This window comes from Aquarana catesbeiana, linkage group LG06 (assembly GCF_042186555.1).
Source record: "Aquarana catesbeiana isolate 2022-GZ linkage group LG06, ASM4218655v1, whole genome shotgun sequence".
Taxonomy (NCBI): Eukaryota; Metazoa; Chordata; class Amphibia; order Anura; family Ranidae; genus Aquarana; species Aquarana catesbeiana.
The window spans coordinates 391311299-391383387 of NC_133329.1; the positions used below are offsets into that span (position 1 = coordinate 391311299).

At 44.8% G+C, this 72089-nt stretch overlaps 1 long non-coding RNA gene across 2 annotated transcripts; it reads left to right on the plus strand.

Annotated features, from left to right (window-relative positions):
- The first annotated feature begins 20885 nt into the window (after window positions 1-20885).
- Window positions 20886-44946, plus strand: LOC141147185 (uncharacterized). Of its 2 annotated transcripts, XR_012245030.1 has the most exons (3): window positions 20886-20978; window positions 33328-33423; window positions 44556-44946. It is a non-coding gene; the product is annotated as an uncharacterized lncRNA (long non-coding RNA). The 2 variants fall into 2 exon arrangements; XR_012245029.1 differs by lacking the exon at window positions 20886-20978 and having other exon boundaries at window positions 31812-33423.
- Window positions 44947-72089: the final 27143 nt, after the last annotated feature.

Below are 72089 nucleotides of genomic sequence, written 5' to 3' on the forward strand. Positions count from 1 at the left end.
GAGACTGCAGACATAGTACAGGTGATGATCAGAGACTGCAGACATAGTACAGGAGATGGTCAGAGACTACATACATAGTACAGGAGATGGTTAGAGACTGCAGACATAGTACAGGAGACGGTCAAAGACCACAGATATAGTACAGGAGATGGTCAGAGACTGCAGACATGATATAGGAGACGGTTAGAGACTGCAGACATAGTACAGGAGATGGTCAGAGACTGCAGACAGACATAGTACAGGAGATGGTCAGAGACTGCAGACATAGTACAAGAGATGGTCAGAGACTGCAGACATAATACAGGAGATGGTCAGAGACTACAGACATAGTACAGGTGATGATCAGAGACTGCAGACATAGTACAGGAGATGGTCAGAGACTGCAGACATGGTACAGGAGCTGGTTAGAGACTACAAACATAGTACAAGTGATGGTCAGAGACTGCAGACATAATACAGGAGATGGTCAAAGACTGCAGACATAGTACAGGAGATGATCAAAGACTGCAGACATAGTATGGGAGATGGTCAGAGACTGCAGACATACTACAGGAGATGGTCCGAGACTGCAGACATACTACAGGAGATGGTCCGAGACTGCAGACTAAGGATGAGCTCACTTGCAGAGCCCACCAGGAAGTCGGCAATGCTCAGCGCTAATCGCAGGCAGTGACACATTTCCCAATCTCTGCAGCCGCACATTGGGAAATGTCTCACTGCCTGTGATTAGCGCTGTGCAGTGCCGACTTCCTGGCAGGCTCGGCACGTGCAGCTTGCGAACACGCTGGAGCTCATCCTTACTGCAGACATAGTACAGGAGATGGTCCATTAGACCCCTTTCACACTGGAGGCGTTTTTCAGGCGCTTCAGTGTTAAAAATAGCACCTGGAAAAAGCCCTATCTACAATCCCAGTGTGAGAGCCCGAATGCTTTCACACTGGAGCAGAGCACTGGCACGACGTCCAAAAAATTCCTGCAAGTAGCTTCTTTGAGTCGCTTTAAGAGCGGTGTATACACCGCTCCTAAAGCTCCTAAAGCGCCCTTGCCCATTGAAATCAATGGGCAGTGCCCACAAAGCGCCTCCGCAGTTGCGCCTTTGAACCCTTTAGTGGGGGTTAAATGTACCTCTAAAGCGACGGTAAAGTGCCACTAAAAGTAGCGGCGCATTACCGCCAACGCCCCCGCACTGTCAGTGTGAAAGAGCTCTTAGTACATCTCATTATACATCATATCTGTAGATGGACTACTGAGGTGCAGGAAGGGACAGGGGCTGTGTATCCTATGTAATCTATCATGCCATAAAACATCTCCTAGCAGGGGCAGCCCAGAGCACATGTAAAGGTGTGCTGGGGATACCATTCCCACACACAGCACACTGAACACTGTGATCACCTCGGTTCTCTCTCCTTGCAGCCCCAGATAGAGATGGGAAGGGGAGGCATTCCAACTGGAGTTGGTGGAGACAGTGCGGGATCCCAGTGTGAGGAATTCATTCCCACACATCAGCACTCAGCAGCCACTGACTAGAACCCTCATGTCAGGAAGAAGAGCGCCCCTCTCCCCGAGCACTGCCAGGCTGGACGGGCTGCCCTACACTCACCCTAGTGTTCTGGATGGACACTCACAAGGAGAGAAGGAGGGAGGAGAGAACTCTGGCACTATGGCGCCCCCTCCTCTGCAGGCGCCCGGGTGCAAAGCACCCTGCGCACCCCGGGTAGGATCGGCCCTGGTAGGGATGGTGTTCTTAGGGTCATAATCAGCATTTTTCTTCCTCCAAACACGGTGAGTCAAGTTAATACCAAAGAGCTCAATTTTGGTCTTGTCTGACCACAGCACTTTCTCCCAATCCTAATCTGAATCATTTAGATGTTCATTGGAAAAACTTCAGATGGGCCTTTACATGTGCCTTCTTGAGGAGGGGACCTTGTGGGTGCTGCAGGATTTCAATCCACGGCTACATATTGTGTTAACATCGGTTTGTTTGGTGACTGTGGTACCAATTGCCTTGAAATCATGCACAAACTTCTCCCGTGTAGTTCTTGGCGGATCCCTCACTTTTCTCATGATCATCCTCACCCCATGAGGCAAAACCTTGTATGGAGCTTCAGACTGAGCAATTGATGGTTATTTTGTATTTCTTCCATTTGCGAATAATCGCTTCAAGAGTTGTCACCAAACTTCTTGCTGATGGTCTTGTAGCCCATTTCAGCCTTGTGCAGGTCTACAATCTTATTCCTGACGTCCTTGCACAGCTCTTTGGTCTTGGCCGTGATCAGGCCCGGATTTACACCCTTTACCACCGCAAGGCCGGGTCCTTCAATGCGGCCCCCCCCCCACAAACACACACACACACCACACCATCATTCTCGTCCTTTATCGATGACTGCTACAATAGATCGATTAAAAACATATCTCCACTATATACTCCCCCCTCAATCATCTCTATATACTCCCCTCTATCGTCTCTATATACTCCCCTCTATCATCTCTATAAACACCCATCTATCATCTCTATATACAGGTATACAGGCAGGCCAGGACGGTATACAGGCAGGCTAGGACGGTATACAGGCAGGCTAGGACGGTATACAGGCAGGCCAGGACGGTATACAGGCAGGCCAGGGCGGTATACAGGCAGGACAGGACGGTATACAGGCAGGCTAGGACGATATACAGGTAGGCTAGAACGGTATACAGGCAGGCTAGGACGGTATACAGGCAGGCCAGGGCGGTATACAGGCAGGCTAGGACGGTATACAGGCAGGCTAGGACGGTATACAGGCAGGCTAGGACGGTATACAGGCAGGCTAGGATGGTATACAGGCAGCCCAGGACAATATACAGGCAGGCTAGGACGGTATACAGGCAGGCCAGGACAATATACAGGCAGGCTAGGACGGTATACAGGCAGGCCAGGACAGTATACAGGCAGGCCAGGATGGTATACAGGCAGGCTAGGACGGTATACAGGCAGGCTAGGACGATATACAGGCAGGCTAGGACAATATACAGGCAGGCCAGGACAGTATACAGGCAGGCTAGGACGGTATACAGGCAGGCTAGGATGATATACAGGCAGGCTAGGACGGTATACAGGCAGGCTAGGACGGAATACAGGCAAGCAAGGACGGTATACAGGCAGGCTAGGACGATATACAGGCAGGCTAGGACGGTATACAGGCAGGCTAGGACGGTATACAGGCAGGCCAGGATGGTATACAGGCAGGCTAGGATGGTATACAGGCAGGCTAGGATGGTATACAGGCAGGCCAGGACAATATACAGGCAGGCTAGTACGGTATACAGGCAGGCTAGGACGGTATACAGGCAGGCCAGGATAATATACAGGCAGGCCAGGATAATATACAGGCAGGCCAGGACGGTATACAGGCAGGCTACGACGGTATACAGGCAGGCTAGGACGGTATGTAGGCAGGCTAGGAAGCTATACAGGCAGGCTAGGACGGTATACAGGCAGGCTAGGACGGTATACAGGCAGGCCAGGACGGTATACAGGCAGGCCAGGACGGAATACAGGCAGGCTAGGACGATATACAGGTAGGCTAGAACGGTATACAGGCAGGCTAGGACGGTATACAGGCAGGCCAGGGCGGTATACAGGCAGGCTAGGACGGTATACAGGCAGGCCAGGATGGTATACAGGCAGGCTAGGACGGTATACAGGCAGGCTAGGATGGTATACAGGCAGCAGAGGACAATATACAGGCAGGCTAGGACGGTATACAGGCAGGCCAGGACGGTATACAGGCAGGCCAGGACGGTATACAGGCAGGCTAGGACAGTATACAGGCAGGCTAGGACGATATACAGGCAGGCTAGGACGATATACAGGCAGGCTAGGACGGTATACAGGCAGGCCAGGACAATATACAGGCAGGCTAGGACGGTATACAGGCAGGCCAGGACAGTATACAGGCAGGCCAGGACAATATACAGGCAGGCCAGGACAGTATACAGGCAGGCCAGGACAGTATACAGGCAGGCTAGGACGGTATACAGGCAGGCTAGGACGGTATATAGGCAGGCTAGGAAGCTATACAGGCAGGCTAGGACGGTATACAGGCAGGCCAAGACAATATACAGGCAGGCTAGGACAGTATACAGGCAGACTAGGACGGTATACAGGCAGGCTAGGATGGTATACAGGCAGGCCAGGACAATATACAGGCAGGCTAGGACGGTATACAGGGAGGCTAGGACGGTATACAGGCAGGCTAGGACGATATACAGGCAGGCTAGGACGATATACAGGCAGGCTAGGACGGTATACAGGCAGGCCAGGACAATACACAGGCAGGCCAGGACAACACACAGGCAGGCTAGGACGGTATACAGGCAGGCCAGGACAATATAAAGGCAGGCTATGACGGTATACAGGCAGGCTAGGACGGTATACAGGCAGGCCAGGACAATACACAGGCAGGCCAGGACGGTATACAGGCAGGCCAGGACAATATACAGGCAGGCTATGACGGTATACAGGCAGGCTAGGACGATATACAGGCAGGCTAGGACGGTATACAGGCAGGCCAAGACAATATACAGGCAGGCTAGGACAGTATACAGGCAGACTAGGACGGTATACAGGCAGGCTAGGATGGTATACAGGCAGGCCAGGACAATATACAGGCAGGCTAGGACGGTATACAGGGAGGCTAGGACGGTATACAGGCAGGCTAGGACGATATATAGGCAGGCAAGGATGGTATACAGGCAGGCCAGGACAATACACAGGCAGGCCAGGACAATACACAGGCAGGCTAGGACGGTATACAGGCAGGCCAGGACAATATAAAGGCAGGCTATGACGGTATACAGGCAGGCTAGGACGGTATACAGGCAGGCCAGGACAATACACAGGCAGGCCAGGACGGTATACAGGCAGGCCAGGACAATAGACAGGCAGGCTATGACGGTATACAGGCAGGCTAGGACGATATACAGGCAGGCTAGGAGGGTATACAGGCAGGCCAGGACGGTATACAGGCAGGCTAGGACAGTATACAGGCAGGCTAGGACAGTATACAGGCAGGGTAGGACGATATACAGGCAGGCTAGGACGATATACAGGCAGGCTAGGACAATATACAGGCAGGCTAGGACGGTATACAGGCAGGCTAGAACGGTATACAGGCAGGCTAGAACGATATACAGGCAGGCTAGGACGGTATACAGGCAGGTTAGGACGATATACAGGCAGGCTAGGACGGTATACAGGCAGGCTAGAACAGTATACAGGCAGACTAGAACGATATACAGGCAGGCTAGGAGGGTATACAGGCAGGCTAGGACGGTATACAGGCAGGCTAGGACAGTATACAGGCAGGCTAGAAAAGTATACAGGCAGGCTAGGACGATATACAGGCAGGCTAGAACAGTATACAGGCAGGCTAGGACGATATACAGGCAGGCTAGGACAATATACAGGCATGCTAGGACGGTATACAGGCAGGCTAGGACGGTATACAGGCAGGCTAGAACGATATACAGGCAGGCTAGAACGGTATACAGGCAGGTTAGGACGATATACAGGCAGGCCAGGACGGTATACAGGCAAATCAGGACAGTATACAGGCAGGCTAGAACAGTATACAGGCAGGCCAGGACGATATACAGGCAGGCCAGGATGGTATACAGGCAGGCTAGAAAGGTATACAGGCAGGCTAGGACGGTATACAGGCAGGCTAGGACGGTATACAGGCAGGCTAGGACGGTATACAGGCAGGCTAAGACGGTATACAGGCAGGCTAGGACGGTATACAGGCAGGCTAGGACGGTATACAGGCAGGCTAGGACGGTATACAGGCAGGCTAGGACGATATACAGGCAGGCCAGGACGGTATACAGGCAAGCCAGGATGGTATACAGGCAGGCTAGAACGGTATACAGGCAAGCTAGGACGGTATACAGGCAGGCTAGGACGGTATACAGGCAGGCTAGGACGGTATACAGGCAAGCTAGGACGGTATACAGGCAGGCTAGGACGGTATACAGGCAGGCTAGGATGGTATACAGGCAGGCTAGGACGGTATACAGGCAGGCTAGGACGATATACAGGAAGGCTAGGACGGTATACAGGCAGGTTAGGACGATATACAGGCAGGCTAGGACGGTATACAGGCAGGATAGTACAGTATACAGGCAGACTAGAACGATATACAGGCAGGCTAGGACGGTATACAGGCAGGCTAGGACGATATACAGGCAGGCTAGGAGGGTATATAGACAGGTTAGAACAGTATACAGGCAGGCTAGAATGGTATACAGGCAGGCTAGGACGGTATACAGGCAGGCTAGAACGGTATACAGGCAGGCTAGGACGATATACAGGCAGGCTAGGACGGTATACAGGCAGGCTAGAACAGTATACAGGCAAGCTAGGACGATATACAGGCAGGCTAGGACGGTATACAGGCAAGCTAGGACGATATACAGGCAGGCTAGGACGGTATACAGGCAGGCTAGGACGGTATACAGGCAGGCTAGGACGATATACAGGCAGGCTAGAATGGTATACAGGCAGGCTAGGACGATATACAGGCAGGCTAGAACAGTATACAGGCAGGCTAGGACAATATACAGGCAGGCTAGGACAGTATACAGGCAGGCTAGGACAGTATACAGGCAGTCTAGGACGGTATACAGAATCCCAAAACTATACCTCTCACACGTGTACAGATAGAGATAGCCGCGCTATCTCTATCTGTACACGTGTGAGAGGTATAGTTTTGGGATTCTGATCAGTTTATGTATTTATTTAAGTGGCAGCTTTTTTTCACTGTACACTGTGTATGTACACATATTTTGTATTCATTTACACATCTTTTATATAGCTTTGCACTTTTCTTTGGCGCAGTGGAGTAAGAGAGATTCAGGGGCGGCTTATTTGTAAATCTCTTGCTACAAACCATAGGACGATATACAGGCAGGCTAGGACGATATACAGGCAGGCCAGGACGATATACAGGCAGGCTAGGACGATATACAGGCAGGCTAGGACGGTATATAGGCAGGCTGTGACGATATACAGGCAGGCTAGAACGGTATACAGGCAGGCCAGGACGATATACAGGCAGGCTAGAACGGTATACAGGCAGGCTAGGACGGTATACAGGCAGGCTAGGACGGTATACAGGCAGGCTAGAACGGTATACTGGAAGGCTAGGATGGTATACAGGCAGGCAAGAACGGTATACAGGCAGGCAAGAACGGTATACAGGCAGGCTAGGATGGTATATAGACAGGCTAGGAGGGTATATAGACAGGTTAGAACAGTATATAAGCAGGCTAGGACGGTATACAGGCAGGCTAGAACAGTATACAGGCAGGCTAGAACAGTATACAGGCAGGCCAGGACGGTATACAGGCAGGCCAGGACGGTATACAGGCAGGCTAGGACGATATACAGGCAGGCTAGGACGGTATACAGGCAGGCTAGGACGGTATACAGGCAGGCTAGGACGGTATACAGGCAGGCTAGGACGATATACAGGCAGGCCAGGACGGTATACAGACAAGCTAGGACAGTATACAGGCAGGCTAGAACAGTATACAGGCAGGCTCGGACTATATACAGGCAGGCCAGGACGGTATACAGGCAGGCTAGGACGGTATACAGGCAGGCTAGGACGATATACAGGCAGTCTAGGAGGGTATATAGACAGGTTAGAACAGTATACAGGCAGGCTAGGACGGTATACAGGCAGGCTAGGACGGTATACAGGCAGGCTAGGACGGTATACAGGCAGGCTAGGACAATATACAGGCAGGCTAGGACGGTATACAGGCAGGCTAGGCTCTAGCCTAGGGGAGTGAGAGAGAGAAGGTGATGATCATGAGGAAGAGAGGGGGAGGGAAGAAGGTGCATAGAACAAAGGGGTGGGAACAGAGAGGGGGTTATTCTGGAGGTCTCACTCATCAATTATGCTCTCCCATTCAGGCTGGTCTCCCCCAGGGCTGTGGCAGCCATTGTTTGAAAACAGAACTCCCCTCACAGCACAGTACAGTGCATTGCATGCATGTGGCTGGAGTGTGGGCGGGCATAAATAGGAGGCGGAGTATTGGATTGGACAAGCAGTGCAATGAGGGTGGGGTTAGGAAGACAGCGGAGACAGAACACAGCCCGACTCCTGCACAAGCTGTCTTTCCACGCTCTCACTATATCACTGTGACAGGATGCCAGAGGCTGTGGAGCACCGGAACTAGAGGGGAATAGTTATCCTTCATCTCCACTCCATACAAGTCTTGCTACCTGGGGGAGAAGACGCTCCTCCCGCAACTGCCCACAGACTCCGCCCCCTGCTCTCCTTTCTAGTCAGAACAGCTTGTTTATCCTCATCCCCGCCCTGCTCATACAGAGCTCCCAATGATGTTAGTGCAGGGGGGCGGCCGCAAAAGCCGAGAAGTCGCCGCAGGAGCGGCGCCGCCCCTGCACCACTGCCGCCCCGAGGCCTGGCCTCGGTGGCCTTGTGGGAAATCCGGCCCTGGCCGTGATGGTGACGTTTGAATGGAAGAAAGAGATTCTGTGGACAGGTGTCATTTATACACATAACGAGTCGTCGTTAGGAGCACCTTATTATATTGACAGGACTAATCTGTGTACCACATGAGCACCTACTGTAGTCAGTCTGTGGAGGGCAGAATTATTGTTGGTTGGTAGGGGATCAAATACTTATTTTACTCACTGAACTGCAACCCCATTTATAACATTTGTATCGTGTTTATAATGAGAAAAGAAAAAGAATTTTGGGACTTTAACTGAGGCAGGAACCAAAGGGGTAACTGCCTCCATCCCTATCATTGATTACAATTGAGAGCGAATGGTGGGACTTTATATAAAGCACACAGCAGCACAAAAGGAAGTCATGTGACTGGGAAACACTGTTTATTCATGTTGTATAATATAACATACAACTTAATGGGTATATAACCTCCAAATGCATCAGACCATTTACAACATAACATACCAATGGGTACAGATCTTTACCAGAGTGACAGTAGAGTAGCTTGGAATTGATTGGTTGCTTTGGGGCGATAATGATTTCCTCTAAAATGAATGATATTTGTATTTAATATCTTATATATATATATATAAATAAATAAATATATATATATATAAATAAATATATATATATATATATATATATATATATATATATATATATATGAAAAAAAAAATGCTGTATATCTTTATTTCTTCAAATGCTCTTTATTCTAATTTCATGTTTTTTTTTAAATTTTATATATATTAATTATTATTATTAATTAATATTATAATAATATTTATGTATATATTTATTTTCTTCAAATGCACATTATTCTAAATTTTTTTTTTTTATTTAACTTCTTTAGTATATATAATATTTATTATATATATTTATTTTACTTATATCTTTATTCTCTTTAAATACTCTTTATTCAGAAATAATTTTATCTCTATTGTATACCTTTTTTAATATATATATTATTTATTATACAATTTTATATGTATATATATATATATATATATATATATATATATATATATACATGTATGTATATATATATATATATATATATATATATATATATATATATATATATATATATATTATATCTCAATTAGCTTTAAATGCTCTTTATTCTATTTTTTTTAACAACCTTATTATATAGAATAGAAAAATAGAATAAAGGGCATTTAAAGCTAATTAAGATATAAGATAAAAAAATATATAAATATAAATATATATATATATATATATATATATATATATATATACACATACATACATACATACATACACAGTATCTCCAAAATGGAGTACACCACTCACAATTTTTGTAAATATTTTATTCTATCTTTTCATGTGAAGAAATGACACTTTGCTACAATGTAAAGTAGTGAGTCTACAGCTTGTATAAGTGCCGGTTCACACGGGGGCGACTTGTCAGGCGACCTAGTCGCCTGACAAGTCGCCTCCTGTTATGTACAATGGAACCGTTCTAATAGGAGCGACGCAAGTCGCTCCGACTTAGAAAAAGGTTCCTGTACTTCTTTTGGGGCGACTTGAGGCGACTTACATAGACTTCTATACAGAAGTCATTTTGCAAGTCGCCGTGGATGTCGTGTGCAGGCCGCCTCGGTGAGGCGACCTGCAAGTCGTGCCGCCCCTAGTGTGAACCGAGCCTGACAGTGTAAATTCGCTGTTCCCCCAAAATAACTCAACACACAGCCATTAATGTCTAAACCGCTGGCAACAAGAGTGAGTACACCCCTAAGTGAAAATGTCCAAATTGGGCCCAATTAGCCATTTTCCCTCCCCGATGTCATGTGACTCGTTAGTGTTACAAGGTCTCAGGTGTGAACGGGGAGCAGGTGTGTCAACATGGCACCTCATGGCAAAGAACTCTCTAAGGATCTAAAAAAAAAAGAATTGTTGCTCTACATAAAGATAGCCTAGGCTATAACAAGATTGCCAAGACCCTGAAACAGCTGCAGCACGGTGGCCAAGACCATACAGCGGTTTAACAGGACAGGTTTCACTCAGAACAGGCCTCGCTATGGTCCACCAAAGAAGTTGAGGTCACGTGCTCAGCGTCATATCCAGAGGTTGTCTTTGGGAAATAGACGTATGAGTGCTGCCAGCATTGCTGCAGAGGTTGAAGGGGTGGGGGGTAAGCCTGTCAGTGCTCAGACCATACGCCGCACTCTGCATCAAATTGGTCTGCATGGCTGTCATCCCAGAAGGAAACCTCTTCTAAAGATGATGCACAAGAAAGCCTGCAAACAGTTTGCTGAGGACAAGCAGACTAAGGACATGGATTACTGGAACCATGTCCTGTGGTCTGATGAGACCAAGATAAACTTATTTGGTTCAGATGGTGTCAAGCGTGTGTGGCGGCAACCAGGTGAGGAGTATAAAGACAAGTGTGTCTTGCCTACAGTCAAGCATAGTGGTGGGAGTGTCATGGTCTGGGGCTGCATGAGTGCTGCCGGCACTGGGGAGCTACAGATCATTGAGGGAACCCTGAATGCCAACATGTACTGTGACATATTGAAGCAGAGCATGATCCCCTCCCTTCGGAGACTGGGCATCCCAAGCTCACCCTATTTTGAAGCTTATTAGAGCCTCTGGCTCTAATCAGGTGCTTAAAAAAAAAACCCTGGCTGCTGTAATTCATGCGCCCGGTGACCCGAAAGGGGCTGGACACATGAATAGGGGGCGGCGATGGATAGATTCATGCTATGCATGAATCTATTCATTACTCAAATAGGGGGTGGTGAGAAGAGAGGGGGTGGCGAGAAGAGAGGGGGTGGCGCCTGGGCACCCCTAAAAGACAGGCCGCCACTGCCTACAGTAAAGCATGGTGGTGGGAGTGTCATGGTCTGCATGAGTGCTGCCGGCACTGGGGAGCTACAGATCATTTAGGGAACCATGAATGCCAACATGTACTGTGACATACTGAAGCAGAGCATGATCCCCTCCCTTTGGAGACTGGACCGCAGGGCAGTATTCCAACATAACGACCCCAAACACACCTCCAAGATGACCACTGCCTTGCTACGCAAGCTGAGGGTAAAGGTGATGGACTGACCAAACATGTCTCCAGACCTAAACCCTATTGAGCATCTGTGGGGCATCCTCAAACGGAAGGTGGAGGAGCACAAGGTCTCTAACATTCACCAGCTCCGTGATGTCATCATGGAGGAGTGGAAGAGGACTCCAGTGACAACCTGTGAAGCTCTGGTGAACTCCATGCCCAAGAGGGTTAAGGCAGTGCTGGAAAATAATGGTGGCCACACAAAGTATTGACACTTTGGGCCCAATTTGGACATTTTCACTTAGGGGTGTACTGACTTTTGTTGCCAGCGGTTTAGACATTAATGGCTGTGTGTTGGGTTATTTTGAGGGGACAGCAAATTTACACTGTTATACAAGCTGTACACTCACTACTTTACATTGTAACAAAGTGTCATTTCTTCAGTGTTGTCACATGAAAAGATAGAAGAAAATATTTACAAAAATGCGAGGGGTGTACTCACTTTTGTGAGATTCTGTAGATAGATAGATAGATAGATAGATAGATAGATAGATAGATAGATAGATAGATAGATAGATAGATAGATAATATATATTTTTGTATCTTATATCTTAATTAGCTTTAAATGCATGGGGGGAGGGGCTATTGTTGCTGGGGGTCTATTGTTTCAGGGGGAGGGGGTCAGTCTATTGTTGCCAGCTGCAGGGGATCCATTTTACCGCTTTTCTTTTCATTAACCACTTCAATACCGGACACTTTCACCCCCCTCCTGCCCAGGCCAATTTTCAGCACTGTCACACTTTGAATGGCAATTGAGTGATCATGTAATACTGTACACAGATGAAATTTTTATATTTTTTTTCACACAACTAGAGCTTTTGGTGGCATTTAATCACCACAGTTTTTTTTATTATTTATTTTTATTATATAAACAAAAAAAAAGACCTAAAAAAAATGAAAAACACATTTTTCTTTGTTTCTGTTATAAAATGGAACAAATAAATAATTCTTCATACATTTAGGCCAAAATGTATTCTGCTACATTTCTTTGGTGAATATAACCCAAATTAGTGTATATTATTTGGTCCGTAGGAAAGTTAGAGAGTCCACAAGCTATGGGATATCTATCTGAAAATGGATCAATTCTGATGTACTGACAGTCAATCCCATTTTTGGAGGCCCCAAAAATGACAGGACGGTTCAAATGCCCCCTTTTTGGAACGTAGACAGTCTGATGTAATTAGTAAGAGGCACAGCAGTTTTTTTTTAAGTTGTAATCCTTTGTTGCATTTTTTTGGAAAATGAAGAAAAAAAAAACAGTTCCCCATTTTTTTTTTTTACATACTGTCACCAGTGCAGTACAGTGTCCTTATAACTGTTGTGGCAGTATATATATTTTTTCCATTTTCAGTTTCAGTTTCTAAATTCATTTTCCTTTTTTATTACATTTTTTAGTGATTTTATTTTTTTACATACTGTGACCAGAGCAATACAGTCTTCCCATACATAGTAACACTGTACTACTCTGGGGAGGTGATCGGGATTTTTATTTTTTACACACTATGATTGCTTATATTTCACTGGTATAAACAACCATTTTTTCTGAATTAAATCTATTCATTCCATGTTTACTATTGCTAATCACATGGTACAGATAGGCTGTGATTGGACCTGTCTGTGCCATGTGATCACTGTGGCCAATCACAGAGAGCAACACAATAGTACACAATCAATGGCATGAATAGAAGCCATTCATTGTGTACAATTGTCATGTTGGTCTGCGGTGATTGGTCACAGCAATCACATGGCACCGGCAGCACGCCGGTACACTGATCTGTCATCCGCTGTGTCCGGCTGCAGCACGGTATGTGAGGCACGCGAGGTGCATGCTGGGGAGGACATCATATGACGTCCACTGAGAACAGCGAAAATCCCATCCAGCCCTCATTTTACGGCGGGGCGGGAAGGTGTTAAAGGCACAGGGACTCTCACCGCCGACCTGGTCGCTGCCTCCTGGCTGGCTGTCTTGCCTCGCAACGCTGTGGGTCCTGAGAGGGGTGCGGAGGAGCGAAGGGGATCGAGAAGTGGTGGACAGCCCCGGGCTCGGCTTGGTTCGGCTGAGTAGCTGTGATATCCCGGGGTGCGGGAAGCTCCTCGGAAGCCATCGGAGGTCACGTGGGCGCCTTCGGTAACTCTCGGGAGTTGCTGGTCATCTGGTCACCTGATCCACCCGACACGCTCAGCTGCCAGGTCGGGGCCCCTGGGTGAACCTCAGGGAAGGCCGAGACATCGGAGCGGCAGGCGCCCGAGAAGCCCATCAATCGCTGCATCTGAAAAAAGCAGAACAGAGCAGCAGCAAGAGCCACTGAGGTATATCGAGGACTGAAATATTGAGTGAGTAAAAAAAAAAAACGATCTGTAATGAGACTGGATGAGAGGATTGTGACTGTAAAAAATTGAGCATTAATTAGCCTTTAACCTACATCCCTGGAACTGAAATTGCATAGATACCTGCATACCTATGTTGCAACCCTTGCAATAACTATATCATAATCTGCATATCTGTATATCTGCATAAACTGAGTGCAAAATCTATACTATTCAGCAGCCGTATAAAAAAGATCTACATAGCTACGCTCATAACTGCTAACAATCTGCTGATAATCTGCTGAGAATACCTGCATGTCTCCTTCTCAATACCCATTATAACTAAAATCTGAACTTCTGTACATTTGCTGGTGAAAATTGCTTAACCAACATATTATTCATACATCTGGGATATACTCACCACTAGATAACAAAATATTTAAATTATCGGTGTACTTGGTTATAAAAGTTGTATACCCAAACTGCTCACTCATGGTTGGGAAGAATTGGAGTTGTGAAGATGAATGTGCTACCCAAGTTGCTGTTCATGTTCCAAATGATTCCGTATGGAATACCTGCAGGTTTCTTTACGCTGATAAGATCGTTAATCAGTAAATATGTCTGGAACAGAAGACGAGCCAGGCTTGCCAGGACCTTCCTCATTAGACCCAAAAGGGAAGTGGGCTTAGCCCTACCAGGTTTTAAAAGATATTTCTTGGCAATTGTGTTGAATAGAATATCTGATTGGAAGTATCACAAAGACTCTCTAAGCTTGGGGTTCACCTGGAAACTGAGCTCAGTGGCACAGATCTTTTCACACGAATTTGGATCCCTAGGAAATACAGAACTTTCTCCTCTACCACATTACTGCTTACATGCTCCACCCTCATGGTGTGGGACTCACTGTGCAAGATGAATAAATGGACATATAACTCTCCTCTCTTGCCATTGACCGGTCATAACTACTTTCCCCCGGGTAACATTGACCCCGGGATTCATGTTTGGAATTTTGGGGCTACGGCCCAACTACATCAAGTAACTACTCCATTGGGTATTGTGCCTTTGTCTATAATACATAGCTCCACAGTGACACTCGTGGACCAGTGGAGATACCGCCAACTACCAGCTTTTGTGCATTCTCTCCCAAAACCGTTACGGTCCGTCTCGGATCTGACACTCTTAGAAGCCGCTTTTTCTGAGGACCAACCAGTGGAGAAGCTTGTCTCCCACTTTTAACAAGCATTGCAAACGCTAACCTCCACAAGAGACCCTACTTTCTTACGCTATTGGGAACAAGACCTCCACAAAGAGTTGTCAGCAGCCCAAAGATCCACCATCCTCATAATGGCTCATACCTCCTCTCGGGCTTCCAAAACCGCGGAGGTGAACTATAAATTGTTGATGAGATGGCACTATACACCCCTGTGGTGCTGCACAAGACCTTTCCACAAGCATCACCTCTGTGCTGGAGGGGATGCGGTGAACAAGCAACACATGCTCACATCTGGTGGTTTTGCCCACTTATACGCCCATATTGGCTAGCTATTCTACACTGGGCCAAGGAGATCCAAGGTTATGAGATTCCCAATGATCCGTGGATTGTATTACTACATTGTACAGGCAAACCAGTGGGAACGTATAAGAAATCTATAACACCACACCTCTATAACGCTGCAAAGGCACTTATCTCCCAATATTGGAAGCAACCGACCATACTTACGCTATGCCAATGGCTAGTGAAAGTAGACCATATATACTATATGGAAGAATTGACTCTCTCCCTTAGAAATAAATCTTACCTAGCAAAGAAAATAGGGTCCTGCTGGTTTGCCTTCAAATACACAGCTGCTTACGCTGCTTGCTTGGGAGTGAACCCACACAATGTAAGTTGGCTATATGTCCGTCCTGGCTTGTATAGATGCACTTTGTCTTGCTGCCTCTTAGGACTGGGGGAGTCTGGAACAACTGAGACCATAAAAAGAAAGAGAGGGCGCCCAGACTTAGTGCTGTAGACCCCTTTCACACAGGAGGCAGTTTTCAGTCGTTTTAGCGCTAGAAATATCGCCTGTAAACTGCCTCCCATGCGCCCGAATGTGAAAGCCTGAGTGCTTACACACTGGGGCTTGTGGGACGTTACAAAAAGTCCTGCAAGCAGCATCTTTGGGGAGGTTTTGGAGCGTTATATACAGAGCTCCCAAACTGCCCCTGCCCATTGGAATGAATGGGCAGTGATTCCGAAGCGCCTGAAAAGCCATTTGGACACGCCGCAAACACGGGTGCTTTTAACCCCATCTTCGGCCACTATCGGGGTTAAAAGCGTCCTACTAGCGGCCCAAAACCACTGATTAAACAGCGCTAAAGCGCCGCTAAAACAATCGGCGCTTTAGCGCTAACGCAGCCCCAGTGTGAAAGTAGCCTTATCCTTAACCACTTACCGACCGCCGCACGACGATGTACGTCCAAACTTTGGCGGCGGATATTGCTGTTATGGCAGCAGCTAGCTGCCATAACCCCGGTATCCCCGTTTTCGTGCGGCGGCCGGCTTTCAGATAAAAGTGGTCCTTGCGGCGGATTCGCCGCGAGATCACTTTTATCGGTGGCGGGAGAGGGGCCCCCCCCTCCCGCCGCAATCCGGTGCCCTCCGCTGCTTAACAGAGCCGTCGGTAGCGGCGGAGGCGATCGCATCCGTCTCCGTCCTGTGTCTGGAGACGAGTGAGGCTAAGATGGCGCCCACTCGTCTCCATGACACTGCTGGGCGGAAGCAACGTCAAAATGTCACTTCCGTCCACGCCTCTTAACCACTTCAGCCCCGGAAGGATTTACCCTCTTCCTGACCACAGCACTTTTTACAATTTGGCACTGCGTCGATTTAACTGCTAATTGCGCGGTCATGCAATGCTGTACCCAAACGAAATTTGCGTCCTTTTCTTCCCACAAATAGAGCTTTCTTTTGATGTTATTTGATCACCTCTGCGGTTTTTATTTTTTGCGCTATAAACGGAAAAAGACCGAAAATTTTGAAAAAAAAAAATGACATTTTCTAATTTTTGTTATAAAAAAAATCCAATAAACTCAATTTTAGTCATACATTTAGGCCAAAATGTATTCGGCCAAAAAAAATGTCAATAAGCGTATATTTATTGGTTTGCGCAAAAGTTATAGCGTCTACAAACTAGGGTACATTTTCTGGAATTTACATAGCTTTTAGTTTATGACTGCCTATGTCATTTCTTGAGGTGCTAAAATGGCAGGGCAGTACAAACCCCCCCCCCCCAAATGACCCCATTTTGGAAAGTAGACACCCCAAGGAAATTGCTAAGAGGCATGTTGAGCCCATTGAATATTAATTTTTTTTTGTCCCAAGTGATTGAATAATGACAAAAAAAAAAATTACAAAAAGTTGTCACTAAATGAAGGCCATAGTTTTGAAGGCCATAAAATGCCCAGACGGCACAAATCCCCCCCCCCAAATGACCCCATTTTGGAAAGTAGACACCCCAAGCTATTTGGTGAGAGGCATGTTGAGTCCATGGAATATTTTATATTTTGACACAAGTTGCGGGAAAGTGACACTTTTTTATTTATTTTTTTTGCACAAAGTTGTCACTAAATGATATATTGCTCACACAGGCCATGGGCATATGTGGAATTGCACCCCAAAATACATTTAGCTGCTTCTCCTGAGTACGGGGATACCACATGTGTGGGACTTTTTGGGAGCCTAACCGCGTACGGGGCCCCGAAAACCAATCACCGCCTTCAGGATTTCTAAGGGTGTAAATTTTTGATTTCACTCTTCATTGCCTATCACAGTTTCGGAGGCCATGGAATGCCCAGGTGGCACAAACCCCCCCCCCCCCAAATGACCCCATTTTGGAAAGTAGACACCCCAAGCTCTTTTCTGAGAGGCATGGTGGCCTTTTTTTCAATCAGGCAGTGGGCGGATCGGAAAAACCAAATGGAATCCCCATCTGTTTACATAAAGCACACACCCTAAAGAACACAGTTATATAGAAATGTAACAGTACAAAACCAGTATTGTTAAGTAATAGTAGTCAAATTTTATTACAATATCCAATAAAAAAAATCCCATAGATGGGACTATATTGCAAATGTAGAAAACACTTTACAGTATAAGGCATTGCCACCCTTTGTGGTAGATCAGTGGGTGTAGCTGAGCCTAAGAGGTATTGCCACCCTTGCTGGTACAAAAAAGTGGTTACTGCCCGCCCCCACCTGTAACTGGTCACTGCAGAAAGGAGCATTTCAAAGACAAACACATAAACATAAGACATTTCCACACTCAACTGACCGACCAGCCTGTGACCAACCAAACTGTCCTGTTGAGCAGTATGTGTCAAAGACAGGGGTTTAGTTGCACACATTTACAAATGCATGCGTAAGCCACAGAGCCACGGCAAGGCACCCCATTTTCTGTGGAACCTTAGAGGCATTGCCACCATTGGTGGTAGATGAGTGTATGTAGGTGGGAGCAGGGGGTACGCTGGGCATGGGGGAGTGAGGGCAGAAACTTGGGGGGGAAGTTCCACTGGCCACACCCACACCCCATACCCAGGGTGGTAGCGTCCCCTCTTGGTGGTAGATGAGGGGGTGTGGGCAAGGAGTACATATGGTTAAAGGAAGATGAGGTGTATATTCACTATAGATAGGTAAGGGGTGGAGTATGGCTTATAGAAGCCTCATATATATATATTTTTTTGGGTGTTAAGAGTGATATGGACATGGCTCACTGAAGCCTCTTAATTTTTTTTTTCTCTTGGTTTGGGCGAATTGGGAGCATATTTAATATTTAGTATTTGGAGGAGGGAGGAGGGGTGGAGGGAGAAGGGAAAGTTTGTTTTTTTTTAACCCAGGGTGGTAGCGTCCCCTCTTGGTGGTAGATGAGTGGGTGTAGGTGGGGGCAGGGGGTATTACCAGTATGCTGGGCGTGGGGGAGTGAGGGTAGGTGAAACTTGGGGGGAAGTTCCACTGGCCACACTAACCCCCTACCCAGGGTGGTAGCGTCCCCTCTTGGTGGTAGATGGGTGGGTGTAGGTGGGAGCAGGGGGTATTATCAGTATGCTGGGCATGGGGAAGTGAGGGCAGATGAAACTTGGGGGGAAGTTCCACTGGCCACACTAAGCCCCTACCCAGGGTGGTAGAGTCCCCTCTTGGTGGTAGATGAGTGGGTGTAGGTGGGGGCAGGGGGTATTACCAGTATGCTGGGCGTGGGGGAGTGAGGGTAGGTGAAACTTGGGGGGAAGTTCCACTGGCCACACTAACCCCCTACCCAGGGTGGTAGCGTCCCCTCTTGGTGGTAGATGGTTGGGTGTAGGTGGGGGCAGGGGGTATTACCAGTATGCTGGGCATGGGGGAGTGAGGGCAGATGAAACTTGGGGGGAAGTTCCACTGGCCACACTCACCCCATGCCCAGGTGGTAGCGTCCCCTCTTGGTGGTAGAAGAGTGGGTGTATTGGGTTGTGAGGCAGTTGATCCAGAGGAAGGCGAAAAACCCCAGCAAAGCATGATCCAATGTGCTCCAGCTGGGGAAAAAATTCCTTCCTGATCCCCCGAGAGGCAATCGAATATTTCCTGGATCGGCCCTGTGTGTGGGGGAGGGTGGGCAATTGGAGCCCCACCCTCGGTGGTAGGTGAGTGGAGATGTGGGTGTCAGTGTGTGGAGAGCGGGGGAGGAGGCACCATCCCCCACACAGAGCTCTGGAGGGAGGAGCCATTGTCCGGACTACAGCCGGGTCACGGCGTGTCTGTGTGATCTGCCTCCTCTGTTCAGGCTCTAAAGCAACTACAAGTCCCAGCAATCTGGGAGTTGTAGTTCCTCAGAGCCTGAGCAGAGGAGGCAGGTTCCCCGGACACACAGACACGCTGTGACCCGGCTGTAGTCCGTACAATGGCTCCTCCCTCCGGAGTTCTGTGGTGGAGATGTTTCCTGGATCGACCCCGTGTGTGGGGGAGGGCGAACAATTGGAGCCCCACCCTCGGTGGTAGGTGAGTGGAGATGTGGGTGTCAGTGTGTGGAGAGCGGGGGAGGAGGGACCATCCCCCACACAGAGCTCTGGAGGGAGGAGCCATTGTCCGGACTACAGCCGGGTCACAGCGTGTCTGTGTGATCTGCCTCCTCTGCTCAAGCTCTAAAGGAACTACAAGTCCCAGCAATCTCTGTCCACATGAGGAACTACAATTCCCAGCATGCACTGTGTAAGTGATGGGGGTTCAGCTCCCAGCCTGGAATAAGATGCTGTGGGACTACATATCCCAGCATGATTTTCTCTATGGAGATATTACAGGTCCAGTGATCTCTACATACCCCAGTCTGCTCCCCGGCCCCTCCCCCTCCTCAGGGGGAATTGCACTTCCCCAGTCCCGATCAGCCCTCCCCCATCCTGGAGGGAGGGGACCCACCACCTGTGGTGGGAGAGGATGGTGGGGTGCAATTACCCCTGAGGAGGGGGAGAGTAGCAGGCTGGGGTATGTAGAGATTGCTGGGACTTGTAGTACATCTATAGAAGAAATCATGCTGGGATATGTAGTCCTGTAACATCCTATTCCAGGCTGGGAGCTGAACCCCCATTACTTACACAGTACATGCTGGGAGTTGTAGTTCCTCATGTGGACAGAGATTGCTGGGAGATGTAGTTCTTCAGAGGTTGAGCAGAGGAGGCAGGTTCCCCGGACACACAGACACACTGTGACCCGGCTGTAGTCCGGACAATGGCTCCTCCCTCCGGAGCTCTGTGTCGGAAATATTTCCTCTTCTCCGCTCTCCTTGCACTGACGCGCTCCCTTCCCCCGCTCGGCTATTTACCTGATCAAGCCGTGACGTCACAAGTGTAACGGCTCCAGCCTCCAGCTCCTGATTGGCTACTCATCCTCTGGTCACGCCCATCCCATGCGCTGATCACGCCCACTCCCACCTGAGCCGTTAGGTCGCTCTCTGCAGCAGTCACGTGTTGCACGTAACGGTCAGAACGAGGCCACGTGACTTGACAGGAGGAGACACGTGAAATCGTCCCTGCAGCTACTGCGCATGTGCGGCTCAGAGACGGCAAAAGGTAAACAAGCCGAGGTGATGATTTCCATGGAAACCATTAGCCCCGTAAATGCCAGAACTGGAGTCAAGCCATCAGACAGTTGCAAATCAGTGGTCATGCTATCAGACAAGTTTTTTTGGTTGGATATTCAACACAGAAAAACTAAATATAACGTAATGTAATATATAAAATAATGATTACACAGAGTTGTCACACATATATCACCCTCTCTAACATTTACAATACGGTAAGATTATACTGTGGATATTTAAAGATACAGTGCCCCAAATACCAACCCATTGGTTACAAAGTGACATTTTTGCAATATTTCAAATTGGGTTAAAAAATCATTTTCCCATTGGACCAATACGTTTACAATGCAGATGTGTCATACACACCCCCCTCTATGATATCTTACAATACGGTATGAATTTACTGTGGAAATTTAAAGATACAGAGCCCCAAATACGAACCCATTGGCTACATAGTGACATTTTTCCAATACTTCTAAATGGGTTCAAAAATAATTCTCCCATTGGACCAATACGATTACAATGCAGATGTGTCATACACACCCCCCTCTATGATATCTTACAATACGGTAAGATTTTACTGTGGAAATTTAAAGATACAGAGCCCCAAATACCAACCCATTGACTACATATTGACATAATTCCAAATTGGTTTAAAACCAATTCTCCCATTGGACCACATAGTGACATTTTTCCAATACTTCTAAATGGGTTAAAAAAAAATTCTTCCATTGGACCAATATGTTTACAATGCAGATGTGTCATACACACCCCCCTCTATGATATCTTACAATACGGTATGAATTTACTGTGGAAATTTAAAGATACAGCGCCCCAAATACCAACCCATTGACTACATAGTAACATTTTTGCAATATTTCAAATTGGGTTCAAAACCAATTCTCCCATTGGACCAATACGTTTACAATGCAGATATAAACACCCAAATATCTGTACACTGGCTATATATATATATATATATATATATATATATATATATATATATATATATATATATAAAGAGTCTAAAGGGTTGCTGCACTTAAAAACTTTCAGTTGCTTTATTTCATGTAGTCACATGGAAAAAATACAAAGCAAGTACAATCTTTCCAGACGTAAACATGACATTAAATGCCTATATAATGCAGATATGGATGGATTACATTTCGGGCTAGTATGCTTGCACCCTTCCTAAGATCCATCAGAGCATATCTAACAGGTTTACTGCAATCAATCAATGTGGAAACAATATGGTTGATTGATTCAATTCATAGTATATTCATCACCTGTGCAGATACGTGTTTTTTACACCATAGACACAAGATCTAACAATTAGCGGCCGATATCCTTATCTCATCATTCTTATTCTCCAAATGTGTTATATGAACCTATGAAAAATACATACATAGATAGAATGAGCATACCCATATACAGACCTCCCTATTTCCAAAACACATTTCTATGTTTTTTTCATTTTTATTATCACTTATAAATCAATACTGTTAAATAAACAAATAAAGATTCAAATCAACACTTGGAGCAATAGTATTTAGAAAATGTATCCAATAATCTTCTCTTTTTCTCAGGGTTATTTCACGGTTACCCCCCCTCCTATTTTTCTCTATTCCCTCCAGGACCATATACTTTAATTGTGATGCATTATGTCCATATTCCACAAAATGTCTGGCTAATGGTAGTTGTGTTAGTTTGTCACGTATTGAATATTTGTGTCTTGCTATCCTGTCTTTTACTTTTTGTGTAGTTTCTCCAACATACACTAAACCGCATGGCCCCTAATGGCATATATGACATATGATGATTGGCAAGTGTAATACCCACGTATAGGGTTATTGAAGCCCCTATGTGGATGTGCAAAAACTTTTCCTTTTATCACGGAGTTGCATTGTATGCATGACAAACACGGATATGATCCAAGATTTTTTTGTCCTAAAAAAGTTGGTTTAATAAATGTGGATGTGGGTTGGTCCGATTTTATTAGTCGGTCCCGTATTGTTCTACCTTTCCTATATGAGGACATGGGGGGATTCCAGAATTCCAGTTTTTAAGTGCAGAAACCCTTTGGACTCTTTTTCTATATATAAGGTCGGTGGGAAGACCTGATTGCTGGCAGTGAATCGTAAGCTGGGTGCGGCTCCTCTACGATTTGAATATATTCTTCCCTTGAGAACGAGCACCGGCTATTTTGTGTGGAATCATCACAAGGATGGCAACGAGTGGCTTATACTCTTTCTCTGAAACTGAGACCTCAAGGATCTTCACAGACACTATGGGATCTAGAGATTTCCTGACCCAGTCATCCCCAATACAACTAATCAAGAAAATGGAGAAGCTTACACAGAGAGCTATTACAATGGAACTACACGAGGTAACACTAGCGGAATACTATAAGATGCAAATGATCCCCAGAGGATTAAGAGTTCGTTTAATTCCAACTTTATTTTCACAAAATATGGACTTCAAAACCAAGTTTGCACAAATTCTAAATAAATGTTCCTTTTATATCATGACATTAACTGTACAATTTTTGCAACAAGAAAGAACTCTTGTACAGCAGGAGATTGTCCAATTAGAAGAACAACTACAACAATGTTCAAATCAAGAGGAACTAATGGAATTTAAGAAAACTAACAAAGATAAATTGGAGAAATTTCATACTAATGTCCAGCTTCGCAAACATACAAAACTTGAGCGGGACCGGGAAGACTACAAAAGTGATCGTGTCTATAACTGGATGGATCCCATATACCATCACCCAAAAGGACATAGGAAAATACAGCGCAAACAATTCGCTAGCTCCATCTCATCTATCACATCTACTGGATCATCAAACAACGCATCCACTACTCCTTTTTTACCAGCAAATATGACCGAACCCGGACCAGGAGGGGCGGCCGGAGAATCAAGAAAAGACGCAACGGGAGGTGTAACTACCAGACGGCAGAACCGACAGAGACACTAGAAGAAAACCTGGTACATAACATTTCCTCCATTATTTTGTCTGAAGCCGAACTTAGTGTATTAAATAAGGGTTTGGGCTTTTGCCTTAAAGAAAGAATGGATGATTTTGTACTTAAGCAGGATTTGTATAGATTTTACAGACAATTAAGATTTAAAGCACATTTATCAGGTGGGTCGATTACCACATATAAGGAATCACTTACATTATCAATTAAAAATATGGGTTTAAAATTGAAAGGCACTAAAGTACCCCCTACATCATGTGCTGCAGTGGAGGTGTATATAGACAAAGTGGAAAATGACATAAAGAAATTCTTGTGTGATAGGAATAAAAGAGATCATATACCCCATAATTTGAATAAAGATGAGATTACAGCATTAAACTCCTTGTCAGCCCGGCGCGATATCACCATCAAACCGGCTGACAAGGGGGGAGCTATTGTGGTAATGGACACCCCCATGTATGAAAATGAAGTGATGAAACATCTTGGTGACACCCTTACATATAGAAAACTTGATTCTAGTCCAGTCTTTAGAGTACAAAAAAGAATCAAAAAAATCCTTATGAATGCGGTTAAGGATAAAATTATTGATGACGAAACTATGACATTTTTGGTGTGTGAATATCCGGTTACACCAGTATTATATATGTTACCAAAAATCCATAAAGACCCAAAAAAAACCCCGGGACATCCCATTGTATCGGGTATGGAATTTGTGACAACCTGTTTAGCACAATATTTGGACAAATGTCTAACACCATTAATGTTAAATATCAAATCGTATATCAAAGACACTACAGATTTCTTGACTAAAATTCAGGATATTAAGTTGTCACCAGATTCCGTCCTGATATCATGGGACGTCTCCAGTCTGTTTACTATCATCCCTCATAGTTTGGGAATAGAGGCATGTCAACGACTGTTAACCCAATCAGGTATCTATAAAACTGAACAGATCTTGTTCCTTCTAGAACTGTTGAGAATTGTCCTTGAGGAAAACTATTTTCTCTTCAAGGATACTCATTTTTTGCAACTAAATGGGGCAGCGATGGGCTCAAATGTTGCACCCCCATATGCAAATGCATTTATGAATATGATAGAAACCTCTTTTATTTATGTGAATTAACTATTTCTCCAACATTGCCATTGTTGGTATAGATTTGTGGACGATATTTTCGCTATATGGGATGACAACATGGAGAGCCTATTTCTGTTCGATAAATATATTAACTATTTAATACCTGGCCTGAAATTTAATATTGAAATTGGTAATAACAGGATTACTTTTCTCGACACTACATTGAAGTTGAGTAACACACAGATTAGTACTGATCTGTATGTGAAACCCACAGATCATAACCAGTTATTACACTTTAACAGCTTTCATCCCCCTAATGTTTTCTATCTCGTCTATTCCAAAAAGTCAAATGCTGAGGGTACAGCGGATCGTGAGTGATCCCCTGTGCGGTGACCAGAGACTCAAAGAAATGAAAAATAAACTCATCAATAAAAGATACCCCCGAACCTTAGTTGATACGGAATCTCTCAATACTGACCATAATGTAACAACCCATAGAGAAACAAAGAGAATTCCCTTTATTATGCAATACCACCCTTTTTCTAAAAACATCTCTAAGATAAGTAAAAAACATTGGAACCTTTTAAGAACTAGTTATCCGATGATACAGGAATTCTGGAATCCCCCCCATGTCCTCATATAGGAAAGGTAGAACAATACGGGACCGACTAACTAATAAAATCGGACCAACCCACATCCACATTTATTAAACCAACTTTTTTAGGACAAAAAAACCTTGGATCATATCCGTGTTTGTCATGCATACAATGCAACTCCATGATAAAAGGAAAAGTTTTTGCACATCCACATAGGGGCTTCAATAACCCTATACGTGGGTATTACACTTGCCAATCATCATATGTCATATATGCCATTAAGTGCCCATGCGGTTTAGTGTATGTTGGAGAAACTACACAAAAAGTAAAAGACAGGATAGCAAGACACAAATATTCAATACGTGACAAATTAACACAACTACCATTAGCCAGACATTTCGTGGAATATGGACATAATGCATCACAATTAAAGTATATGGTCCTGGAGGGAATAGAGAAAAATAGGAGGGGATGGGGTAACCGTGAAATAACCTTGAGGAAAAGAGAAGTTTATTGGATACATTTTCTAAATACTATTGCTCCATATGGTTTAAATGTTGATTTGGATCTTTATTTGTTTATTTAACAGTATTGATTTATAAGTGATAATAAAAATGAAAAAAACATAGAAATGTGTTTCGAAATAGGGAGGTCTGTATATGGGTATGCTCATTCTATCTATGTATGTATTTTTCATAGGTTCATATAACACATTTGGAGAATAAGAATGATGAGATAAGGATATCGGCCGCTAATTGTTAGATCTTGTGTCTATGGTGTAAAAAACACGTATCTGCACAGGTGATGAATATACTATGAATTGAATCAATCAACCATATTGTTTCCACAGGTGATGTATACCACTAATTTGTATTTAAAGGATTGATTGCAGTAAACCTGTTAGATATGCTCTGATGGATCTTAGGAAGGGTGCAAGCATACTAGCCCGAAACGTAATCCATCCATATCTGCATTATATAGGCATTTAATGTCATGATTACGTCTGGAAAGATTGTACTTGCTTTGTAATTTTTCCATGTGACTACATGAAATAAAGCAACCGAAAGTTTTTAAGTGCAGCAACCCTTTGGACTCTTTATATATATCTATATATATCTGGGGTGTTTATATCTGCATTGTAAACGTGTAAGCTCTAACGAGCAGGGCCCTCTGATCCCTCCTGTATTGATTTGTATTGTAAGTGTACTGTCTGCCCCATGTTGTAAAGGGCTGCGCAAACTGTTGGCGCTATATAAATCCTGTATAATAATAATAATAATAATATTGGTCCAATGGGAGAATTGGTTTTGAACCCAATTTGAAATATTGCAAAAATGTCACTATGTAACCAATGGTTTGGTATTTGGGGCTCTGTATCTTTAAATTTCCACAGTAAAATCATACCGCATTGTAAGATATCATAGAGGGGGGTGTGTATGACACATCTGCATTGTAAACGTATTGGTCCAATGGGAGAATTTTTTTTTAACCCATTTAGAAGTATTGGAAAAATATCACTATATAGCCAATGGGTTGATATTTGGGGCTCTGTATCTTTAAATTTCCACAGTAAAATTTTACCGTATTGTAAGATATCATAGAGGGGGGTGTGTATGACACATCTACATTGTAAACGTATTGGTCCAATGGGAGAAATTTTTTTTAACCCAATTTGCAATTATGCAAAAATGTCACTATGTAACCAATTGGTTGATATTTGGGGCTCTGTATCTTTAAATTTCCACAGTAAAATGTAACCGTATTGTAAGATATCATAGAGGGGGGTGTGTATGACACATCTGCATTGTGAACGTATTGGTCCAATGGGAGAATTTTTTTTTAACCCATTTAGAAGTATTGGAAAAATGTCACTATATAGCCAATGGGTTGGTATTTGGGGCTCTGTATCTTTAAATTTCCACAGTAAAATCATACCGTATTGTAAGATATCATAGAGGGGGGTGTGTATGACACATCTGCATTGTAAACGTATTGGTCCAATGGAAGATTTTTTTTTTAACCCATTTAGAAGTATTGGAAAAATGTCACTATATAGCCAATGGGTTGGTATTTGGGGCTCTGTATCTTTAAATTTCCAGAGTAAAATTTTACCGTATTGTAAGATATCATAGAGGGGGGTGTGTATTACACATCTATATTGTAAACGTATTGGTCCAATGGGAGAAATTTTTTTGAACCCATTTGCAATTATGCAAAAATGTCACTATATAGCCAATGGGTTGGTATTTGGGGCTCTGTATCTTTAAATTTCCACAGTAAAATTTAACCATATTGTAAGATATCATAGAGAGGGGTGTGTATGACACATCTGCATTGTAAACGTATTGGTCCAATGGGAGAATTGGTTTTGAACCCAATTTGCAATTATGTCACTATGTAGTCAATGGGTTGGTATTTGGGGCTCTGTATCTTTAAATTGTCACAGTAAAATCTTACCGTATTGTAAGATATCATAGCGGGGGGTGTGTATTACACATCTATATTGTAAACGTATTGGTCCAATGGGAGAAATTTTTTTGAACCCAATTTGCAATTATGCAAAAATCTCACTATATAGCCAATGGGTTGATATTTGGGGCTCTGTATCGTTAAATTTCCACAGTAAAATTTAAGCATATTGTAAGATATCATAGAGGGGGGTGTGTATGACACATCTGCATTGTAAACGTATTGGTCCAATGGAAGAATTTTTTTTTAACCCATTTAGAATTAGTGGAAAAATGTCACTATATAGTCAATAGGTTAGTATTTGGGGCTCTGTATCTTTAAATTTCCACAGTAAAATCATACCATATTGTAAGATATCATAGAGGGGGGTGTTTTTGGCACATCTGCATTGTAAACGTATTGGTCCAATGGGAGAATTGGTTTTGAACCCAATTTGCAATTATGTCACTATATAGTCAATAGGTTAGTATTTGGGGCTCTGTATCTTTAAATTTCCACAGTAAAATCATACCGTATTGTAAGATATCATAGAGGGGGGTGTGTAAGGCACATCTGCATTGTAAACGTATTGGTCCAATGGGAGAATTTTTTTTGAACCCATTTAGAAGTATTGGAAAAATGTCACTATATAGCCAATGGGTTGGTATTTGGGGCTCTGTATCTTTAAATTTCCACAGTAAAATCATACCATATTGTAAGATATCATAGAGGGGGGTGTATGACACATCTGCATTGTAAACGTATTGGTCCAATGGAAGATTTTTTTTTTAACCCATTTAGAAGTATTGGAAAAATGTCACTATATAGCCAATGGGTTGGTATTTGGGGCTCTGTATCTTTAAATTTCCAGAGTAAAATTTTACCGTATTGTAAGATATCATAGCGGGGGGTGTGTATTACACATCTATATTGTAAACGTATTGGTCCAATGGGAGAAATTTTTTTGAACCCAATTTGCAATTATGCAAAAATGTCACTATATAGCCAATGGGTTGGTATTTGGGGCTCTGTATCTTTAAATTTCCACAGTAAAATTTAACCATATTGTAAGATATCATAGAGAGGGGTGTGTATGACACATCTGCATTGTAAACGTATTGGTCCAATGGAAGAATTTTTTTTGAACCCATTTAGAATTAGTGGAAAAATGTCACTATATAGTCAATAGGTTAGTATTTGGGGCTCTGTATCTTTAAATTTCCACAGTAAAATCATACCGTATTGTAAGATATCATAGAGGGGGGTGTGTATGGCACATCTGCATTGTAAACGTATTGTCCAATGGGAGAATTGGTTTTGAACCCAATTTGCAATTATGTCACTATGTAGTCAATGGGTTGGTATTTGGGGCTCTGTATCTTTAAATTTTCACAGTAAAATCTTACCGTATTGTAAGATATCATAGAGGGGGGTGTGTATGACACATCTACATTGTAAACGTATTGGTCCAATGGGAGAATTTTTTTTGAACCCATTTAGAAGTATTGGAAAAATGTCACTATATAGCCAATGGGTTGGTATTTGGGGCTCTGTATCTTTAAATTTCCACAGTAAAATCATACTGTATTGTAAATGTTAGAGAGGGTGATGTAACATATAATATAATGATTATACAGAGCTGTCACATATCCATTATGTTATATTTAGTTTTTGTGTTTAAAATCCAACCAAAAAATACTCGTCTGATAGCATGACCACTGATTTGCAACTGTCTGATGGCTTGACTTCAGTAATGCCAGACACTGGAGTCCCCACCCCCTGCAGGTTCCCAGCCTATCTCCTGCAGGCTGCTGCTTGAGTGGGCAGGATGGGGGTGTAGCCCATGGAAGAGGGAGGAGTTCCTGGAGGTGCATTACTTTCCAGGCCTGAAACTCCCCCTCGTCAGTGTTGTGTTTGGTCAGGGTGAGTAGGAAGCTTTGTTCAGCTCCTCCTCCCTGAGTCCTGACCTCTGACCCCCCCTCCCTCCAGATCATACTGTCACTGAACTCCAGGCTTTGGATGGAGTAGTACATCTGCTGGGGAGGGGAACAAAGTCACAAAACTTTAGGATTTTGGAGAGAGGTGAATATGAAGCCAGCCTAGAAGTGCAGAGAGTTGTCACTGCAGTGCTGAGCAAGAAGCCATTGAAGACATCTCTATGTCTCTCCATGTGCCAGGAATCTCTGTCCAGCCATTTCTATATACCATCCCTCAGATCCCTGTATACTTCACACAACAAACATTCCTCATCACATTTCTATATCCCATCCCTAAGATCCCTGTATACTTCACATAACAAACATTCCTCATCACATTTCTATATACCATCCCTAAGATCCCTGTATACTTCACACAACAAACATTCCTCATCACATTTCTATATACCATCCCTCAGATCCCTGTATACTTCACACAACAAACATTCCTCATCACATTTCTATATACCATCCCTCAGGTCCCTGTATACTTCACATAACAAACATTCCTCATCACATTTCTATATACCATCCCTCAGATCCCTGTATACTTCACATAACAAACATTCCTCATCACATTTCCTTGTATTTCGCACATAGGGGAACCCGTTCACTTGAATGGGCCGCCATATATGTGACAAACACATTATAGAAGCTTTAGAAACTTTTAAGGCATGCAGCTTTTCCACAAGACAGAACACACGTCTGATCATCGCATTTGGGGCGCCATTAACAATTATTGGGCACCTCAAGTTCTTTGCGCCATGTATGTAATCTGTTACCGTCCCATGATCATATATGTAATTTGTGACTGTCCCGTGTGTCATGTATGTAATCTGTGACTGCCCCTTGTGTCATGTATGTAATCTGAGACCATCTCGTGATCATGTATGTCATTTGTGACTGTCCCGTGTGTCATGTATGTAATCTGTGACTGCCCCTTGTGTCATGTATGTAATCTGAGACCATCTCGTGATCATGTATGTCATTTGTGACTGTCCCGTGTGTCATGTATGTAATCTGTGACTGTCCCTTGTGTCATGTATGTAATCTGTGACCATCTCGTGATCATGTATGTAATCTGTGACCGTCCCTTGTGTCATGCATGTAATCTGTGACTGTCCTTTGTGTCATGTATGTAATCTATGACTGTCCGTTGTGTCTTGTATGCAATCTCTGACCATCCCATGTGTCATGTATGTAATCTATGACTGTCCCGTGTGTCATGTATGTAATATGTGACTGTCCCTTGTGTCATGTATGTAATCAATGACTGTCCCGTGTGTCATGTATGTAATCTATGACTGTCCCGTGTGTCATGTATGTAATCTATGACTATCCCTTGTGTCTTGTATGCAATCTCTGACCATCCCGTGTGTCATGTATGTAATCTATGACTGTCCTGTGTGTCATGTATGTAATTTGTGACTGTCCCTTGTGTCATGTATGTAATCTATGACTGTCCCTTGTGTCTTGTATGCAATCTCTGACCATCCCGTGTGTCATGTATGTAATCTTTGACTGTCCCTTGTGTCATGTATGTAATCTGTGACTGTCCCTTGTGTCATGTATGTAATCTCTGACCGTCCCTTGTGTCATGTATGCAATCTATGACTCTCCCGTGTGTCATGTATGTAATCTGTGACTGTCCCGTGTGTCATAGATGTAATCTATGACACTCCCGTGTGTCATGTATGTAATCTGTGACTGTCCTATGTGTCATATATATAAAATCTATGATCGTCCCGTGTGTCATGTATGTAATCTCTAACTCTTGTATCATGTATGTAATCTCTGACTGTCCCAAGGGTTTCCCCTGGGGGGGTATTGCTCTCCTCTGATCATACAGAATGGAATCAGGGGGGCCCCAGCTAAACCCCCCTAAAATGTCTGATAGATCCCCCATCAGGGGGCGCTCTGGGCTCCTCCGGGGACAAAGTTCCCCCTTTGGTGTCATAATGAGTGGCGGCAGAATCGCCTCTTGAAGCGCACATGTGACTTTCCCTGACAATGGCGCGGTCATGTGACGCCGTACACAAATCTCATTTCTATCATTTTATCCCACAAATAGCGCTTTTTATTGGTGGGATTTCATCACCTCGCTGCTTTTTTACATTTTTTGCGCCATAAACAGGAAAAAAACTACAGTTTTGAAAAAAAAAATTATATCTTTTTACTTCCCGCTATAAAACATTTCCAATAATTGTTTTTTTTTTTTTAAATCAAATTTCTTCATCAATTTAAGCGAAATGTTTTTGGTAAAAATATCCCAATAAGGCCTCTTTCACACGGGGGGGGCATCGGCGGTAAAGCGGCGCTTTACCGTGGGTATTCGGCCGCTAGTGGGGCGATTTTACCCCCCGCTAGCGGCCGAGAAAGGCAGAGGCGCTTTGCCGGTGGAATAGCCGCGCTGTCCCATTGATTTCAATGGGAAGAAGCGGTGAAGGAGCGGTGTATACAACGCTCCTCCACCGCTCCGAAGATGCAGCTAGCAGGACTTTTTTTCCCGGCCTGCTAGCGCACCGCTCCCTCGGGGCTTTCACACTGGAGAGACAGCAGCGCCTGTTTTGGGTCGGTTTGCAGGCGCTATTTTTAGCGCAATAGCGCCTGCAAACCGCCCCAGTGTGAAAGGGGCCTAAGTGTAAATTGATTGGTTTATAGAAACGTTATCACATCTACAAACTATGCGATATATACTGGATTTTATATTTGTTTATTCATACTAGTAATGGCGGCAATCAGCGACTTCTAGCGGGACTGCAATATTGCGGCGGACAATCTGACACTGACTGACACATTGTGGGAACCAGTGACACCAATACAGTGATCACTACTAATATTATATGCCCAACTGCTGGCCCACGCAACCCTCTGATGTGACCCGCCACCTCCTGCTCTGGGGTGGCCGGTCAGCAAGCCCAGATCACGGGTTCTCCGACCCGCCATCCCCGAGAATCGTGTGAATGGAGCCGTCGCTAGAGTAAGCATGCGGCTGCAGTAGAGAGCAGAGCCAATGAGTCCTGTATAGTGCCGGCTCCTGTCACAGGCGGAGTGATACCAAATGTACTCTGCCTGGGACACCAGCCGCCAGCGATACCCACCAGGAGTACCCAGCAGCAATAACCGCTAGCAGTAACTGCTAACAGTACCCACCAGTAGTACCAGCAAAACCCACCAGCACCCGCCAACAGTACCCACCAGCAGTATCCACAATACCCGCCAGAAGTACCAGCAAAACCGACCATCTGTATTCATCCAGGGGGACAGCCAGCAGCAGCCGCCAGCCATACCCGCCTGGGGGACAGCAACCGCCAACGATACCTGCAGGAATCCTGAGGAAGAAGTGAAGATTGAGGTCAGTTTTTAATAAAAAATCAAACAGCAATGGGGATATCTGCACTCTGCACTCGCTACACTGGGCTGCTTTCACATTGATCTGCAGGTGCGGTGCAATGTACCTGTACTGATCCATAGACTTCTATTATTACCTGTACTGACCCATAGACTTCTGTTATTACCTGTACTGACCCATAGACTTCTGTTATTACCTGTACTGAGCCATAGACTTCTATTATTACCTGTACTGACCCATAGACTTCTGTTATTACCTGTACTGACCCATAGACTTCTATTATTACCTGTACTGAGCCATAGACTTCTGTTATTACCTGTACTGACCCATAGACTTCTTTTATTACCTGTACCGAGCCATAGACTTCTATTATTACCTGTACTGAGCCATAGACTTCTGTTATTACCTGTACTGACCCATAGACTTCTGTTATTACCTGTACTGAGCCATAGACTTCTGTTATTACCTGTGAGCCACAGACTTCTGTTATTACCTGTACTGACCCATAGACTTTTATTATTACCTGTACTGACCCACAGACTTCTGTTATTACCTGTACTGACCCATAGACTTCTATTATTACCTGTACTGACCCATAGACTTCTGTTATTACCTGTACTGAGCCATAGACTTCTGTTATTACCTGTACTGACCCATAGACTTCTGTTATTACCTGTACTGAGCCATAGACTTCTATTATTACCTGTACCGAGCCATAGACTTCTATTATTACCTGTACTGAGCCATAGACTTCTGTTATTACCTGTGAGCCACAGACTTCTGTTATTACCTGTACTGACCCATAGACTTCTATTATTACCTGTACTGACCCACAGACTTCTGTTATTACCTGTACTGACCCATAGACTTCTATTATTACCTGTACTGAGCCATAGACTTCTGTTATTACCTGTACTGACCCATAGACTTCTGTTATTACCTGTACTGATCCATAGACTTCTATTATTACCTGTACTGACCCATAGACTTCTGTTATTACCTGTACTGAGCCATAGACTTCTGTTATTACCTGTACTGACCCATAGACTTCTGTTATTACCTGTACTGACCCATAGACTTCTATTATTACCTGTACTGACCCATAGACTTCTATTATTACCTGTACTGACCCATAGACTTCTGTAATTACCCGTACTGACCCATAGACTTCTGTTATTACCTGTACTGACCCATAGACTTCTGTTATTACCTGTACTGACCCATAGGCTTCTGTTATTACCTGTACTGACCCATAGACTTCTGTTATTACCTGAACTGATCCATAGACTTCTGTTATTACCTGTACTGACCCATAGGCTTCTGTTATTACCCGTACTGAGCCATAGACTTGTGTTATTACCCGTACTGAGCCATAGACTTCTGTTATTACCCGTACTGAGCCATAGACTTCTATTATTACCCGTACTGAGCCATAGACTTCTATTATTACCCGTACTGAGCCATAGACTTCTGTTATTACCTGTGGGTTTGGTGTGCTTTCAGAAAGTGCATCACACCTGCAGGATATAATAGAATTCTATGGCAAAGTGCAGCTAACCCACAGGAAAGCCACAGGCGCACTGCGCTGAACCCACGGTGCAGGTAAACTGTAGCGCATCAGTGTGAAAGCAGCCTTAGCACTCAATCATACAATCGGTCCCTGCTTTGCAGGGAACCGAAATCCCGCACATCCCCCACTGACAGGACAGAGCTCTGCCTTGTTTACATAGGCAGAGCTCTGTTCTGTGTCTCTCCTCGCTAATCAGCAGGTGTCGGAGGACATACATTGGCTGGAGGACATGCTTACTTAACTCCTCTATGCAGTTGGTTTTGCACAGAGCAGCCCGGATCCTCCTCTTCTCAGGTCCCTCATCGGTGCTCCTGGCCCCTTCCTCCTGTTGAGTGCCCACACAGCAAGCAGCTTGCTATGGGGGCACCTGAGCCGAGTCACCAGGGCCGCTGTTAGAAATCATGGGGCCTCCGCACAGCCTACCTGATGGGGCCTCTTTCAACCACACCCTTGACCCCACCCCTGACCTCGGCTCAAAACAAAATGCAGGTTTGTTGCCATTTACATATATGTGTGTGTTTGCAATTGCACAAAGGAGTGGGGGCAGTTTAAATTGTATTTTTTTTTTTTTAAATAAAAAAATCTTACACTGTATCTTTTACATTTTTTTTTCTTTGTTCTTTCCTTTCACAAGGGATGTACAACATCCCTTGTGATAGTATAGGCCATGACAGGTCCTGTTTATGGAGATATCTGGGGTCTTTTAGACCCTCTTATCTGTCCTCTGGCCTCCAAAGCACCTGATCAAACCAAGATCAGTCTGATCAGATGCTTGTTCAGGCCGGTAATGGATTGTTTACATGATAACAAAACCGGAAGTGATACAATTCTCGCCACTCCTGGTTTGTGACGTCACACAGTGGGAGGAACGACATCCACCCCTCTCACTGTGTCTAAGGAACTGGATGCTACTGGTCCCATCTTAAAGGTGGTGGTTGAGGGACCCTCTTCCACTGCCTGGAAAAATAATCCAGCGGCTTCTTAGCCACTAGGATTACTTTTAGTTTGTGCAGAATTGCTGGGGCTAAAAAATTATATCATTGCTGCAGTGATGACCGAGATATCACCCTTCCAATCCAGAGACGTACTGGTACATCGCTGGACGGGAAGAGGTTAAAGTGGCTTTGTTTGGAGGGCAGTAAAAATGCAGCTCTGCTGCACATCTTTACTGCTTCACCCAAATGAAGTGTAAAGTAGCAGCATCTCACCGTCTTATGATCATCAGCATTACAGTAATCACACAGACAGCACAGTAAGCAGGTGCCTTATCATGGCTCTATCATGGCCCTATCATGGCTCTATCATATCCCTATCATGGTCCTATCATGGTCCTATTATGGCCCTATCATGGCTCTATCATGCCTCTATTATGGCTCAAACATATCCCTATCATGGTCCTATCATGGCCCTATCATATCCCTATTATGGCCCTATCATGGCCTTATCATAGTTCTATCATATCCCTATCATGGCCCTACCATAGCTCTATCATATCCCTATCATGCCTGTATCATGGCCCTATCATGGCCTTATCATATCCCTACCATGGCTTTACCATGGTTCTACCATGGCCCTATTATATCCCTATAATGCCTCTATCGTGCCTCTACCATGGCCCCACCATGGCCCTACCATGGCTTTATCATATCTCTATCATATCCCTATCATGCCTATATCATGCCTCTATCATGGCTATATCATTCCTCTATCATGGCTCTATCATATCCCTATCATGGCTATATCATGCCTCTATCATGGCTATATCATGCCTCTATCATGGCCCTATCATGGCTCTATCATGCCTCTATCATGGCTATATCATGCCTCCTATCATGGCCCTATCATATCCCTATCATGGCTATATCATGCCTCTATCATGGGTATATCATGGTTTTATCATGGTCCTATCATATCCCTATTAAGCCCTATCATGGCCTTATCATAGCCCTATCATAGCTCTATAATATCTCTATCATGGCTCTATCATAGCTCTATAATTTCTCTATCATATCCCTATCATATCCCTATCATGGCCCTACCATGGTTTTATCATAGCTCTATCATACCCCTACCATGGCCCTATCATAGCTCTATAATATCTCTATCATATCCCTATCATGGCTCTATCATAGCTCTATAATATCTCTATCATATCCCTATCATGGCCCGACCATGGTTTTATCATAGCTCTATCATATCCCTATCATGGCTCTATCATAGCTCTATACTATCTCTATCATATCCCTATCATGGCTCTATCATAGCTCTATCATATCTCTATCATATCCCTATCATGGCTCTATCATAGCTCTATCATATCTCTATCATATCCCTATCATGGCTCTATCATATCTCTATCATATCCCTATCATATCCCTATCATGGCCCTACCATGGTTTTATCATAGCTCTATCATACCCCTACCATGGCCCTATCATAGCTCTATAATATCTCTATCATATCCCTATCATGGCTCTATCATAGCTCTATAATATCTCTATCATATCCCTATCATGGCCCTACCATGGTTTTATCATAGCTCTATCATATCCCTATCATGGCTCTATCATAGCTCTATACTATCTCTATCATATCCCTATCATGGCTCTATCATAGCTCTATACTATCTCTATCATATCCCTATCATGGCTCTATCATAGCTCTATACTATTTCTATCATATCCTTATCATGGCTCTATCATAGCTCTATAATATCTCTATCATATCCCTATCATGGCTCTATCATGGCTCTGCTTTTGAATGAACGAAAGACTATTTGAATTTAAAAAAAAAAAAATTCTAAAACGAAATTCGAAAGAACGAAAAACATTTGGATAATTTTGTTTTTCGTATTTTCTAACATAATTAAATTATTAACCATTATTATAGTTTTTATTATTATTATTTTAATTATAACTATTATTATAGGTTATTATTATTTATTAACTATTAAGTTATAGGTATTGGAATTTCCTTTCAAATTTGGCAAACCGAACGTAACGAATTTATCTGAAATAACGAATGTCGCAATAATCACACAGACAGCACAGTAAGCAGGTGCTCTATCATGGCTCTATCATGGCTCTATCATTGCCCTATCATGGCTCTATCATGGCTCTATCATATCCCTATCATGGTCCTATTATGGCCCTATCATGCCTCTATTATGGCTATATCATGCCTCTATCATGGCCCTATCATATCCCTATCATGGCCCTACCATGGTTTTATCATGGCTATATCATATCCCTATCATGGTCCTATCATGGCCCTATCCTATCCCTATTATGGCCCTATCATGGCCTTATCATAGCTCTATCATATCCCTATCATGGCCCTACCATAGCTCTATCATATCCCTATCATGCTTCTACCATGGCCCTATCATGGCCTTATCATAGCTTTATCATATCCCTATCATGGCCCTATTATATCCCTATCATGCCTCTATCATGCCTCTACCATGGCCCTACCATGGCTCTATCATATCTCTGTCATATCCCTATCATGGCTATATCATGCCTATATCATGGCTATATCATGCCTCTATCATGGCTATATCATATCCCTATCATGGCTATATCATATCCCTATCATGGCTATATCATGCCTCTATCATGGCTATATCATGGCTATATTAATGCCTATATCATGCCTCTATCATGGCCCTATCATGGCTCCATCATATCCCTATCATGGCTATATCATGCCTCTATTATGGCTATATCATGGCCTTATCATGGCTCTATCATATCCCTATCATGGCCCTACCATGGTTTTATCATGGCCCTATCATATCCCTATTATGGCCCTATCATGGCCTTATCATGGCCTTATCATGGCCCTATCATAGCTCTATAATATCTCTATCATATCCCTATCATGGCCCTATCATAGCTCTATAATATCCCTATCATGGCCTTACCATGGCCCTATCATGGCTCTATCATATCCCTATCATGGCTATATCATAGCTCTATAATATCTCTATCATATCCCTATCATGGCTCTATCATAGCTCTATAATATCCCTATCATATCCCTATCATGGCCCTACCATGGCTCTATTATGGCTATATCATGGCAGTGGCGTAGCGTGGGTTGTCAGCACCCGGGGCAAGGCAAGTAATTTGCGCCCCCCCCCCCCCCTAACCTGTGGACTTCCTATCCCTGAGTCCCTTCAAATACAATAGTACTGACCTACCTGATTCCTATACTGACCACTACACTACATTGTCCACTACACTGAGAACTACACTGTCCACTACACTACATTGTCCACTACACTGACCACTATACTATACTGTCCACTATACTACACTGACCACTATACTGACCACTATACTATACTGTCCACTATACTACACTGACCACTATACTGTCCACTACACTGACCACTACACTGTCCACTATACTACACTGTCCACTATACTACACTACACTGTCCACTATACTGCACTACACTGTCCACTATACTACACTATACTGACCACCATACTACACTGACCACTATACTACACTACACTGACCACTATACTACACTGTCCACTATACTACACTACACTGACCACTATACTACACTACACTGTCCTCCATACTATACTGACCACCATACTACACTGTCCACTATACTACATTAAACTGTCCACTATACACTGACCACTATACTACACTGACCACTATACTACACTATACTGACCACCATACTACACTGTCCACTATACTACACTGTCCACTATACTACATTACACTGACCACCATACAACACTACACTGTCCACTATACTACACTACACTGTCCACTATACTACACTACACTGTCCACTATACTATACTGTCCACTACACTACACTGACCTCTATACTAAACTACACTATACTGACCACTATACTAACCACTATACTATACTACACTAACCACTATACTACACTATACTGACCATCATACTACACTGTCCACTATACTACACAACACTATACTGACCACCATACTACACTACACTGTCCACTATACTACACTGTCCACTATACTGACCACCATACTACACTACACTGACCACTACACTGTCCATTATACTATACTGACCACTATACTACACTACACTGACCACCACACTATACTACACTGTCCACTACACTATACTGACCACTATACTGTCCACTACACTAACCACCATACTGACCACTATACTACACTACACTGACCTCCATACTAAACTACACTATACTGACCACTATGCTAACTACTATACTACACTAACCACTATACTGTACTATACTGACCACCATAATACACTGTCCACTATACTACACTACACTGACTACTACACTATACTGTCCACTACACTGCCCCCCATACTGACCACTACACTACACTGACCTCCATACTAAACTACACTATACTAATCACTATACTATACTGACCACTATACTGACCACTATACTACACTACACTGTCCACTATACTGACCACTATACTACACTACACTGTCCACTATACTGACCACTATACTACACTATACTGTCCACTATACTGACCACTATACTACACTACACTGTCCACTATACTGACCACTATACTACACTATACTGTCCTGCCTACAGTCTCTCTCTCTCACCCCGCCGCCCCCCCGGCCAGTAACAAGACTCTCACGAGGGAGTCTCACTCACCTCTTATCCTGGCCTGCATCAGTCCGGATGAGGAGGAGAAGACAGCGGCGGCTCACGTTGTTTCTTCTCTCCCCTGCGCTCTGCCTGCTGCCATGTTCAGTGTCCAGCGCACTGTGATTGGGCGTATGGGGGGTCATGTGCGGAGGCGGGACTTCAGGAGCGATCGAGGACAGGCCAGCCCTACGCCTCACATGACCCCCATACGCCCAATCACAGGGCGCCGGACACTTAACATGGCGGCCGGAGCGCAGGGTACACAGGAATTTGAAATTAGGAGGAGGCAGCCAGTGGCACATACTGGCGCCCCCCTAAATGTCGCGCCCGGGGCCACGGCACCCCCTGCACCCCCCACGCTACGCCACTGTATCATGGCCTTATCATGGCTCTATCATATCCCTATCATGGCCCTACCATGGTTTTATCATGGCCCTATCATATCCCTATTATGGCCCTATCATGGCCTTATCATGGCCCTATCATGGCCCTATCATAGCTCTATAATATCTCTATCATATCCCTATCATGGCCCTATCATGGCTCTATAATATCTCTATCATATCCCTATCATGGCTCTATCATATCCCTATCATGGCTCTATCATATCCCTATTATGGCCCTATCATGGCCTTATCATGGCCCTATCATAGCTCTATCATATCTCTATCATATCCCTATCATGGCCCTATCATATCCCTATTATGGCCCTATCATGGCCTTATCATGGCCCTATCATAGCTCTATAATATCTCTATCATATCCCTATCATGGCTCTATCATGGCTCTGCTTTTGAATGAACGAAAGACTATTTGAATTTAAAAAAAAAAAAAATTTCTAAAACGAAATTCGAAAGAACGAAAAACATTTGGATAATTTTGTTTTTCGTATTTTCTAACATAATTAAATTATTAACCATTATTATAGTTTTTATTATTATTATTTATAAACTATTAAATTATAGGTATTGGAATTTCCTTCCAAATTTGGCAAACTGAACGTAACGAATTTTTCTGAAATAACGAATGCCGCATCTAAATGAAATGATCTGATAAACGAAAAAAAAAAAAAAAAATTAAACGAGCACTTACTGTGCTGCCTGTGTGATTTATTATAATATTGATACCCTGCTGTGCTGGGAGTTCTATAAAAGGACACAGTGAGGGTTCAATGCTCTATTATTCACTCGCTGTGTCCAGTGCAGCTACGCTCTCCTTCTGATGTTCCCTGGCAGCCTTTTACGTCACGTAAGGGAATTTAACAAGACTCGTGGCCACTCATTAAAATTAGAAGAAAAGCAGTTTTACTGCATAGAGGGTTCTTTACTGTAAGAGCGGCAAGGATGTGGAATCCCCTTCCACAGGCGGTGGTCTCAGCGGGGAGCATCGATAATTTAAAAAAAACTATTAGATAAGCACCTGAACGACCGCAACATACAGGGATATACAATGTAATACTGACATATAATCACACACATAGGTTGGCCTTGATGGACTTGTGTCTTTTTTTAACCTCACCTACTATGTAACTATGTTTTTTGAGAAGTGCAGCTCCTTACGTTTATCTATTTATGATTGTGTACATTTCACTTTGAGCTGCAGCTGTAGTTGTTGGTTTGGAAACAGCGCAGTTTTTTTCTTTTACATACTACAGGAGACGGTCAGAGACTGCAGACATTATACAGGAGATGGTCAGAGACTGCAGACATTATACAGGAGATGGTCAGAGACTGCAGATATGATACAGGAGATGGTCAGAGACAGCAGACATGATACAGGAGATGGTCAGAGACTGCAGACATAGTACAGGTTATGGTCAGAGACTGCAGACATATTATAGGAGATGGTCAGAGACTGCAGACATGATACAGGAGATGGTCAGAGAATTTGGGCATTTAATGTCCAATTGAACTTTCAGTTAAAATCAGCTAAATGCATTTCAGGTGCATCAAAATAAAAGATCCCCCTCCTTCCCTCCATCCTTTCTTTCCCCCTCTCCTCCCCCTTCTTCCCTACTTGTCATCTTCCATCCCTTATTTTCCTTTTCCTAGTCCTTTCTCCCCCCCCCTCCCCTCACTCCCTTTCACTTAAATTATTTTTTATAGTAGATTTATATTTCACTTAGGATATTTTCATTTATTCATTTTTGCACTACTCCTTTGGCTAGATTCCAGGCGAACAATTTTTTCGGGCCCTATTTGGCGTCTCCCTATGTGCACTACCCAGTGACGGTTTTTCTTGACATTGAGTCGCAGGCAAAAGATCCTCATATGGGTGAGCGATTGGTGATGGGCGTGGTAGTCGACAGCCGACTCTACCGTGCCATTATTATTTTTATTTCCTATTTTTTTTTTTGTATTGTATTCTAAGTCAATGTAATGTTTTTAATTTTCTTTCGTTCTATGCAGTGTTACATCTAATTGTTCTTTAAAACATCCCTTGATGAGCCCAGAGTGGCGAAACATGTCGGGACAATCACTCCAATGATATTGCCGAGTGATTCAATGTTGTCATCTGCTTTGAATTCTAGATGTTTCCTTGTACATGTGCACATAACTTATACAGTGGAACCTTGGATTAGGAGCATAATCCGTTCCAGGAGAATGCTCGTGTTCCAAAGTACTCGCATATCAAAGCGAGTTTTCCCATGGAAGTCAACGGAAACGAAAATAATTCATTCCGCATTGACTTCAATGGGATGCAATACCGCATGCGGGCAGAGGCGGGGGGGGGGGAGGCTGGAGAGCCTCTGAAACGGCCGAAAAGGCCCGAGAACAGTTCGGCTGACCTCGGCAAACCTCGGAAAGACTTCCTACCCGAGATTTGCCGAGGTCAGCCGTGCTGTACTCGGGGCCTTTCCGTGCATTTCCGGACGTTCGGCTCTGCTTGGCTCCGGCGCCCCCCCCCACCTCAGGCCAAAAGCGGTACTGCCCACCGCTTTGGCCTGAATTGTGCTCGTTTTGCGAGACAACACTCATAAACCGAGTTACGTTTTTTTAAAATACAGTGCTTGTATTGCGAAACGCTCGTTAACCGCTTTACTCGCAATCCGAGGTTCCACTGTACCAAAAAAAAACTTTTAACTTTGTCTTGTATGTAGCAATAAAAATCTTGTCATTTTTTTTATACATATTGCGGAGTATTGAAATGACTTCTTCTTGTTTTGCCGGCACCCTCAAAAATTTCCCTTGTCTACACTTATCTACAGGGATGTTGGTGCCATTTCCTTGTCATTGTCACCTACCCACATTGCTACTTCCCAAAAGATGCGCAAAGTTTTACAGTTGTGTTTCTTTTTCTTTTTTTTTATAAAGCAGCCACAGCCTGAGTAGAAAATCCTGTCCTCTGCCAGCATGCTGCAGAGTGGCACCCTTGCTGTGGTCTTCAGAGGCTCAACACAACCCCTATAAGCCTCTCAATTGAAAAGCTCCTGCTCCCTGCTGATTGGAGAGCTCCTGGTCTGACTCAGGGGGGGGGGGTGGGTGGGCATGTGCAGAGAGGCAGCTGCTTCCGCATACAGAGAGCATGGGTGCTACTCTGCAGCATGCTGGCAGGGGACTGGCTTTTCTACTCAGGCTGTGCACACCTTTTGCTTTTATGAACCTGACATGTATTTAGCAGATTTAAACTAAAAGTTCAATTGGCCTTTAACTGCTGGAAGTCAGTCTAGGCAAGAACATACAAACACAGTTGGCAGGGGCCCAGGGGCTGCACATTGAACTGCCAAAGGGCCACCAGTTGGGCACCAGGGGGTTAGAACCTCTGTCAAAATTGCTATTGGTGTTTGTGTCCCCATTGGGAACATTCACCCTGATTTCCTGTCCCAGTGAATGCACAGGAAATTACGTTTTCTGATTGGAAGAAATCTCTTTCTGAATACCTGATCTTTTGTTTCTCTTCCAGTTATTGAAGGACGCTTCCCTGAATGCAGATGATGGTTGTTTTCTTCAGCAGCCTTCAGGCTTTTCCAAAGACCTCCAAACTCCTGGCCCATCTCCATGGAGCCTCTTTCCGCTTATAACCTCAGTACGAGGCTCGGCCTGCACACATCCAGCCAATGGCAGAAGAGGGAGGCCAAGGAAAGAATCCTTATCACCGCAGTGCAGCGTCACTGCTAGGAAATAAAGAAGACCCCTGTGCCTGAGACTGTACTGGTCTAAATACCACCAATCGTGCAACTTTGTCCATAGGCAGTGTCATCGGTCTGGAAACTCTGATGCAGCCGGCTATGTTGGGGCCTCGAAAAAAAATGTTGGTTTCCTCCTTCGACCTATTAAAATATATCTGAACTGTTCACTTGTGGTGTGTGGAGCATCTACCACAGATCTCTAGCCAGCAAAGGGGACCTTATTCAATTCTGTTTGTAACATATTAACCACTTGCTGCCTGCTGGGGCAATTTTTTTTACTTTTTCACTTAGAACCCCCAAGTATTAGTGCCTTGAAAAAGTATTCATACCCCTTGACATTTTCCACATTTTGTCATGTTACAACCAGAAATGTATTGGGATTTTATGTGATAGACCAACACAAAGTGGCACATAATTGTGAAGTGGAAGGAAAATGATAAATGGTTTTCAACATTTTTCACAATAAAATATGTGAAAAGTGTGGGGGGCATTTGTATGGCGCCCCCCTGAGTCAATACTTTGTAGAACCTCCTTTCTCTACAATTACAGCTGCAAGTTTTTTTGGGGATGTCTCTACCAGCTTTGCACTTCTAGAGAGGGACATTTTTGCCCATTCTTCTTTGCAAAATATCTCAAGCTCTGTCCGATTGGATGGAGAACGTCTGTGAACAGCAATTTTCAAGTCTTTCCACAGATTCTCAATGTGATTTAGGTCTGGACTGTGACTGGACCGTTCTAACACATGAATATGCTTTGATCTAAACCATTCCATTGTAGCTCTAGTTGTATGTTTGGGGTCGTTGTCCTGCTGAAAAGTGAACCTCCGCCCCAGTCTCAAGTCTTTTGCAGACTCTAACAGGTTTTCTTCTAAGATTGTCCTGTATTTGGCTCCATCCATCTTCCCATCAACTCTGATCAGCATCCCTGTCCCTGCTGAAGAAAAGCATCCCCACAACATGATGCTGCCACCACCATGTTTCACAGTGGGGATGGTGTGTTCAGGGTGATGTGCAGTGTTAGTTTTCCCCCACACATAGCGTTTTGCATTCAGGCAAAAAAGTTCAATTTTGGTCTCATCTGACCAGAGCACCTTCTTCCACATGTTTGCTGTGTCCCCCACATGGCTTCTCACAAACTACAAATGGGACTTCTTATGGTTTTCTTTTAACAATGTCTTTCTTCTTGCCACTCTCCCATAAAGGTCAGATTTGTGGAGAACACGACTAATAGTTGTCCTGTGGACAGATTCTCCCACCTGAGCTGTGGATCTCTGCAGCTCCTCCAGAGTTACCATGGACCTCTTGGCTCTTCTCTAATGAATGCTCTCCTTGCCCGGCCGGTCAGTTTAGTTGAACGGCTATGTCTTGGTAGGTTTGCAGTTGTGCCATATTCTTTCCATTTTCTGAAAGCTTGAGATATTTTTTTTATAACCTAACACTGCTTTAACCACTTCAGCCCCGGAAGGATTTGCCCCCTTAACCAGGCCATTTTTTGTGATCCGGCACTGTGTCGCTTTGACTGACAATTGTGCTGTCCTGCGGCGGCTGCACCCAAACAAAATTGACGTCCTTTTTTTCCCACAAATAGAGATTTCTTTTGGTGGTATTTGAACACCTTTGGAGTTTTTATTCTTTTGCACTATAAACAAAAAAAGACTGACAGTTTTGAAAAAATTTTTTTTTTTAAATTTCTGATATAATACATATCCCCCCCCCCCCCCAAAAAAAAAATATAAAAAAAAAAAAATATCGCAATAAGTGTAAATTGATTGGTTTGCGCAAAAGTTATCTACAAACTATGGGGTAGATTTAGGGACTTTTATTTATTGTTTTTACTAGTAATGGCGGTGATCTGCGACATTGCGGCAGACAAATCTGACCCCAAATTACACTTTTTTGGGGACCAGTGACATTATTACATTGATCAGTGCTATAAAAAACGCACTGATCAATGTATAAATGGCACTGGCAGGGAAGGGGTTAACACTGGGGGGGGGGGGGGGCAATCAAGGGGTTAAGTGTGTTCCCTTGGTGTGTTCTAACTGTAGGGGGGATGGGCTGCAAGGGACATGACAGAGATCACTGGGAACAGAAGATCTCTGACATGTCATCTGGCAGAACAGGGAATCGCCAGTTACCCGTTCTGCCTCTGTGCATAACGATCGCGGGTCGCCGGCGACCATCAAGTCCTCCGGACCCACGGGCAACGCTCCCGCAGGGCGCGCCAACTATCTCCTGTGCAAAGACTGACATACACCTACGGCGGTTAGCGCAGAAGAGCCAACCCGCTGCAGTATAATGACGGCGGCTGGTCGGAAAGCGGTTACACTTCTCCACAACTTTATTCCTGACCTGTCTGGTGTGTTCCTTGGCCTTCATGATGCTGTTTGTGCACTAAGGTTCTCTAACAAACCTATGAGGGCTTCACAGAACAGCTGTATTTATACTGAGATTAAATTACACACAGGTGGACTCTATTTACTAATTAGGTGACTTCTGAAGGCAATTGGTTCCACTGGATTTTAGTTAGGGGTATCAGAGTAAAGGGGGCTGAATACAAATGTACCCCCCACACTTTTCACATATTTATTTGTAAAAAAAAAATTAAAACCATTTATCATTTTCCTTGCACTTCACAATGATGTGCCACTTTGTGTTGGTCTATCACATAAAATCCCAATAAAATACATTTACGTTTTTGGCGTTCAGCTCCGCCGAGTCCCTCCGAACTCCGCGGCGCCATATTTAAAACTACACACTAAACTTGTGTATGTCGGCGGCGATCATGTAATGGACACTGGGGGCAAGGCTGCACTGACCACTGGGGCAAGGCTGCAGATGAACACTGATGAGGCTGCATTGATGGGCATTTTAATGTAAGTTTTTTTTTTTTTTTTCCTTAAACTTCCCTCCCAAAAGTTTTTTTCCTTAAAATTCCCTCCTAAACTTGGGGTGCGTGTTATACGCCGGCGCGTGTTATACGCTGATAAATACGGTATATCTGAATATCGATTGATATCTTGAATATTTTTGATTGATCAATCTTGATGAACTGATGGACTATCTAATTTCTCAACACCCCGAAAATGCCAAGGACTGTAAAAATATCCCCCAAATACCCCCTTTTCGGAAAGCAGACAGATATTTAGACAGTCCGAGGTATTTAGTAAGAGGCACGGCGAGTTTTTTTTTTAAATTGTCATTTTTTTTGTCTCAATTTTTTGAAAAATAAAGAAATTAAATAAAATCAGTTTTTTTTTTTTTTTTTACATACTGTCACCAGTGCAGTACAATGTCATCATATGACTTGTGTGTTAGTGATAATAAATATGGACTGGTGACAGTAAAGAAAAAAAAAACATTTTTTATTACATTTTGTATACATTTAGTAATGAACCTTTTTTTCTGTCTCGGTGCCGTTCACAGTCACGCCCAGTCCCTATGATGGACATAACACAGGTCCAATGGCGGGACTGGGCGTGACTGTGAACGGCGCCGAGAAGAGCCGAGAACCCTCGGCTATGTGTATCTCGGCTCCGCCCAGTCACTGTGTTCTCAGCGACGCTCGTTCAGCTGCGCCGAGTCCCTACGAACTCCGCGGCGCCATATTTAAAACTACACGCTATGTGAATGTCGGTGGCAATCGCAGCGATCGCTCCGATAGATCACATAATAGCGGGGATCGCCGTATAACACGCACCCCTGATTTTCCCCTGATTTTAAGGGGGAAAAAAGTGCGTGTTATACGCCGATAAATACGGTATATCATAGTTTGTGGACTCTATCCATTTTCTACAGACTAAATAGAATACACTGATTTGGGTAATTCTCACCAAAGGAATGTAGCAGATTACATTTTGACTTGAATTTATGAAAAAAGATTATTTATTTGATAAATGTTATGACAGAAACAAAGAAACATTTTTTTATTTTTTTTTTAATTTTGGATATTTTTTCATTTACATAGCAAAAAAAAAAATATAAACCCATTGGTGAATAAATACCACCAAAAGAAAGCTCTATTTGTGTGAAAAAAAAAAATGATACAAATTTCATTTGGGTATGTGTTGCATGACCGCATAATTACCAGTTAAAGTAGTGCAGTGCTGAATAGCAAAAAATGGCCTGGTCATGAAGAGGGGGGAGGGGGGGTAAAACCTTCCGGAGGTCAAGTCGTTAAAAAGTTGTTGCAGTCGAAAGAGCGGGGATTCATTTTGTTTTAATTTTTTTTTTATAAATCAGTTCCTGATCACTTCTGTATTTTAGAACAAAGAGACACCGGCAGACAGGATCTCTTCACACTTGTAAAGTTTAATCGGGTCATTTAGATACACAATTTAGATACTTTATGGTAAAATCGTTTCTATATCATTTCATATTCTACAATGTGTACAAAATCTACAGATCAGTAATCTATCAGTCTAAGCCATATTGCACATCATACTTTACAGACTTGACCTACAAAACTATTTTTTATTGATTTTTTTGCTTTTTTTTTTATGACGGGATAAGCCGCAGTCCTCCACCCACATAGGGGGGACTACAAGTCCCAGCATTCCCAGGTACCCCACAGCATGCTGGAACCTGTAGGCGGTTGGGGTGCTGTAGGATGTAGAATCTCAGTGGTAGGCCGATCCCACGCGGTTTATTTGTACGTAAAACTTTTGACGTGACACAGATTTGTTACTATTTACATTTAATGGAAGCGGCGACACTCTATACAGCAGGGGGGAGGCAACCTGGGGGACCTCCAGCTGTTGTGGAACTACATTTCCCATGAGGCATTGCAAGGCTGGCAGTTCCAATTACTCCCAGAGGCATGAGTTCTGCAGCAGCTGGAGAGCACCAGGTTCCCTACCCCTGCTATACAGTGACTGTGATCATGTGACCTGCGTCCCTCAGATTGATTTATTAACCACTTTAAGGACCAGCCTCGTTTTGGATTTTAGGTGATTTTAGGTGTTTACATGTTTAAAACTGTTTGCTAGAAAATTACTTAGAACCCCCAAACATTATATATGTTTTTTTTTTTTCGAACACCCTAGAGAAAAAAATGGCGGTCGTTGCAATTATTTTTTTTTGCACCGTATTTGTGCAGCGGTCTTATATGCGCACTTTTTTGGGAAAAAATTCACCTTTTTGAATAAAAAAATAAGACAACAGTAAAGTTAGCCCAATTTTTTTTTTATATTGTGAAATATAATGTTACGCCAAGTAAATTGATACCCAACATGTCACGCTTCAAAATTGGAATGGCGTCAAACTTTTACCCTCAAAAATCTCCATAGGCGACGTTTAAAAAATTCTACAGGTTGCGTGTTTTGCGTTACAGAGGAAGTCTAGGGCTAGAATTATTGCTCTCGCTCTACCGGTCGCGGCGATACCGCACATGTGTGGTTTGACCACCGTTTTCATATGCGGGTGCTACTAGCGTATGCGTTCGCTTCTGCGCGCGAGCTCGTCGGGACAGGGGGTTTTTAAAAAAAATTATTTATTTTACATTATTTTATTTATTTTTACACTGTTTAAAAAAAAAAAAATGTGTCACTTTTATTCCTATTACAAGGAATGTAAACATAGAAAAAAGCATGACAGGACCTCTTAAATAGGAGATCTGGGGTCAAAAAGACCTCAGATCTCATATTTACACTTAAATGCAAAAAAAAAAAAAAAAAAAAGTAATTTAAAAAAATGACATTAAAAAAATATGCCTTTAAGAGGCTTGGGCGGAAGTGACGTTTTGACGTCACTTCCGCCCAGCAGTGTCATGGAGACGACTGGGCGCCATCTTAGCCTCACTCGTCTCCAAGCACAGCACTGAGAAGGAAGCGATCGCCTCCCCCGCTACCGACGGCTCCGGTAAGCGGCGGAGGGCACCGGATTGCGGCGGGAGGGGGGGCCCCCTCTCCCGCCACCGATAAAAATGATCTTGCGGCGAACCTGCCGCAGGGACCACTTTTATCAGAAAGCCGACTGCCGCACGAAAACGGGGATACCGGGGTTATGGCAGCTAGCTGCTACTATAACAACGATATCCGCCGGCAAAAGTTGGACGTACATCGGCATGCGGCGGTCCGGAAGTAGTTAAAGGGCCAGTCCAGCCGGAACGTCTATCTCAGGGCCTTCTTTAATTTTGATTGGGCCCTGGGCAAACATTTTCTTGCCCCCCCCCTCCATTCTGAGACATACAAAAAATAGCAGGTAGACTCAAAATCAGTTTACTGCAGCAGATCACGCAGCGATTGCAATTGTTTGCCAGAGGTTACAGCCTATCCTTACTGCTCACTGGCTGGTTTCTAGAGTTTACAACACATAATTTCTGCTTGCCGATTGGTTGCTAGAGGTAATGTACATTATTAGCGCTCACTAATTGGTTGCTAGGGGTTACAGCACATCATTACCAGTTACTGATTGGTTGCTAGAGATTAAAGCAGATCACTACTGTTCGCTGATTGGTTGCTAGAGGTTAATGCACATCATTACCTCTCACTGAGCAGTGGAGCAATCCCAAATAATTGAGCAAGTAAAGGGGCACATTAATACACATACTACAGGAGAGTGTCAGAGAGTGCAGACATACTACAGGAGAGGTTCAGAGACTGCGGACATACTGCAGGAGACAATCAGAGACTGCGGACATACTGCAGGAGGCAATCAGAGACTGCGGACATACTGCAGGAGATTACCAGAGACTGCGGACATACTGCAGGAGACAATCAGAGACCGCGGACATACTGCAGGAGACAATCAGAGACTGCGGACATACTGCAGGAGACAATCAGAGACTGCGAACATACTGCAGGAGACAATCAGAGACTGCGGACATACTGCAGTAGACAATCAGAGACTGCGGATATACTGCAGTAGACAATCAGAGACCGCGGACATACTGCAGGAGACAATCAGAGACTGCGGACATACTGCAGGAGACAATCAGAGACTGCGGACATACTGCAGGAGATTACCAGAGACTGCGGACATACTGCAGGAGACAATTAGAGACTGCGGACATAGTGCAGGAGATTACCAGAGACTGCGGACATACTGCAGGAGATTACCAGAGACTGCGGACATACTGCAGGAGACAATCAGAGACTGCGGACATACTGCAGGAGACAATCAGAGACTGCGGACATAGTGCAGGAGATTACCAGAGACTGCGGACATACTGCAGGAGATTACCAGAGACTGCGGACATACTGCAGGAGACAATCAGAGACTGCGGACATACTGCAGGAGATTACCAGAGACTGCGGACATACTGCAGGAGACAATCAGAGACTGCGGACATAGTGCAGGAGATTACCAGAGACTGCGGACATAGTGCAGGAGATTACCAGAGACTGTGGACATACTGCAGGAGACAATCAGAGACTGTGGACATACTGCAGGAGACAATCAGAGACTGTGGACATACTGCAGGAGATTACCAGAGACTGCAGACATACTGCAAGAGATTACCAGAGACTGCGGACATACTGCAGGAGACAGAGACTGCGGACATACTGCAGGAGATTACCAGAGACTGCGGACATACTGCAGGAGACAATCAGAGACTTCAGACATACTGCAGGAGATTACCAGAGACTGCGGACATACTGCAGGAGACAATCAGAGACTGCAGACATTATACAGGAGATGGTCAGAGAACTTTCAGCAATGCACAGCTTTACAGTTGAATAACACAGCTCAGGGTTTAAACATTCAGGCATTTTACGGGTGTAAGGACATACCTGGCCAGCCAAACTCACTACATACATTCAGGTGTGTGGGCGGGGCTTCCACTCTCTGCTCTCACTACAACAGCCGGGAGCTCACTGATGCTTTGTTGGGGGGCCCGCGTCACCCATGAATTGGGGCCCCGATGACAGCTTTGCGGAGCGCACAGAGGACACGGGAGGATGTATTCCCACGCTAGCCAGCTGTGAGGGACGGGGCCGGGAGCTCCACTGACGCTCTGACCCTGCCCACGTGCAGCCTGTGTACTCGGAATAGAGAGTCTGTAGTGAGAGCCAGTGATCGGAGTGGGAGTGTCATTGGAGCTCCCGGCCCCGCCCCCAGAACTCTGTATTCACCAGCCAGTATAGAGGGGGTGGGGCCGGGAGCTCCACTGACGCTCCCACTGGCTCTCACTACAGACGCTCTTTTCCGAGTACACAGGCTGCACGTAGGCGGGGTCAGAGCGTCAGTGGAGCTCCCGGCCCCGCCCTCTCTCAGCTGGCTAGTGCGGAATACATCCTCCCGTATCCTCTGTGCGCTCTGCAAAGCCGTCATCGGGGCCCCAATTCACGGCTAATGCGGGCCCCCCAACAAAGATTGGGCCCAGGGCAATTGCCCCGTTTGTCCTGCGCTAAAGACGGCCCTGCCTGGATGGCTTAGACATTTGTGGACAACGCTGGAGAGAGATGGGGATCAGGTAAGAAATTAGGGGGTTCTGGGGAAGCTGCTACAAAGAAAAGGTTTTTTTTATCTTAATGCAATGCATTAAGATTAAAAAAACCTTCTGGATTAATCCTTTAAGCATTGCTCGCCACCAGTTGCCCCACCCAGCCCCTACTCCGCCCCTAAACACGCCCTCGTAAATTATCCCATGAAAGGACAGTTAAATGTTTTATGCAGAATTAAGTTACAAAAATAAATATGAACAACTTTATTAGTGCCCATCAGTACAGCCTCATCAGTGCATGGGGATCACACAGAGCGGGGATCTCCCGCTGTAACACAGCTTGGATCTGAAACCCTGGCCGCTGTCAAAGTCCCGCCTTCTATTAAAGATGTCACATTGCTTAAATTTCCCAGCATTGGACCAGTGTGTTGTCTATCATAGGAGCTGGTCCAGGAGGCGGAACTTTGACAGCGGCTGGTATTTACAGATCCAAGCTGGGTCACTGTGGAAGATCCCCGCTCTGTGTGATCCGACCGGCTCTCCTCTTTCTCTCCTCTCCCCACAGTTTCTGGCTGATCGCTGGGAAGAGAATAGGCGTCCGTCCCTCTCCTCCAATTCACACTCGCCTTCACATTATTTCCACTCGCCAAATGTGACTAGGCGAGTGGAAATTCTGATGGCTGTCATTATATAGGAATATTATTGAGCTCTCTATACTGGAAGATTGTTCTAGGGACACCACAGTTTCTGGCCGATCGCTGGGAGGAGAATAGGCGTCCGTCCCTCTCCTCCAATTCACACTCGCCTTCACATTATGTCCACTCGCCAAATGCGAGTAGGGGAGTGGAAATTTTGAGGGCTGTCATTATATAGGAATATTATTGAGCTCTCTATACTAGAAGATTGTTCTAGGGACACCACAGTTTCTGGCACATCGCTGGGAAGAGAATAGGCGTCCGTCCCTCTCCTCCAATTCACACTCGCCTTCACATTATTTCCACTCGCCAAATGCGAGTAGGGGAGTGGAAATTCTGATGGCTGTCATTATATAGGAATATTATTGAGCGCTCTATACTGGAAGGTTGTTCTAGGGACACCAGTAATTTATTCACAGCCTATCAACAGTGGGAAGAAATGTTACAGGCAGAGACGATTGTAGCAATTTATCCAGCAAACTCTGAAGTTTTAGTAGCCAGTTCCACTGTGTATTGCAGCGTTTCTCAACCTTATTTCAGTCAAGGCACCCTCCAAAATTATGGACAGTCTTGAGGCACCTCATTCTAAAATGTAAGACCCCTATCACACTGAGGCGCTTTCACGCTAAAAAAAGCTCATGAAAACCTATTTTCATTAAAGTCAATGAATGCTTTTCACACTGGGGCAGTGCACTGGCAGAGCGGTGAAAAAACGCCCCTCTCCATTGAAATGAATAGAAAGCACTTCAAAAGCGCCTGAAAAGCTCTTTAAAAGTGCTCAGTGTTTTACTGGCAGTTTACAAGCACCTCAGTGTGAAAGGGGCCTATCAGTTTTACTTAATGCAGCAACATCCCAACATTGGAGGTGATTTATTCTTCCAAAGCAAATACACTTTTGCAAACTGGTACTGACTAGTATTCCAATGTTTCTCTTCTCCCTCAGTTTTTTTTTTCCATCACTCAGCCGACACCCCAAAGCTGATTGAGAGGGGCAAGGGGGGTCAAACAAGGATGCTATGTAGGCAACATCCTCCTTATCAGCTGATGATGTCATTGGTCATCAGGTAGAAGGTCGTAATGGTGCACAATGAGAACCTGTGGCTTTGTGACACTATAAGGAAGGCTTCATCCACCCGCCAGCTTGTATACAATTTTTTGGCAATTTTTAGGCATTTTGCCAAGGCACCCCTGGAGAAACCTCAGGGCACCCTGGTTGAAAAAGGCTGCTCTATTGATTAGAAGCCAGTGAAACATTTGGGCCTCATACACACGGACGTTTTAAAAAACGTGCTGTAAAGCTTAAAAACACGATTTTATTAGTGTTTTGATTTGGCGTCAATGCGTGTTCAACGTCGTTTGTAAGCGTTTTTTTTAAAAAAGACATCCTTCTGCTATTTTCCACTCCCAAATTACTCACATAAACATTTTTACAGCTTAAAAACGCTGACGCTAAAAAAACGTCGGTATAGCGCTGATGCGCGTTTATGAGCTTTTTTCGGCATCAAAACAGCTCTAGCGCTGGAGCCTCAGAATGCGCTGGTCCTTGGTTTTTTTTGGATCTTAAAAACGACCTTGCCTGTTACAGCTAAAAAACGGCATGGAGTGTATGAGCCCACTGAATAACACGGAGTGGCGTTCTTAAAGCGGTTGTATACTTTTTTTTTTTTTACTTTTACCTACAGGTAAGCCTATAATAAGGCTTACCTGTAGGTAAAAAAAATATCTCCTAAACCTGTACGGTTTAGGAGATATTACCCTCGCAATGAGCCGCTGACTGCAGTGGCACATGCGCACAGGGGATTCTTGGCAGACAGCCCGGAAAACTCCAGAGCTTGCCGGACAGAAGTCTCCCGCGCGCATGCGCGAGAGTGATGACATCGCGGCTCTGGCCACTCACAGCGCCGGAGCCGCGATATCCGGAAGACACGCCGAGGGGAAATGTCAGCTCCCTTGGCGTGGACCGGGTGAGATGCCGGCGCCTCGTTCTAAGGTAAGTATCTCATAATGAGCTAGTATGCGGTGCATACTAGCTCATTATGCCTTTTCCCTTGCAGGTGTAGAAAAAAACCAAAAAAAAACAGCGGGTATACAACCGCTTTAAGCAGCAAAAAAAGCACAAAAAATCCGCTGTTAAAACGTCCGTGTGTATGAGGCCTATATAACTCATTTAGGAATCCTGCAAACCTTTTGGTACCTTCATTGCTCAATTATTAGAGGTCAATGTGAGAAGTCATTTTCACAAGGCTGTTATTTTATTGCCATGGTTTTTGCAGTTGGTTTCACACAACCCACACCTCTTAGTGCTAAACTTGTGCTTTGCGGGGAAAATTCCCTTTTCTTTGGTTGCAGAGTGGGGAACCTGTATAGGTTCTCTTTTTCTCTCAGATTAGGAGGGACAGGTACAAGATTGCAGAACTCTTCTCACCTGACCAACACTTGATCAATCTAACTCTCCCCTGAAGTAGAAAACACACAGTGGTTTATATACAATTTATTTTTAAAAACCTGTAATAAAAGGTTAAAATCAAGACTCCTCAGACCGGGTCACGTTTTTCAATTTTCTGCCGTCCAGTTTTGGTCAGCCTGTGCGGACTGCAGACTCAGTTTCCTGTTCTTGGCTGCCAGGTGTGGTCTTTTGGTGTAGCCCATCTGCTTCAAGGCCCGACGTGTACCGAGTGGTTATTTCCGTGACTGTTGCCTTCCTATCACCTTGGATCAGTTTGTCAATTCTCCTCTGACCTTTGACATCAACAAGGCATTTTCGTTCACACAACCGCCGCACACTGGATATTTTCTCTTTTTTTCGGACCATTCTCTATAAACCCGAGAGACGGTGGTGCGTGAAAATCCCAGTAGTTCGGCGGTTTCTGAAACGCTCAGACCAGCCTGCCTGGCGCCAACAACCATGCCACGTTCAAGGTCACTTAAATCCCCTTTCTTCCCCATTCTGATGCTCGGGTTTGAACTTCACTAAGTCGTCCCCACCACGTCTAGATGCCTAAATACATTCAGTTGCTGCCATGTGATTGGCTGATTAGCAATTTGTGTTACCAAGCAATTGAACAGATGTACCTAATAAAGCGGCCGGTGAGTGTATATAGCTTACCCTTGGGATTATTCTGGCTGTGAGTAATCTGAAAAAGAAAATAGAAAAGAAGATGTTACTGTTGGAAGGTCGGGGTAATAAACCAAAAAAATCATCTTCTCTCCATCCCTCCTCATCATCTGAACCCGGCAATGCCGTGATCGCGGGTCCCGTGGACTCGATACCCGCGATCGTCTCACAGTGAGGAAGAACGGGGAAATGCTAATGTAAACAAGCATCTTCCCGTTCTGCCTAATGACACTGTCACTGATCTCTGCTCCCTGTAATCGGGAGTGGTGATCAGTGTCGAGTCACACGTAGCCCCTCCCCCCTACAGTTAGAATCACTTCCTAGGACACACTTAACCCCTACAGCGCCACCTAGTGTTTACCCCTTCACTGCCAGTCACATTTACACAGTATTCAATGCCTTTTTAATTGCACTGATCACTGTATAAATGTGAATGGTCCCAAAATCGCGCCAAAAGTGTCCGATCTGTCCACCATAATGTCACAGCCCCGATAGAAACCGCTGATCGCTGCCATTACTAGTATAAAAAAAAAATATTAATAAAAATGCCATAAAACTATCCCCTATTCTGTAGACACTATAACTTTTGTGCAAACCAATCAATAAACGCTTTTTCAGATTTTTTTGACCGAAAATATGTAGAAGAATACGTATCGGCCTAAACTAAGGAAAAAAAATGTTTTGATATATATTTTTTGGGGGATATTTATTATAGCAAAAAGTAAAAAATAATGCGTTTTTTTTTTTTCAAAATTGTCTCTCTGTTTTTGTTTATAGCGCAAAAAATATAAACCGCAGAGGTGATCAAATACCATCAAAAGAAAGCTCTATTTGTGGGGTGAAAAAAAACATCAATTTTGTTTGGGAGCCACGTCGCACGACCGCGCAATTGTTAGTTAAAGCGACGCAGTGCCGATTCGCAAAAAGTGCTCTGGTCTTTGGGCAGCCAAATGGTCCGGGGCTTAAATGGTTAATGTGTTCAAAAACTTGAGTGGTTCTGATGACTTTTCATCTTGGCAAACAATCCGAAACTCATCCGTTCCTCTAAAGACACTTTCACACGATCTGTCCGATTAGATCCACCTGTCAGGTTTTGAGGCGGACCTGATCAGACCTTGCAGCCTCCTATAGAGCGGTGTCCGCTGACGCCCGCCGCTAGGGTTGCACCGATACCACTTTTTTAAGACCGAATACAAGTACGATACTTTTTTCCACGTACTCGCCAAGACCAATTACTGATACTTTTTTGTAATGTCAAGTGACGGTTTTCAAAGCACAATACAGACGAACGATATCTTTTTTTATAATTATGAAGACTGAAGGGAACTGATTTGCAGCAATGACAGGTGGCACTGACTGATGAGCACTGATTTGTGGCAATGATGGCTGGCACTTATGGGCACTGATATGTAGCACTTACTGATGGGCACTTATATGCGGCACTGATGGCTGGCACTGACTGATGGGCACTGATTTGCGGCAATGATGGCTGGCACTGATATGTGGCACTGACTGATGGGCACTGATTTGCGGCAATGATGGCTGGCACTGATATGCAGCACTGACTGATGGGCACTGATTTGCGGCAATGATGGGTGGCACTTATGGGCTCTGATATGTGGCACTTACTGATGGGCACTGATTTACAGCACTGATTGGTGGCACGTATGGGCACTAATAGGTGGCACTTATGGGCAATGATAGGTCAAACTGATTGGCAGGCAGTGGCGCTGAAATGCAGCACTGATAATTGCTGGCAGCCTGGCATGATGAAATTAAATCGATAAAGAGTAGAGTATACAAGAGCCCATCTTTATACACCCTGCACTCAACCCCAGTAATGGCCCGTACACACGATCCGAATATCGTACGACAGATCGTATGACCGTTTTCGCTTAATAATCGCAAGTAGAAATAGAATAGGTTAAGTCACGAAAATTCTTGTACGACTGAAAAAAAAAAAAAAATCAGAAGTGATGTCATGTGTTGTAATGTATTTGTATTGTATTTTTCGGACAACAAGTATACTGACTAAACGAAAATCGTACGATGTGGAATCGTACAAGGAAAATTTTCGCGCATGCCCGATCGAATGATATCGGATGAACGGTCGCGATCGGCTGTCGAAAGTAGTGTACACACGATCCGAATATCGTACGATTCTTCCTCGGAGGACAGTTTTCATGCGATATTCGGAACGTGTGTACGGACCATAAGCCTAGTCAGAATGCAGTAGCGGACATCTTGTTACACCCAGCCCAAATAGTTAGTAGAGGTGCATGATTAATCGTCAAGAATCGTTATCGTGATTTTTTTCCCCCGTTGCGATCTTGACAAAAGTGTTTCAGGATTCTGTCTATGCAAAGAATTCTCTGCTCTTCTGAAGCCACAGCCATCAAAAGAAAGGAAGAAAAAAAAAAACGGGCAGTCTGCCAAGAATCACAACATTCTTTATCAGTGAAACTTAAGTATAAACATTGTTACAATTTGTCAATGGAATAGACTTTGGTGTGTAAAAGAAGAAAGTTTAACCACTTAAACACTAAACCTTTTTCTGACATTTGTTGGTTTCAAGTTAAAATCTTTTTTTTTTTTTTGCTAGAAAATTACTTAGAATCCCCGAACGTTATATATATTTTTTTAGTAGAGACCCTAGAGAAAAAAATGGTGGTTGTTGCAATATCACATTGTATTTGCGCAGTGGTCTTTCAAATGCAATTTTTTTGGAAAAAATTACTTTAATGAATTAAAAAAAAAAAACTAACCAGTAAAGTTGGTGTAGCAGGTAGCACTTTCGCCTAGCAGTAAGAAGGGTCGCTGGTCGAATCCCAACCATGACGCTACCTGCATGGAGTTTGCATGTTCTCCCTGTGCCTGCGTGGGTTTCCTCCGGATACTCCGGTTTCCTCCCACACTCCAAAGACATGCTGGTAGATTAATTTGATCCTGTCTAAATTGTCTCTAGTATGTATGAATGCGAGTTAGGGACCTTAGATTGTAAGCTCCTTGAGGGTAGGGACTGATGTGAATGTACAATGTATATGTAAAGCACTGCGTAAATTGACGGCGCTATATAAGTAACTGAAATAAAATTGGCGCAATTTTTTTTGTATAATGTGAAAGACTTTACGTTGCAAGAAACGTGATCTTTTTATTCTAAGCAAAAAAAAATTGTGATTCTCATTTTGGCCAGAATCGTGCAGCTCTGTTAGTGAACTATATGGGCTGGGTGTAACAAGATGTCCGCTGCCGCCTTGTGACTGCAGGCTTACTGAGGCCGAGTGCAGGGTGTGCGAAGATCGAGCGCCGCGGTTTACAGTCTCTGACGGAGACTCGGGCCGTCACTTCTGTTATCCATTCTGATGGGCGGCACATGCGGCTGCGACCCACATCCCTGCCCCCATAAGCTTCCCTTCCGCTGCAAGGACTCGCTCTCACTGTGCCAGGACTCGAGCTCCGTTCCACCTTCTCCACCCTCTGACTTCCGGGAGACTCGGCATGTAAAAGGTATCGGGTGAAGCATTGGGAACATTTGCCCGAGTACAAGTACTTGGGCAAATTCTCAGTATCGGCACCGATACTCAGGGCCGATCCTAGGGACACAGGCGCCTGGGTGCAGAAATATTTCTGGCGCCCCCGCGTGGGCATGGTCATCTTACCAACTCCTCCCCTTTACAAATGTTTCTATGGCAACGACTCAAACACAGAGATGTTCCCCTAAGAACTCTTCGTTACCCTGGGATCCTCCCATGATCTTTTAACAATAAAGAAAATACAGGAAGAGCGTACACTAATGAGACCTGGAGGGGAGTCTCTCTGATGCAGACAGAGCGGGCTTCTGTTAGAGAATCTGTTAGAAAGAGCCCCCAGACATAGTACAGGAGATGGTCAGAGACTGCAGACAAGGTACAGGAGATGATCAGAGACTGCAGACATGGTACAGGAGATGATCAGAGACTGCAGACATGGTACAGGAGATGATCAGAGACTGCAGACATAGTACAGGAGATGGTCAGAGACTGCAGACATAGTACAGGAGATGGTCAGAGACTGCAGACATAATACAAGAGATGATCAGAGACTGCAGACATAGTACAGGAGATGATCAGAGACTGCAGACATGGTACAGGAGATGATCAGGGACTGCAGACATAATACAACAGATGGTCAGAGACTGCAGACATGGTACAGGAGCTGGTCAGAGACTACAGACATAGTACAGGAGATGGTTAGAGACTGCAGACATAGTACAGGAGATGGTTAGAGACTGCAGACATAGTACAGGAGATGGTCAGAGACTGCAGACATGATATAGGAGACGGTTAGAGACCGAAGGCTTAGTACAGGAGATGGTCAGAGACAGCAGACATAGTACAGGAGATGGTCAGAGACCGCAGACATAGTACAGGAGATGGTCAGAGACCACACACTTAGTACAGGAGATGGTCAGAGACTGCAGACATAGTATAGGAGATGGTCCGAGACTGCAGACATAGTACAGGTGATGATCAGAGACTGCAGACATAGTACAGGAGATGATCAGAGACTGCAGACGTGGTACAGGAGATGATCAGAGACTGCAGACATGGTACAGGAGATGATCAGAGACTGCAGACATAATACAACAGATGGTCAGAGACTGCAGACATGGTACAGGAGCTGGTCAGAGACTACAGACATAGTACAGGAGATGGTTAGAGACTGCAGACATAGTACAGGAGATGGTTAGAGACTGCAGACATAGTACAGGAGATGGTCAGAGACTGCAGACATGATATAGGAGACGGTTAGAGACCGAAGGCTTAGTACAGGAGATGGTCAGAGACTGCAGACATAGTACAGGAGATGGTCAGAGACCGCAGACATAGTACAGGAGATGGTCAGAGACCGCAGACTTAGTACAGGAGATGGTCAGAGACTGCAGACATAGTATAGGAGATGGTCCGAGACTGCAGACATGATACAGGAGATGGTCCGAGACTGCAGACATAGTACAGGTGATGATCAGAGACTGCAGACATAGTACAGGAGATGGTCAGAGACTACAGACATAGTACAGGAGATGGTTAGAGACTGCAGACATAGTACAGGAGATGGTCAGAGACTGCAGACATGGTATAGGAGATGGTCCGAGACTGCAGACATAGTACAGGTGATGATCAGAGACTGCAGACATAGTACAGGAGATGGTCAGAGACTACATACATAGTACAGGAGATGGTTAGAGACTGCAGACATAGTACAGGAGACGGTCAAAGACCACAGATATAGTACAGGAGATGGTCAGAGACTGCAGACATGATATAGGAGACGGTTAGAGACTGCAGACATAGTACAGGAGATGGTCAGAGACTGCAGACAGACATAGTACAGGAGATGGTCAGAGACTGCAGACATAGTACAAGAGATGGTCAGAGACTGCAGACATAATACAGGAGATGGTCAGAGACTACAGACATAGTACAGGTGATGATCAGAGACTGCAGACATAGTACAGGAGATGGTCAGAGACTGCAGACATGGTACAGGAGCTGGTTAGAGACTACAAACATAGTACAAGTGATGGTCAGAGACTGCAGACATAATACAGGAGATGGTCAAAGACTGCAGACATAGTACAGGAGATGATCAAAGACTGCAGACATAGTATGGGAGATGGTCAGAGACTGCAGACATACTACAGGAGATGGTCCGAGACTGCAGACATACTACAGGAGATGGTCCGAGACTGCAGACTAAGGATGAGCTCACTTGCAGAGCCCACCAGGAAGTCGGCAATGCTCAGCGCTAATCGCAGGCAGTGACACATTTCCCAATCTCTGCAGCCGCACATTGGGAAATGTCTCACTGCCTGTGATTAGCGCTGTGCAGTGCCGACTTCCTGGCAGGCTCGGCACGTGCAGCTTGCGAACACGCTGGAGCTCATCCTTACTGCAGACATAGTACAGGAGATGGTCCATTAGACCCCTTTCACACTGGAGGCGTTTTTCAGGCGCTTCAGTGTTAAAAATAGCACCTGGAAAAAGCCCTATCTACAATCCCAGTGTGAGAGCCCGAATGCTTTCACACTGGAGCAGAGCACTGGCACGACGTCCAAAAAATTCCTGCAAGTAGCTTCTTTGAGTCGCTTTAAGAGCGGTGTATACACCGCTCCTAAAGCTCCTAAAGCGCCCTTGCCCATTGAAATCAATGGGCAGTGCCCACAAAGCGCCTCCGCAGTTGCGCCTTTGAACCCTTTAGTGGGGGTTAAATGTACCTCTAAAGCGACGGTAAAGTGCCACTAAAAGTAGCGGCGCATTACCGCCAACGCCCCCGCACTGTCAGTGTGAAAGAGCTCTTAGTACATCTCATTATACATCATATCTGTAGATGGACTACTGAGGTGCAGGAAGGGACAGGGGCTGTGTATCCTATGTAATCTATCATGCCATAAAACATCTCCTAGCAGGGGCAGCCCAGAGCACATGTAAAGGTGTGCTGGGGATACCATTCCCACACACAGCACACTGAACACTGTGATCACCTCGGTTCTCTCTCCTTGCAGCCCCAGATAGAGATGGGAAGGGGAGGCATTCCAACTGGAGTTGGTGGAGACAGTGCGGGATCCCAGTGTGAGGAATTCATTCCCACACATCAGCACTCAGCAGCCACTGTCTAGAACCCTCATGTCAGGAAGAAGAGCGCCCCTCTCCCCGAGCACTGCCAGGCTGGACGGGCTGCCCTACACTCACCCTAGTGTTCTGGATGGACACTCACAAGGAGAGAAGGAGGGAGGAGAGAACTCTGGCACTATGGCGCCCCCTCCTCTGCAGGCGCCCGGGTGCAAAGCACCCTGCGCACCCCGGGTAGGATCGGCCCTGGTAGGGATGGTGTTCTTAGGGTCATAATCAGCATTTTTCTTCCTCCAAACACGGTGAGTCAAGTTAATACCAAAGAGCTCAATTTTGGTCTTGTCTGACCACAGCACTTTCTCCCAATCCTAATCTGAATCATTTAGATGTTCATTGGAAAAACTTCAGATGGGCCTTTACATGTGCCTTCTTGAGGAGGGGACCTTGTGGGTGCTGCAGGATTTCAATCCACGGCTACATATTGTGTTAACATCGGTTTGTTTGGTGACTGTGGTACCAATTGCCTTGAAATCATGCACAAACTTCTCCCGTGTAGTTCTTGGCGGATCCCTCACTTTTCTCATGATCATCCTCACCCCATGAGGCAAAACCTTGTATGGAGCTTCAGACTGAGCAATTGATGGTTATTTTGTATTTCTTCCATTTGCGAATAATCGCTTAAAGAGTTGTCACCAAACTTCTTGCTGATGGTCTTGTAGCCCATTTCAGCCTTGTGCAGGTCTACAATCTTATTCCTGACGTCCTTGCACAGCTCTTTGGTCTTGGCCGTGATCAGGCCCGGATTTACACCCTTTACCACCGCAAGGCCGGGTCCTTCAATGCGGCCCCCCCCCCACAAACACACACACACACCACACCATCATTCTCGTCCTTTATCGATGACTGCTACAATAGATCGATTAAAAACATATCTCCACTATATACTCCCCCCTCAATCATCTCTATATACTCCCCTCTATCGTCTCTATATACTCCCCTCTATCATCTCTATAAACACCCATCTATCATCTCTATATACAGGTATACAGGCAGGCCAGGACGGTATACAGGCAGGCTAGGACGGTATACAGGCAGGCTAGGACGGTATACAGGCAGGCCAGGACGGTATACAGGCAGGCCAGGGCGGTATACAGGCAGGACAGGACGGTATACAGGCAGGCTAGGACGATATACAGGTAGGCTAGAACGGTATACAGGCAGGCTAGGACGGTATACAGGCAGGCCAGGGCGGTATACAGGCAGGCTAGGACGGTATACAGGCAGGCTAGGACGGTATACAGGCAGGCTAGGACGGTATACAGGCAGGCTAGGATGGTATACAGGCAGCCCAGGACAATATACAGGCAGGCTAGGACGGTATACAGGCAGGCCAGGACAATATACAGGCAGGCTAGGACGGTATACAGGCAGGCCAGGACAGTATACAGGCAGGCCAGGATGGTATACAGGCAGGCTAGGACGGTATACAGGCAGGCTAGGACGATATACAGGCAGGCTAGGACAATATACAGGCAGGCCAGGACAGTATACAGGCAGGCTAGGACGGTATACAGGCAGGCTAGGATGATATACAGGCAGGCTAGGACGGTATACAGGCAGGCTAGGACGGAATACAGGCAAGCAAGGACGGTATACAGGCAGGCTAGGACGATATACAGGCAGGCTAGGACGGTATACAGGCAGGCTAGGACGGTATACAGGCAGGCCAGGATGGTATACAGGCAGGCTAGGATGGTATACAGGCAGGCTAGGATGGTATACAGGCAGGCCAGGACAATATACAGGCAGGCTAGTACGGTATACAGGCAGGCTAGGACGGTATACAGGCAGGCCAGGATAATATACAGGCAGGCCAGGATAATATACAGGCAGGCCAGGACGGTATACAGGCAGGCTACGACGGTATACAGGCAGGCTAGGACGGTATGTAGGCAGGCTAGGAAGCTATACAGGCAGGCTAGGACGGTATACAGGCAGGCTAGGACGGTATACAGGCAGGCCAGGACGGAATACAGGCAGGCTAGGACGATATACAGGTAGGCTAGAACGGTATACAGGCAGGCTAGGACGGTATACAGGCAGGCCAGGGCGGTATACAGGCAGGCTAGGACGGTATACAGGCAGGCCAGGATGGTATACAGGCAGGCTAGGACGGTATACAGGCAGGCTAGGATGGTATACAGGCAGCAGAGGACAATATACAGGCAGGCTAGGACGGTATACAGGCAGGCCAGGACGGTATACAGGCAGGCCAGGACGGTATACAGGCAGGCTAGGACAGTATACAGGCAGGCTAGGACGATATACAGGCAGGCTAGGACGATATACAGGCAGGCTAGGACGGTATACAGGCAGGCCAGGACAATATACAGGCAGGCTAGGACGGTATACAGGCAGGCCAGGACAGTATACAGGCAGGCCAGGACAATATACAGGCAGGCCAGGACAGTATACAGGCAGGCCAGGACAGTATACAGGCAGGCTAGGACGGTATACAGGCAGGCTAGGACGGTATATAGGCAGGCTAGGAAGCTATACAGGCAGGCTAGGACGGTATACAGGCAGGCCAAGACAATATACAGGCAGGCTAGGACAGTATACAGGCAGACTAGGACGGTATACAGGCAGGCTAGGATGGTATACAGGCAGGCCAGGACAATATACAGGCAGGCTAGGACGGTATACAGGGAGGCTAGGACGGTATACAGGCAGGCTAGGACGATATACAGGCAGGCTAGGACGGTATACAGGCAGGCCAGGACAATACACAGGCAGGCCAGGACAACACACAGGCAGGCTAGGACGGTATACAGGCAGGCCAGGACAATATAAAGGCAGGCTATGACGGTATACAGGCAGGCTAGGACGGTATACAGGCAGGCCAGGACAATACACAGGCAGGCCAGGACGGTATACAGGCAGGCCAGGACAATATACAGGCAGGCTATGACGGTATACAGGCAGGCTAGGACGATATACAGGCAGGCTAGGACGGTATACAGGCAGGCCAAGACAATATACAGGCAGGCTAGGACAGTATACAGGCAGACTAGGACGGTATACAGGCAGGCTAGGATGGTATACAGGCAGGCCAGGACAATATACAGGCAGGCTAGGACGGTATACAGGGAGGCTAGGACGGTATACAGGCAGGCTAGGACGATATATAGGCAGGCAAGGATGGTATACAGGCAGGCCAGGACAATACACAGGCAGGCCAGGACAATACACAGGCAGGCTAGGACGGTATACAGGCAGGCCAGGACAATATAAAGGCAGGCTATGACGGTATACAGGCAGGCTAGGACGGTATACAGGCAGGCCAGGACAATACACAGGCAGGCCAGGACGGTATACAGGCAGGCCAGGACAATAGACAGGCAGGCTATGACGGTATACAGGCAGGCTAGGACGATATACAGGCAGGCTAGGAGGGTATACAGGCAGGCCAGGACGGTATACAGGCAGGCTAGGACAGTATACAGGCAGGCTAGGACAGTATACAGGCAGGGTAGGACGATATACAGGCAGGCTAGGACGATATACAGGCAGGCTAGGACAATATACAGGCAGGCTAGGACGGTATACAGGCAGGCTAGAACGGTATACAGGCAGGCTAGAACGATATACAGGCAGGCTAGGACGGTATACAGGCAGGTTAGGACGATATACAGGCAGGCTAGGACGGTATACAGGCAGACTAGAACGATATACAGGCAGGCTAGGAGGGTATACAGGCAGGCTAGGACGGTATACAGGCAGGCTAGGACAGTATACAGGCAGGCTAGAAAAGTATACAGGCAGGCTAGGACGATATACAGGCAGGCTAGAACAGTATACAGGCAGGCTAGGACGATATACAGGCAGGCTAGGACAATATACAGGCATGCTAGGACGGTATACAGGCAGGCTAGGACGGTATACAGGCAGGCTAGAACGATATACAGGCAGGCTAGAACGGTATACAGGCAGGTTAGGACGATATACAGGCAGGCCAGGACGGTATACAGGCAAATCAGGACAGTATACAGGCAGGCTAGAACAGTATACAGGCAGGCCAGGACGATATACAGGCAGGCCAGGATGGTATACAGGCAGGCTAGAAAGGTATACAGGCAGGCTAGGACGGTATACAGGCAGGCTAGGACGGTATACAGGCAGGCTAGGACGGTATACAGGCAGGCTAAGACGGTATACAGGCAGGCTAGGACGGTATACAGGCAGGCTAGGACGGTATACAGGCAGGCTAGGACGGTATACAGGCAGGCTAGGACGATATACAGGCAGGCCAGGACGGTATACAGGCAAGCCAGGATGGTATACAGGCAGGCTAGAACGGTATACAGGCAAACTAGGACGGTATACAGGCAGGCTAGGACGGTATACAGGCAGGCTAGGACGGTATACAGGCAAGCTAGGACGGTATACAGGCAGGCTAGGACGGTATACAGGCAGGCTAGGATGGTATACAGGCAGGCTAGGACGGTATACAGGCAGGCTAGGACGATATACAGGAAGGCTAGGACGGTATACAGGCAGGTTAGGACGATATACAGGCAGGCTAGGACGGTATACAGGCAGGATAGTACAGTATACAGGCAGACTAGAACGATATACAGGCAGGCTAGGACGGTATACAGGCAGGCTAGGACGATATACAGGCAGGCTAGGAGGGTATATAGACAGGTTAGAACAGTATACAGGCAGGCTAGAATGGTATACAGGCAGGCTAGGACGGTATACAGGCAGGCTAGAACGGTATACAGGCAGGCTAGGACGATATACAGGCAGGCTAGGACGGTATACAGGCAGGCTAGAACAGTATACAGGCAAGCTAGGACGATATACAGGCAGGCTAGGACGGTATACAGGCAAGCTAGGACGATATACAGGCAGGCTAGGACGGTATACAGGCAGGCTAGGACGGTATACAGGCAGGCTAGGACGATATACAGGCAGGCTAGAATGGTATACAGGCAGGCTAGGACGATATACAGGCAGGCTAGAACAGTATACAGGCAGGCTAGGACAATATACAGGCAGGCTAGGACAGTATACAGGCAGGCTAGGACAGTATACAGGCAGTCTAGGACGGTATACAGAATCCCAAAACTATACCTCTCACACGTGTACAGATAGAGATAGCCGCGCTATCTCTATCTGTACACGTGTGAGAGGTATAGTTTTGGGATTCTGATCAGTTTATGTATTTATTTAAGTGGCAGCTTTTTTTCACTGTACACTGTGTATGTACACATATTTTGTATTCATTTACACATCTTTTATATAGCTTTGCACTTTTCTTTGGCGCAGTGGAGTAAGAGAGATTCAGGGGCGGCTTATTTGTAAATCTCTTGCTACAAACCATAGGACGATATACAGGCAGGCTAGGACGATATACAGGCAGGCCAGGACGATATACAGGCAGGCTAGGACGATATACAGGCAGGCTAGGACGGTATATAGGCAGGCTGTGACGATATACAGGCAGGCTAGAACGGTATACAGGCAGGCCAGGACGATATACAGGCAGGCTAGAACGGTATACAGGCAGGCTAGGACGGTATACAGGCAGGCTAGGACGGTATACAGGCAGGCTAGAACGGTATACTGGAAGGCTAGGATGGTATACAGGCAGGCAAGAACGGTATACAGGCAGGCAAGAACGGTATACAGGCAGGCTAGGATGGTATATAGACAGGCTAGGAGGGTATATAGACAGGTTAGAACAGTATATAAGCAGGCTAGGACGGTATACAGGCAGGCTAGAACAGTATACAGGCAGGCTAGAACAGTATACAGGCAGGCCAGGACGGTATACAGGCAGGCCAGGACGGTATACAGGCAGGCTAGGACGATATACAGGCAGGCTAGGACGGTATACAGGCAGGCTAGGACGGTATACAGGCAGGCTAGGACGGTATACAGGCAGGCTAGGACGATATACAGGCAGGCCAGGACGGTATACAGACAAGCTAGGACAGTATACAGGCAGGCTAGAACAGTATACAGGCAGGCTCGGACTATATACAGGCAGGCCAGGACGGTATACAGGCAGGCTAGGACGGTATACAGGCAGGCTAGGACGATATACAGGCAGTCTAGGAGGGTATATAGACAGGTTAGAACAGTATACAGGCAGGCTAGGACGGTATACAGGCAGGCTAGGACGGTATACAGGCAGGCTAGGACGGTATACAGGCAGGCTAGGACAATATACAGGCAGGCTAGGACGGTATACAGGCAGGCTAGGCTCTAGCCTAGGGGAGTGAGAGAGAGAAGGTGATGATCATGAGGAAGAGAGGGGGAGGGAAGAAGGTGCATAGAACAAAGGGGTGGGAACAGAGAGGGGGTTATTCTGGAGGTCTCACTCATCAATTATGCTCTCCCATTCAGGCTGGTCTCCCCCAGGGCTGTGGCAGCCATTGTTTGAAAACAGAACTCCCCTCACAGCACAGTACAGTGCATTGCATGCATGTGGCTGGAGTGTGGGCGGGCATAAATAGGAGGCGGAGTATTGGATTGGACAAGCAGTGCAATGAGGGTGGGGTTAGGAAGACAGCGGAGACAGAACACAGCCCGACTCCTGCACAAGCTGTCTTTCCACGCTCTCACTATATCACTGTGACAGGATGCCAGAGGCTGTGGAGCACCGGAACTAGAGGGGAATAGTTATCCTTCATCTCCACTCCATACAAGTCTTGCTACCTGGGGGAGAAGACGCTCCTCCCGCAACTGCCCACAGACTCCGCCCCCTGCTCTCCTTTCTAGTCAGAACAGCTTGTTTATCCTCATCCCCGCCCTGCTCATACAGAGCTCCCAATGATGTTAGTGCAGGGGGGCGGCCGCAAAAGCCGAGAAGTCGCCGCAGGAGCGGCGCCGCCCCTGCACCACTGCCGCCCCGAGGCCTGGCCTCGGTGGCCTTGTGGGAAATCCGGCCCTGGCCGTGATGGTGACGTTTGAATGGAAGAAAGAGATTCTGTGGACAGGTGTCATTTATACACATAACGAGTCGTCGTTAGGAGCACCTTATTATATTGACAGGACTAATCTGTGTACCACATGAGCACCTACTGTAGTCAGTCTGTGGAGGGCAGAATTATTGTTGGTTGGTAGGGGATCAAATACTTATTTTACTCACTGAACTGCAACCCCATTTATAACATTTGTATCGTGTTTATAATGAGAAAAGAAAAAGAATTTTGGGACTTTAACTGAGGCAGGAACCAAAGGGGTAACTGCCTCCATCCCTATCATTGATTACAATTGAGAGCGAATGGTGGGACTTTATATAAAGCACACAGCAGCACAAAAGGAAGTCATGTGACTGGGAAACACTGTTTATTCATGTTGTATAATATAACATACAACTTAATGGGTATATAACCTCCAAATGCATCAGACCATTTACAACATAACATACCAATGGGTACAGATCTTTACCAGAGTGACAGTAGAGTAGCTTGGAATTGATTGGTTGCTTTGGGGCGATAATGATTTCCTCTAAAATGAATGATATTTGTATTTAATATCTTATATATATATATATATAAATAAATAAATATATATATATATAAATATATATATATATATATATATATATATATATATATATATATATATATATATATATATATATATATATATATATATGAAAAAAAAAATGCTGTATATCTTTATTTCTTCAAATGCTCTTTATTCTAATTTCATGTTTTTTTTTAAATTTTATATATATTAATTATTATTATTAATTAATATTATAATAATATTTATGTATATATTTATTTTCTTCAAATGCACATTATTCTAAATTTTTTTTTTTTATTTAACTTCTTTAGTATATATAATATTTATTATATATATTTATTTTACTTATATCTTTATTCTCTTTAAATACTCTTTATTCAGAAATAATTTTATCTCTATTGTATACCTTTTTTAATATATATATTATTTATTATACAATTTTATATGTATATATATATATATATATATATATATATATATATATATATACATGTATGTATATATATATATATATATATATATATATATATATATATATTATATCTCAATTAGCTTTAAATGCTCTTTATTCTATTTTTTTTAACAACCTTATTATATAGAATAGAAAAATAGAATAAAGGGCATTTAAAGCTAATTAAGATATAAGATAAAAAAATATATAAATATAAATATATATATATATATATATATATATATACACACATACATACATACATACATACACAGTATCTCCAAAATGGAGTACACCACTCACAATTTTTGTAAATATTTTATTCTATCTTTTCATGTGAAGAAATGACACTTTGCTACAATGTAAAGTAGTGAGTCTACAGCTTGTATAAGTGCCGGTTCACACGGGGGCGACTTGTCAGGCGACCTAGTCGCCTGACAAGTCGCCTCCTGTTATGTACAATGGAACCGTTCTAATAGGAGCGACGCAAGTCGCTCCGACTT